A 72,089-nucleotide genomic window follows, 5' to 3' on the forward strand; every position below is an offset into this window, starting at 1 on the left:
TAAGAAGTCTCCATGCCATTACTTAGGAGCCGGCTGGACAGAAAGGGACTCATTACAATACAGCATAGAGGTTTCTCAAAACAAAACAAATTAAACTACCACACTAACCCAGCAATCCTGCTTCTGGGAATATAGCCAAAAACAACTGAAAATAAGATTTCAGAGGAGTATTTATTTGTCCATCCCACACTAATTCACAATTGCAGTATTATTCATAATAGCCAAGCGGTAGAAGCCACTTAAATATCCATTGACAGATGAATGACACACATGTAAAGAAACACTGCTCAGTCTAACAAAGAGGGGAACTACCGTGTGCACAGAACGGTCAGACCTCAGAGATAGCGTCTTAAATGAGACACGGAAGGACACCGCTGCGTTTCCTTCCACTTCCGCCAGGGGAGCCAGACGGTTGAGCTGCGGTTGCCAGGGGCTAGGAGGAGAACGGAGTTGTTAGTGGGTAACTTAGTGCGCTTTGGCTGTTGCAACAGGAAACCTCAGGCTGAGTAGCTTATAATGAGCAGAAACTTATTGGTTTGCAATCTTGGAGGTCAGGGAGCCAAAGGTCCCAGGAGAAAAGGTCATGTGGGAAAGGGTTTCTTTTGCATCATTCCATGGCAGAGAATAAACAAAGGAGGGCAGAGGGAAGGGGGTAGAACACTGGTAAGAGTCAAACCCATCCTTCTCTAAGGACTCTATTCATGTAATAACCCAGAGCCCTCACAGGCTGACATTTGACTTCTCCTTGCCGGCCATGCGGGACAGTTCGTCTTCTAAGTTTCAGACATTAGGATGGTGCGGAAGTTCCCATGGCGCTCTTCAGTTTCAGTATTCAGCAGACCATGGGGTTTTAAGATACTTGTTAGAAAGTGGGTTTTGTGTTACATGGGTTCTGGGGATGGAACACGGGTCATCAGGCTTGCGCGGCAAGCACCTTACCCGCCAAGCCACATCTCCAGCCCCGGAGGGAAGTTTTTAGTGAAGACTCCAATGCTGAAGTCAGACCGTGCAAATCAATGCCAGATGCCAGTGTCCGAGAATGCGGATGACAAATGAGCAAAGAGTGAGCATGGGCTCCTTTAGGATTCTTGCAGATTAAACGCGGATTAAACATTCAATTCTGCCAGGCACTGATGGCGCACGCCTTTAATCCCAGCACTCAGAGGCAGGCAGATCTCTGTGAGTTCGAGGTCAACCTGGTCTACAGAGAGAGTCCCAGGACAGGCTCCAAAACAATACAGAGAAACCCTGTCTCGAAAAACAAAACAAACAAACAAGCAAAAACAACAACAACAGAAACCATTCAATTCTACTCATTCATTCATTTGTTTATTAAGCACTGCAGGGCTGGGACCAACCCTTCAGTGCTGTTTGTGTGTGGGAGGTGGTGATCTCACAGGAGCTATGTTCATGGTGAGTTCACTTTAGCAGAGCCGGCCAACGGTCTAGCGGCGGGCGTGCTAATCCACAGTTGCACCCGAGCCAGGGTTGACACGCACCGATTCAGTCTCACTACTATCGGATCAAATTTGTATTAGCACCTAGTAATTGTGGGAAGTAATGGGCTTGTTGTAACATTTCATAATGCACAGAATGCACCTTGGTCACAGTCACACACACCCACTCTCTTCCTCTTACCCACTAGCTCTTTCCTGTTCTCTAATGCCCCCCGCCTTCATCTGTTTTTCACCCCTAAATCCATAAGTGAAAGACTTGTGTGTTTGCGTGCACCTTGTGTGCTGGTTGTGCACCTTGGCTATTGTAAATATGAGGGTGACTCTGTTAATAGTATAAACCCTGGAGCTGGAGGGATGACTCAGCATTTAAGAGCGCTGGGCAGGTAGAGCTTGCTTAAAAGGGACCCTCTGTACATGCATACAGAGTTTTACACAGCCATGCAGGGCATGGGGTAGCCACGTAGTGCATGATCTTGTGACGTACTCCCATAGAGTCCCTGGGCTGACTAAGCTTTTGCCTGAATGCTGGTGAATGCGTTCTGCTAGCTGACAGGGGGCAGGCCAGCACTATGCCTGAATGCCAACATCCCTACCTTTTTGCTTATTATAAAAAGGTGAGGGGTTAAAGCGGATAGTGGGTGGGACAGGGATGAGTTCTCAGAACTGCTTCCAACTGACCCAGGGCGTCGGAATCTTGGGCGATCTGAGAAAACTGGGGACCAGCCATGTCCTGGAGTAGCTGGTCATGTCACTGCTGCGTCCTGACTCTGTGGAACTGTGTGCCCCTTGGACCTTGTAAGGTGCTCCTCATGGTCCTGGAACTTACAAGAATACTTGGAGTTTGTGGAAAGATAAGTTTTATATGCATTAAAAACGGAATTTAAAATTCTGAGCTTGTGGCTGTGATAATACAGTGTTATAGTATAGTGGGTAGTAATCTGTCAAGGCTAGACCAGCGGCTCATCAGAATCCTATCAGTTAGTGTTTACGTTTGGACGGTAACATAGCTACAGCGAAAGAGGAATCTGGAACATGCTTCATTCTTTTCTACACCCCAAGTCTCTTCCTTCTTATCACCAATTTGATTTTTATCTTTATGTAAGCAAACTTTAAAGCACCCATTCCCTCCCTGTCATGATGGCATCACCTTGATACCCGGGAGACTCAGATGCTTAATTTCTGAGGGCGGTAATAGTAAAGAGTGGCATTGAAGTCTGTTCTGTGAGTCTTCTTTCTGAGGCTGGGTGTGTGGATGTCTCCAGTGTCGTTGTCTCTTACCTCCGGGCACGTCTAACAGTCTTGGGTGTGTGTGTGTCTGGTGTCATTGTTTCTTACGACCGGGCACGTCTGACAGTCTTGGCTGTGTGTGTGTCTGGTGTCATTGTTTCTTACCTCTGGGCACGTCTGACAGTCTTGGGTGTGTGGGTGTCTCTGGTGTCATCGTGTCTTACCTCTGCGCATGTCTGACAGTCTTGGGTGTGCGGATGTCTCCGGTGTCATTGTTTCTTACCTCTGCGCATGTCTGACAGTCTTGGGTGTGTGGGTGTCTCTGGTGTCATCGTGTCTTACCTCTGCGCATGTCTGACAGTCTTGCACCTTCGCCTCTGTGGCACAGGACACAGTGACCTACGCTGCAGAGTCCCTGGGCTGACTCAGTATTTGCCTGAATGCTGGTGAACACATCCTGCAAGCTGACAGAGGACAGGCCAGCATTATGCCAGAATGCCAAAAGAACCAGCACCTTCACCCAGACATACACGTAGGCAAATATCAATGAACATAAAATAAATAAATTATATTTAAAATACTGTATATCCTGAGCACAGGAAAGGCGTGATTCTTGGTGGCTGACATCAAATGCATTTGACTTCTTGCTGGATCCAGGGTGGTGGCATTGGGAGACGCAGGTGAGGCCTTATGTTAGTGGGCACACCCTCATTAGGCAATGCGGGACCCAGTCTCTCACTTTGCTTCTGGCCTTGAAATCTGAGTGCTCACGGCAGCATGTGCTCCTGGGACTACCATCTGCTGCCTTTACCAGGCAGTCATGGGCACCATGCTTCCCAACTGCCCAAACTGGAAGCTAAATAAACATTCTGTCTTGTGTTACATCAGGTATTCTGTTATAGTAACAACTCTTTGCTGACTAGAATACTTAACAATGTTTTCAATTTACAATGATTTTATTTGCATACAATCTGACTGTACGTTGAAGAGCATCGCAGTGAACACAAGTTGGGGGACACATTCAAACCACAGTGGTGAATACCGTCATTCAGGATTGAGGTGGCTCTGGAGACCTGTGGCATGACAATCTGCACGTTGTAAACTGAAGGGTTCAGGCATTACGCTGGCCTGCCCTGTCGCCTGGCAGAATGCACTCAGGCAGTGCTCCGGCCAGCCCAGAGCTCTGTGAGAACCAGTCTGTATGCAGGTGCAAAGGACCCCTTTAAAGGACAGACCCTGCCCGCTTAATGCTCTCTCGTCTTCCTCTCTCTCCTCTCTCTCTCTCTCTCTCTCTCTCTCTCTCTCTCTCTCTCTCTCTCTCTCTCTCTCTCTCTCTCTCTCTCTCTCCCTCTCTCTCTCCCTCTCTCTCTTCCCCTCCCCCTCCCCCTCCCTCTCTCTCTCTCTCTCTCTCTCTCTCTCTCTCTCTCTCTCTCTCTCTCTCTCTCTCCCTCTCTCTCTCCCTCTCTCTCTCCCTCTCTCTCTCCCTCTTCCCCTCCCCCTCCCCCTCCCCCTCCCTCTCTCTCTCTCTCTCTCTCTCTCTCTCTCTCTCCCTAAAAGTCTTGCCTATACCTCCTGCTTGGCTGTTTAGCTTTATATTACACCAATCACAATACATTTTCACACAGTGTACAAATACCCCACAGCACATCCCACATTGCTGTGAGGCAGACGTGGAAACAGACAGGGAAGCCATGGGGGCAGGAGCAGGAAGCTAGCCCACCCATCACATTGTATCCCACACAGGAAGCAGAGCGCACAGCAAATTGGACCAGCCGTAAACCTCAACTCCCGCCCTAGTAAAGCACTTCCTCTACCAGGACTCCACCCTCTAAGGTTCCATAACCTTCCTAGATGGCACCATCAGCTCGGGACCAAGTGTCCAAACATAGGAGTCCATGGAGGACACTTTCATATCCAAATACCACCATCCAATAGAAAGGCCACTTAAAAAAAACAGAAGAGTACTACTTACGGCTTAAAAAAATCGCTCCTTATCTACCAAGTGATTCAGGCGGAAGCAAACATCACTGCCTGGCTCACCACAGACTCAGAATAAACAGCCCTGCAAACTGCTCATGGTGAAGAGTGGGGCCACAGTCATGCTGGACGCGCATTTCATCCACGTAGACTGAGGTGAGCTCTTGATTCTGAACAACCTCTATTTAATCTCGTCCCCTGGGACCTCTAGTGCCTCCTAAAACTGAGTAAGAATGTAAAATCCGGAACCAAAATCTAAAGTATTAAATTGCAGCTAGCTGGGTCTTTGATGTTCATAAGAAAATCAAGTCTAAGATTGTATGGAAAAAGGGAGAGAGAGACCGTGACCAAGGCAGTGGTGGCTCTCATCTCATGCAAACCCTGACTCCATCGGTTCAGGTGTGGGTTCCAGCAGTTTGGATGTGGTGTGACTGCGTGTGCGGATTTCTTTGTTGGCTTTGATTTTGTTTATTTGATTTCTGTCTGGCTTAGTGTTCTCTGGTGCTCCTGGATCTGTGGTTTGGTGTCATTAGTCTTGGCTCATACCAAAGCATTCTTATTTCTAATATTTTGTTTTATTTTTTTCTTTCTTCTTCGGGGAATTCACAACTTGTACGTAGCATATTTTGTTATTTTCCCATGGTTCTTCCCATGGTGCTATTCTGCCTTATCGTCTTTTTGTGTTTCATTTTCATTTATAAATTTTCCAAGCGACTGGTTTTCAAGCTCCTGGATGGCAGTTCTCAACCATGCCAGTCTGGATGGGCCACTAAAGGCAGCCTTTTTTTTGTTAGTGTTCGTTCTAGTGTAGCTTTCCTTTTAAGTGCTTCATGGAGTCTGACTCTCTGCTCACGTCCTGTTTATTTTTCTTTAGCACACTAGTCACAACTCTTTTAAATCCCCGTGTGAGTGTGATCTTTCTGATTCATGCCATGTCTGAATCCAGTTCTGACAGTGGCTTTGTCTGCTCACACGGTGTCTGCTCACACCCTGTCTGCTCACACCCTGTCTGCTCACACCCTGTCTGCTCACACGGTGTCTGCTCATACCCTGTCTGCTCACACCCTGTCTGCTCACACCCTGTCTGCTCACACTGTTTTTCTCTTGCCTTTCAGGATTTTTATGGTTCGGGGTTGAAATCTGAACACATTTATGTGTAACAGGAACTGAAACAAACAATGGGTCTGAGAAATCAGCTTAAATGAAGGAAAGACTATTTTGGCTCATGGTTTCAGAGCTCTAGCGTTTGTCCAGTCTGCCTGGCGCCCTGCTCTTCTCTGTGATCACACACCTTGGGAAGCAGTCTTTCCCCAGATCCAAGTGTCTCCTGTCACTCGCAGAACCCACACACCTGCTAGAGACCCCAAGCTTGTCAGGTAAGCCAGTCTGAGTGCTTCCCTGAGTTCTCAGCCTTGACTCTGAGATGGGGGCGTCCTTCCTCTGCGAGGTGCTGCGGGCTGCCTATCTTGAGCTACGTGGAGGAATCCAGGGAATGGGAGCCAGAAGGCAGAGGATGGGGTTGCAAGGAAAAGCCTTGCGGGATTTGTGCTCTTAACGGAGCCTGTCCTTCCCCCCATCTCCCTGTGTAGTTAGACAAGCCAGCATTCTCTCTGGTTATTACACGTGCCATTTCTAGACAAGATGCCCACGTGATACAGAAGCTGACAGAATGGGCTTCTGTCTTGTTTGAGGTTGGTTCCTAACATCAAAAGTGTTATCTTCCAGCATAAGCAGGAAAATCAACAGAAAAATACCTCAAGGCACACTTCTGCAAAATGGCAAAGAGAACCCTAAGTTGAAGAAGAAAGGACTTAAAATGAAAATACTGAGGACCTTCCCATATCCACGCTGTACCACGGAAGTGTCTATAAATGCAGGTATCTGTCACTGAACTGACTTATAGAAAGAATAAAATAAAATTCACCAAGTGCTTACAACTTCTAAAATGGTACTATTTGAATTGAGTATGGACCATGCATCACTTTTAGGAACAGTAACTTGAGATTTATTTTCTAACATCTCTTATGCTTGATTTTCCTTTTGTAAAATGGGGGCGCTATTGTTTGGGGGAGCTCATGATTTAACCCAAAGCGATCCTATCAGAAAATGAAGGACTGCCAGCCACTGAGCATTGTTTATGAGAGCTGGCTTGTATTTGTGGTTTTGTGAGGAAATTTTTCTGCAGAGAACAGTGAGGTTCCTGCATGTAGAACTACCGAAGAGCAAGACTTGGTTATGCCTGCATCTCTGTCACTGTTCTATTGCTGGGAAACCGCCATGGCTAAGGCAACTCTTACAAAAGGAAGCGTTTAATTAGGGGCTTGCTTACAATCTCAGGGAGTTGGTCCGTGATCATCTTGGCAGGAAGAGAGGCAGGTGGCCGTGGTGCTGGAGAAGCAGCTGAGAGCTTTACACCTGATCCACAGGCGGCAGGCAGAAAGAGATTGAGACCAGTGTGGCTTTTTGAAACCTCAAAGCCCACCCCTGGTGACACACCTCCTCCAACAAGGCCACACCCACTCCAACAAGTGCACACCACCTAATCCTTCCCAATCGGTTCCACTCCCTGGTGACTAAGCATTCAAATATATGAGCCTATGGGGGCATTCTCATTCAGACCACCACACCTGCTGATGCTGCTGCATCCTAAGGGAAGTTGACCCTTGAAACATCTGCATCCCGCCTAGAGCAAGGCACACAGGGATGAGGCTGGGAAGGGGCTTTATTACTCTTCTAGATAGCTTTCTGCAGACTTTTCTCCATACTTTTGATAATGATGTCACATGGTTTGTTTTGTGATGGATAAAATAACAGCAGTTACACATTGGTTCTTGCTAAGAGGAGAGTAGTTTTCTGGTTTATACACACTTTCATTTCCTTCTTTCAGGAGGCTGAAGTGAACAACAAAATCAATTGTCCCGAGGTGACCTTGTACTATCACATGTTCAGGTATAATATTTATTTAACCCATGTCATACACATTTTACTCTCTCAAATAACCCTATCACGTCCAGTCCAACTGCTTATGCTATTTACATTTTATAAAACATACCATAAATGACAAGCAAATAAATCAGCCAAAGCCTTATTTGAGCTTCATGGGACAATGACTGTCATTCAGTGTTTACTTTAAGTAGGATTTAAAAAAGGTGTTACATTTAGTAATCAACTAACCAAGGAAATGAAGTAGAAAGAAACATAGCTGCGACACGTCCTGGTTATTGGTCAGCAGGGGAAACTTCAATGGGCCCCATTTTCTGTCCTGCCCAGAGGACGATACTAATGTTTAATGGTCACTCAAGCTGCTCAACCTTTTCAATGCTGTCCCCGAACTATATCAGTGCCGTGAGACGCATTCGGTGGAGAGCCAGGCATGGTGGCTGCAATCCACGGTCTAGGACAAGAAGTGTGCAGGCTTGAGTCCAGGCCAGGCGAAAGAAACCTTGCCTCCAAAACCAATTTAATTTTAACAGGGATTTCGGAAATGGGTTTCTTCTTCTCCTCCTCCCCCTCCTTCCTGGAATCCACAACTTTTATGTAGCGTATTTTGATGTTTTCCCATGGTTCTTGAATGTTCTAGTCTGCTTTATCCTCCCGCATCTGCTTCCAAGGTCCTAAGACTGAAGGTGGAAGCCACTACGCCCAGATTGTCCCCCTTCACATTGTTGTTATAAAAATGTGTGTGTGTTTTGCTTGCATGTATATATATGTATGTATTGTATGTATGTATGTATGTATGTATGTATGTATGTATTATGTGCATGTCTGATATCCAAGGACAGAAGAAAGCATTGGATCCTAACTGTGGGTGCTGGGAACTGAACTTGTGTCCTCTGCAAGTCCTCTGAGCCATCTCTCCAGCCTGGATAGCTATATTTTTGACTAATGCAACTAACCTGTCAAAAATAAGCATGATTTTAGGGTAGAGGAAGTCTATGCTCATGCACCCTTACACTGTCCTAAGAAGTAACTTCTATTCATTCTCCAGTGTGCAGCGCTCATCGTGTCCAGGTGCCACACGCACAGCTCCGGGTTGGTAGCATCCCGTTAGCAACTGTCTCATTGCTATGAGAAAGATAACTGACAAGAAGTAACTCAAGGGTGAAGGGTCTGTTGTGACTCCCAGCCGTGGGAGCCGCTGGCCCGAGCACAAGAGACTGCTCAAGTAGCTTGCCTCCCCTTCTTTCTTCAGTTTCAGACCCAGCCCGAGGGACAGTACCATTCACATTTAGTGTCGTCCTCAGTAAAAGTTCTCTGGAAATGCCCTCAAATACACGCCCAGAGATGTGTCTCCTAGGTGGTTAAAAAGTCATCGAATTGACAATAGGACCATCACACTCTTGCCATTTCCACAGTGGGAAAACTGAGGAGATAACCAGAGTGGTCCATCTGAGAGGAAATGATGTCTGTGGGGAATAAGCAGACTGGCCCATCTGAGAGGAAATATTTAGAACACTGCCTGCCACTGCACGCCAGCTGCCTCAGTTTCTCACTCAGGTCTCTGCACGGCGCCGGACAGTAGCTGCCATCAGTGCACTTCTGCAGATAAGGGGATCGATTGGTAGACACGGAAAACAACTTTCGCAACCCATTTGTCCTGTTCATGACAGAGCTGGCAGTTACATCAACACCCAGCTAGGTCAATCCCTCTGCCCTGACCAGGCCAGAGGCCCAGCACTGTAGAACCACTGGTGAGGGCAAAGGGAGAGGATTATTGAACGTAGAAAAATGGAGCACAGATCTGAAGAAATGAAACCCCACAAATATTACTCTTTAGTACAGCAAACCAAAGAAACCTTCGAAAAGGTATCTTAGAGATTGGTCTCTCCAGTGCACGAATGGGCTTTCTGGAGCCCATTCCCTGTGGAGGGACACCACCTTGCTCAATACAGGGGGGAGAGGCCTGGTCCTGCCTCAACTTGATATGCCAGACTTCGTTGACTCCCCATGGGAGGCCTCACCCCTACTCAGGATGGTGGTCTTGGGTTGGGGGAAAGGTGGGGGGAGCAGGAGGAGGGGAGGGAGAACTGTGGTTAATATGTAAAATAAAAAAAACTTTTAAGTAAATAATTAAAAAAAAAAAGGAATTGGTCTATCACAGCCCATGGCACAATAACCACAGGAGGAGGGTGGCATGGGCCTTTTCTCGTGTTTTCAGAACTTGCATATGCCATTTAAAAGGCGTCCACACAGAGAGCAAACCCATTGCTAAATGAGGCGCTGATGAAAGCCCCGCCCCCTCTACCTCCTTTATGATGCAGCAGGCACCCATTGGTACTGACACTGTACCACAAGGGCCAGACCTGTTAATCTGCAAGTTTATTAAAGGAAATCATGAGATTGCTTCTCTGGAAGCTTCTAAACATCTTTTAATGATGGTCTTTTCTCATCAAGAAATTCTCCTGGCTAATCTCTCGAAGGTTCTCATAACCTACACAGGATGTCAATCCCACAGATCTTACAGAAACATCAAGGAGTGTTTGTTAAAATAACACTCAAGAAATTTGATTTCAGTTAGGAACACATATTGTAGCAAACAGTACAGCTGACACACTGTATAAAGTATCCTAAACAGTTAGGAATACAGCGTATAGAATGGTATTTTATTTGGGAGAAATCTTATGGATAGAAATAATTTCACCCAAATGTACACAGTCATAACTACCATCAAACAGTTTAAGACACCCAAAGAATTAAGCGGAAATGGGAGTTTAAAGGCAATCATAAAACATCGTAAGAGCATGATGGTAGTAATACAACCATGGAGAAATTTAAATTATAAATAAGGTTTATAAGGCTTTAGGGACATACAACTTTAATAAAAGCAGCACACAATATTTTCTATATGCCATCATGATGAAATGATTTTCCTGAATAATTTAGTCCTCACCAACAATACAGGGTTGTATGCTAACACCATTCTTGCCCCAGGTAGGAGACTGAGGCCTACACGTTAGGGTGCGTGTTCAGGCTTGGAAGTTGGTCTTGTTCAAGTTTAAACACAGCCTAACTCTAGAGCCCAAGCCCTTGGTTCCTGAGGAGTGCTTCCTCTGGAGGACCAGTTTTGTCCTTCAGCAGCAAGAAAAGAGACACCCAGCAACTGAGGAGGAGCTCAGGTGGTACAGAGCTTACTTTGTGGGCACAAGGGCCGGGTGTGACCCTCAGGACCCACACAGGAGCTGGACATCACGCTGAGTGCCCACCATCCACGGCTGGAAAGCTGCAGATGGGGTAGGAAACACGTAGGCTGGATTGCTGACTTCAGAGGCGTTTTCTCAAAAAGGGGGAAAAAGGTGGATAGACCGGGCAGTGGTGGCACACACCTTTGATCCTACCACTCGGGAGGCGGAGGCCTGTGAACCTCTCTAAGTCTGAGGCCAGCCTGGTCTACAGAGTGCATTCCAGGACAGCCAGGACTACACAGTAAGACCCTGTCTCAAGAAAAAAAAGTGGACAGCAATAGACACATTCAAAGTGACTCAAGATGATCTGTTGCCACCACATGCGTGATACAAAGGGTGTGTTCATGAGTGCACGCACGCGCACACACACACCTCACAGAAAAGTACATCAATGTGAAGTAGATTAGCCAAGGAAACACGAGTAGGAACGCTTTGTGATTTTCGGACTGCGTGACCCTGAACTGTGCTGACTCTACCTGCGTCTGGGACTGCGGGCCCCTGCAGCTGCTTTCCTTTCCTGTCTGCCCGTCATGGAGCAGCCTTCCAAGGCCAGCCAAGTGGACTTTGAACACGGGATTCCCATCATCCCCACGGGTTTCTAAAAGCAAACATGGCCACTTGAGAAATCTTCAGACTGGTGTGAACTGCTCTTGCCTCAAGTGTTCAGAAATAGAGTTGTTCCTGCTTATGCTTCCTGTGGCAACTCACAGAACTGATGCAACGCCTCAAACTCGCTCTCCTCTCTCAAACTTCCTCGCCTCAGACTCGCTCTCCTCAGACTCGCTCTCCTCTCTCAGACTCGCTCTCCTCTCCTCAGACTCGCTCTCCTCTCTCAAACTCGCTCTCCTCTCTCAAACTTCCTCGCCTCAAACTCGCTCTCCTCTCCTCAGACTCGCTCTCCTCTCCTCAAACTCACTCTCCTCTCCTCAAACTCGCTCTCCTCTCCCTCTCCTCTCTCAAACTCGCTCTCCTCTCCTCAGACTCGCTCTCCTCAAACTCGCTCTCCTCACCTCAAACTCGCTCTCCTCTCTCAAACTCCCTCTCCTCTCCTCAGACTCGCTCTCCTCTCCTCAAACTCGCTCTCCTCTCTCAAACTCCCTCTCCTCTCCTCAGACTTGCTCTCCTCTCCGCCTCAGCTTCCTCCACTTTTGGCTCCTGAGAAGAAACTCCTCTGGGGGCCAGCATGCCAGGGCATGAGAAGAGGGAAAGTGGGACCAGTCCCACACAGCGGCCTCTCGCAGACACGCCCATGCCTAACTGCGCCACCCACAGTTCACACAGACAAAAGGATCACAAACAAACACAGGCGATGTTTGGATATCAGGTACTGAGGAAAGTCTGTGGATGGTTGTACAGGATAGGTTTATTAGTGTTTGCTTCTAAAAGCTTTCAGCAGTAGGTCTGCGGCCAGTCCTGGGGAGAGGGCCCCGCTGAGCACCTTCCTCTCCATCAGAGGAATCTGTTCTTGGATGCTTGGATGGGTCTTGAAATGTTGTAGGATGTTCTCCTGAATGAGATTCCACATCCAGACTTTCTGCTGCTGCTGCCTCTTGGTGCTCAGCTCCCCGCTGGCCAGCATCACGCGCTGAAACTCCCTCATCGTGTCCCACATCTCACTGACGCCCTCTCCACTTCTGGCAGAGATGCGAATTACCTGTTGGGAAGGCAGAACCAGAACTGTTATTTCACGGGAGTCTGAGATTTGCCAGTGAACACCTCCATGGAGAAGATGGTGTCGCCCCACACAGGAGCCCTCAGAGAAGCCAGCGTCAAGAAAGGCCTGCTGCTCTCATGATGGCTACGGCTTAGTCTTTACTAACATGGCTTCCTCCTGCACACAGGGTGCCGCTCAGGGGGACTGCACCGCTCCCTAGTGTTGTTCTTCTTTTTCTTAACTTGTCAGAAATAATGGGGATGGAAGGGAGCGTCACATTACAAGCCTTTCTCTGCTACCCCAATCCTAGTTCAGATAGTTAACCCATGAAGTGTTCTACGATTTCAGTGCACTCCCAAAGGGTTTACATCAACTGCTGAGCACTCTCGCCTACTGCCTCACTCTAGGAAAGATTACATTTAAGATCTGTCTGTTTTCAAGGTGCAGTCTTCCCACTCAAGCAAAGGCTGATTACATGTGCAGCCAGAGGCCTAAGGTGCACAGTCCACCCGGGAAAGCGAAGAGCTCAAGCCGACCTTGGGTCTCCAGACGCCCGAGCGCCTGCGGAGCAGCTTCAGTGCGCTCACGTACTCGGCTTGGATCCTGCGGGCTGGCACGACCAGGTCTCCATCAGATTTAGTTATAGCGACCAGATCCGCCATCTCAATTATGCCCCTTTTGATGCCCTAGAGAGAAAGAAGCACATCAGAAACATTTACTCCCAGCGAGAACGAAGAAGGGACAACCAGGAGGTGCCATGCTTTCACAGTCACACACTCCACTGCCATTTCTGTGTCTACCCAAGCTCCGTGTGCCAGGAGTAACAACCACCTGACAAAAGTTACCTAGATGCACCAGCTCTGGGAATTACGGAAGTCGCCTGCATATTTAGAGAGTCACTTGGTAAAATGTATCCACACTTTGATGGAGTGCCAGGAGGCAGCTCACGTCACCTCACTGAGACAACGTCAGCCCCCTCACTGCAAGGGTGGGGTGAGGACCTAGGGTAAGCTATCAGCTAGGCATGCAGCCGAGTACAAGCAAGGTAGCGTATTTCATCAGCAGCCTACTAAATAAGGCAAACTGAGACAATAAACAAAGGTGACCATGACACGTGACCACTGCCTACACCGGACGATCAAAGCATGGCCGCCTCCAGCTGAGCCAGGGGACACCGGTGGGGGCCTGTGCCCAAAAAATGACAGCCTCAGTAGAGTGCCCCAGCTCCTCCACTTGCAGTGTAAGTCCCACGAAAGACCTCTAGAAGCACATGGCCCCTCTCCTGGGGCACCTCCCACTTCACAGGCCCCGCTTCTCCTGATAAAATTAACTCTCACTTGCTCATCCCTCTTCCCGTCCTGGTGCCTGGTGATCACCTAACACCCCAGTCCCTGCTTATGCCCACCAGAAAACCCTCTCACATGACCAGGTGTGTCTGCCTACTCCACCCACACCAAGTCCCGCCCCTTGCACACAGAGACCCCACACCCCCACACAAACATGTGTGTGTGTCCCAGTGCCTCTGAACACACACCACACACACACCACACACACATACACACATACACACACCACACACACACACACATCACACACACCACATACACACACCACACACACACCACACACATGCACACATACACACACACCACACACACATACACACGTACACACACCAACACACACCACACATACACACACCACACACACATACACACGTACACACACCACACACACACCACATACACACACACCACACACACACACCACACACACACCACACACGTACACACACCACACACACACCACATACACACACACCACACACACACACCACACACATACACACACCACACACATGCACACATACACACACACCACACACATACACACACCACACACATGCACACATACACACACACACCACACACACACACACCACACACATACACACACCACACACATGCACACATACACACACACCACACACATACACACACCACACACATGCACACATACACACACACACCACACACACACACACCACACACACACCATACACACACACCACACACACACACCACACACACACCATACACACACACCACACACACACACACACCACACACACACCACACACACACACCACACACATACACACACACACCACACACACACCATACACACACACCACACACACACCATACACACACCACACACATACACACACCACACACACACACACCACACACACACATGCACACACACACACACACACACACACACACAGCTCCTGTGTGTCTCTTCTTCACTGGGATAGCCTTTGTCATAAAGGTACAATCACAGAACTTTCCTGAACTTTGTGAGTTATTCTAACCTGAGAGGGGGTGGGACATTTCCTGGGGGGGGGGCACAAGTGGCCTGGCAGAACTAGTGTGAAGTAAGGAGACCCTGCGGAAGACCAAGGAGACCCTGCGGAAGACCATGCCTGTGAAGTCTGCCCCAGCTCTAGCTGGCTAATGATGGAATGACAGAGGAGAGCGCTGTCTTACAATGTGCAAGCTACACAATGATATCGCATGCATTACTTCTGAGCCAGGATTCTATAAACAGCCAGGATGCTGTGGTCTCTTTGGACCAGAGCCCTCCGTTTATTCCAGTCACTTCCAAGCTGAAGAGGGAAAAGCTTCAGTTGTGTGAGTAGCTCAAAGTGACACAGTTCAATGTTAGTTGAGAAAAATAAAAACAAAAAACACACATAGAGAAAATTTGCCTGCGGCTTGTGTCGTTCAGCCAATAGGAACGATGTTTTTCCTACTCTACCTTCGATTTAATTGACAGCAATAGTATGCTTCCAATTTGTACTTTCAGTGACATACACCAGGAGGGCTGGGCCACCAAGATCATTACCTGCAGTTCATCCCCTCCTGCCGGTGGCAGCAATAAAACAAACATATCAACCATATCAGCAACAGCAAACTCCGACTGCCCCACACCTGCAATTTCAAACAACAACTTTAAGATGGTCAGCGACAGCATTTCTGGTGTCGTTTGCCGCCTCATTTCCACTCTACTTCATTCAACCCCTCATCTTGACCACACATCCACCTTTATGACCTGTTGCTGTAACTAAACACCCCGGACTTGACATAGATAGAAAGTTACTTGCTCAGAGGCAGAGTCCACACAGACGGCATCACTTGGAAAGACAGCAAGCACGCTGATGCAAGCGTCTCTCCTCTGCTTGGAAAGCCGCAGACACCGTCACGGGGCCGCACGTTCGGTGCCCTATCTAAGCCTAACTGCTTCAAACACTACTGCATGAGTCTGGATTAATCTGCCAGTGCACCCTTCCTAATGCTGCAACCCTCTAACACAGTTCTTTTCTAACCACACCAATGAAGACTTTACAGAAGAGGTGCTCAATGTGTGGGCTGTGACCCCTCTGGAACTCAAATGACCCTTTAACAAGGAGTCTCCTAGGACCATGGGAAAACAGAGATGTTTACATTACAATTTAACAAGGAGTCTCCTAGGACCATGGGAAAACAGAGATGTTTACATTACAATTCATAATGGTAACAAAACTACAGTTATGAAGTAGCAACGAAATAATTTTATGATTGGGGTCACACATGAGGAACTATGTTAAAGGGCCGCAGCATTAGGAAGGCTGAGAGTCGCTGCCTTATAGGCTTCCATTCTCTCCTACTCTTAAGCTCTCTTAGCCTCTCTTTCATCAGTGAGTGGCCTGACACCAGGATGCTACTGTGAAACCTGTCTGCCAACATTTTCATCTCTTTTTACCCTTTCGTCCTTATTCCCAGTCTGCATACCCCGATTCTCTCTTCTGTAAGCATGCTGGAGCGACCTCTCAATTGTGGCCAAGTGCCACTGAAGGGCCTCACAGAGAGCCAGGCTCCCGGGGGCCGCCGAGAGCTCCGGGGTTAAGAGTCCTTGATGCTTCTGCAGAGGGCCTGGCTTGGTTCTTAACACCACCTAGTGGCTCACAACTGCACTTCCAAAGGATCTAACGCCCTCTTCTGGCCGCTGTGGGGACCAGGGACACATGTGTAGGCACAGCCATACACGCAGGCAGAACTTAAACATTAAAAACGGCATCTCCTAAATCTATTGAGTGGGCTTCCGTCTTCTGTTCTCGCTGTGTGGACGCTCGTGGAGGAGACAGAGGAAGCACATCCTAGCTCCTCCCTGTCCTGGCCTCAGCCAGCCGCCCCCAGTGCAGCTCTGCTGGAGGACCCACCCCATCCACCTCCTGAACCCGCTCCTTAACACCAAAACAGGGGCAGACACTCACAGCTTCCCCCGCCACACCGTGCTTCTCGCTCTCTCTCTGGAAACCCTCACTGTCTGTCCTGACCACATCCAGACTCCCAGTTCTGCTCGTCCATTTCCTCTCTCCCCGGGACGCCAGGGAGCAGGTCAGGTCCCTCAGGCAGGTAAAGGCCAACAGATGGAGCTCCCAGGTGAGGTCTCCAGGAAGGCGCTCAGCTGGGGCTCCTCCTGTGTGCCTGCTCTCTAGTTCCTGTTCCCTCTCTCTCTGTCAGAGCTTCCTCCCCACCTTTCAGTCTTGAGCAACCTCGAGGACGGGAGCTAAGTGTGAAGGATGGAGAGGGACACCAGAAGCAGCGTGGGAGACTGCAGGAACAGAACTGCAACCGCTCTGAACCCCCGCCCCGCCCCCGCCCCGCCCCCAGGGCTTCTTCAAGACAGCAAAGGCCTTTTCCCTGAGTCATTGCCAGTCTCTAGGACAAGCAGCCAACTGCAACTCCCCGAGAACAAGTCTGGCTTTCATATTGCCCTCTCTACTCACACGTAAAAGGTGGACATCTACGGCTGGTTCTGACTACTGCTGGGAACTGAATTAGGCCTGTCGACCCTCAGGTCACATGGCAGCCCTCAGCGTGACTGCAGATGGGCACGGGCTCTAAGGAGTTAAGTGAGGTCATGAGGACAGGTGCCCGGGAGGGAGGGAGCGGAGGCGCCGGGTGCTCGTGCCCATGCCGGAGACGTGCCCCATGGGGACACAGCATGGAGGCAGCCCCCTGCAAAAGGGAAGAGGTGCAGAGACCCATCCTGCTGGTGCCTCCACCCGCATTTCCAGCTCCCCAATTCTAAGCGGGGATGTCTACGGTCTAAGCCATGTAGCCCATATTTATGACAATATTATCCCCTATTCTCCTTCATTTAACCTAAACCAAATGTATAACTTAGTGCAAAACCATAAGCCCTGCTGGTAACTGTTAGGTCTGTATGCACTGACCAGGCTTCCTAAAACCCCCCACTTGGACACCTAGTAAATGTGTCCAGTAACCTACCGACACCTGACCTCATATTCCTCTAGTAAATGTGTCCAGTAACGTACCGACACCTGACCTCATATTCCTCTAGTAAATGTGTCCAGTAACGTACCGACACCTGACCTCATTCCTCTCCCTCTTGTCCGCGGTGTTCTCTGTTGCTACAACCCTCCTTCCTTCGTCTCTTACATTCAATCAACAATAAAGGCCTTTGATCATGTCCTCTTCTCTAGCCCTGCTTACCTGAGGTAGACCTGCATTTCCTTCTCTGATTGACACCGTGGTCTAACTGCTTCACACTCCTCCCAACCTTCTAACCACTTCTCAGTCAGCTGCAGGCTCCCTCCAAGCGTGAACGAACATGGCTCACCTTGTTCTCATCCCCACTCCTCCAGAGAAAGGAAAGCTCTTTGGCAGGATGCATGAGGAAAGCCTGGTCTGGCCGCTGCTCTGTGCTCCTCTGCCTCAGAGTTGAGAGGCCTGAGCGAGCCGCACTTCCTCTGGGTCTGCCCAGTGAGCCCTGCACTGTTCACACCCACTTCCCTCCCTCTCACTGGCTGCCCAGGCACTGGTTTGGGTGTGTCACACACATTCAGAGTAGCCCATAGGGACGTGAGTGCTGGGTCTTTCCCTCAGAGGGATGTGCTGGGACGGAACAGACAGCCTCGGAGCCCAAGTCCCAGCTGCCCAGACTCTGAGTGAACACTCTGACATCAAGTGTGCTTAAGCAGGGCTGTGACTGGCTTGCAAAGGTCACTCTAGTCCTTCCTGTCCTTCCTGTCCTCTGCACACAGACCATGGAGACACGTGGGTCACTGCCACCGTCTGTATGGAAGGCTCCTGCGGGCGGGGAGCGCAGCCCATGTACTCACATTGCCTGCAGGGCAATAAATACCTTGTATTTAATTCCACTTCATATCTGCTGAATAAAAATAAGTGAAATGGGTTGTTATGCATCTTTAAGTAGCATTCACTATAATGGTCCGCTGCTTTTATGAAGCAGACTGTCACACTCACCGACAGTTTCAATAAGAATGACGTCATAACCCCCTCCTTCACACAGCAGAATGGCTTCATTTGTGGTCCTTGTCACACCTCCTAAAGTCCCACTGGTTGGAGACGGCCTGATGTATGCATTCATATCTCTTGATAGCTCAATCATCCGAGTTTTATCACCTAAGAGGGATCCTAAAACACATAGTTACATCTTACAATCATGAAGAGTTGTGAGGACTAATTACCAGGCAGCCAACGGCAAGGGGACCTGACTGAGGACAGCTCTTCCCAATATTTTCACCGTTACTGAGTTCTCCTCCAGCTCACTGTCTACCCCACAGCAGAGTAACCGTTGCATCATTCCAAGCTCCTGAAAACCAACAAGGCCCCCAAACTGACTGGAGGTTCACATATAAGCCCCCAAGCTCCCCGAGTACTAACCCTTCTTTACCTTCTTTGAGCAAAGCCAGTCTCTCAGGACCAAGCCAACCCTCTGGCCCAGCAGTGTGGTCTCTTCTCTCCACATTGGTGTGACTGCCTCTTTGCTGGGGTCCATCAGAGCATCTACAATGCCCTCTTGTCATTAATTTACAAGTGGTCAAATGAGGGTCCTAGATCTCCTGTCCCTGGCCACCTCATTTGGGGATGTTATTTTCATTCCCCTGAACTCCACCTCTCCTCATAAATGGGACAATAAGACATGGTGAGACTCAAATGAGATTATGCAGGAATGGAACGTGTGCTTCAGAACCGTTAACAAAGCAGACCCTGTCTATCTGAGACACACTGAAGACCTGTTTCCTTCAGATGGCCTTTCGAGAACTTTTTCACGACGTGTCCTTTGCTGTAAAGCTCTACAGTATAGTGACTGCTCTGCACTCTCCCGGCATCCTGGAGGACATAAGAAAGCTTGAGTGACCCTCCCCTTTACCTTATTTCCAAGAAGAGCCTCCAGCCCCTGTTCTCTTATTGGTACAAATAACATTTTATCAGCTTTATGCAAATACTATGAAACTATGTACTGAAATTACCTTTAGTCCCAGTCTGTTCTTTCTAAACCCCTCTCCTGAAGCTAGGCAATTTGGAGTCTTCAGTTAGAGGAAGTGGGTACAGTGAGAAGATAGAAAGTAGCCGAGCCCACATCCTGGAGTCCATAACCATCTGTCTTATCTTTCAGGTGACTGTTCTCTAACCAGGGTCAATTCCCACCTCTGCAGGAAATCTGCCATCTCTAGAGACATCTTCACTTGTCACGAATGGGGACAGGATGCGGTTGGCACCTCCTGGATAAAGGGTGGAATCCTGCTAAGCAAACCTCAGTTTATAGGACAGTCACCACATACAATGAGTTGCCACCACCACCAAACAACTGCCACCAGTGTCACCAAATGTTACCAGTGCCAAGGTTGTGAAAACCTGCACAAGTTCCTCGTCTACGAAGCTCACCATAAAGCTGCAGTACCCTGAATGCTAAACAAAGGCATTATAAGCATTCAGTTGATGCCCAGGGAACAGATTGATTACTCTTTTGAAGTAATTGTAGTATTTGAGCAAACATCAATACTTGCAAATTCTGAAACAATTAAGGCCCTGGAACCACTATTACCTTCTCCTACATTTTTTAAATTAAAATTATGTTTATTTTTGTTATTTTTAATTCTGTGTATGTGTGTGCATATCCACGCATAAGGATGTGTGCATGAATCAGGCGCCCTTGAAGGCTGGAGGTGCTGGCATCGCATCCCCTGAACTAGAGTTACAGGCGGTTGTGAGCTACCCAGTGTGGGTGCTGGGAACTGAACTCAAGTCCTCTGCAAGAGCAGTCAGTGCTCTCAACCGCTGGGCCATCCCTCCAGCTCGCCAATTTCTTTTTGCCATATAACGAACGGCCTATGAGGAGTGGCGATATTCTCACCTGTATGTTTCCACTCCAGCATAAGAGCAGGAAAGACTGAGGGCGTTCGAGGAGTGCCCGGTCCTCTCCTGTCCCTTCTCACAGGCTCTGATTGTAGAGCACGTGCCCTCATGCACCTCAAACACCCTCTCACTTCACATCAGACTTTCCCTGCCTCCTTTTCTGCCTGAATCACCCATGTAGGAGACAACCTATCACAGCTACACTGTTAGCCTACGGAGCCAGCACCCTGAACACAGCGCTGTGACCTGCTCTTCCGCAGGGCCTTCTGGCTGGTGCACCCACCACACTGTCAGACCCCAGGGTGACCTCAAGGCCATCACAGGAAGGGTTATGAATCACAAGCACAAGGACAGACAAAGGAATTAGTGCTGCTTAAACTTCAGTTCAGTGCTATTTTCCAATTATATTTATACTTACATAGAGCAGGAATTATATTTATAATATTCTATTTACCTACTGTATTTTTTCTTTGGAATTACACACTTTTTTAGGACTCCTCACTTTCAGTTTGACTGTGGGTAAGAACCACAGCTTAGTCAGTGGAGCACTTGTCTTGGATGTGGAAATTAGTCTGGCCCTAAGAACTATGTAATAAAATTGGGCCTGGTAGCACGTGCTTATTATCCTGGCACTGGAAAGACAGGGACAGAGGGAATTAATTACTGGAGCCTAATGACCAGTCAACATCGCCTACTTGGTGGGCTCTGAGAGAGTGAGAGATTCTGTCTCAAAAGACACGATGGGCAGACCCAAAGCTGTCCTCTGACTTTCACACACAGAACTACAGACATACACATAGAAAATAAAGGTTAGGAGCTACATGGCTATATACTTTTACCATAGGATGTAACATCAGTTCTGCTATTAATTACTATTTCAAGCTATTGCTTTCTTTTTCTGTGTCAAATAATCTAGACCATGAAGGTGGAGAGAAAGTGGCCTTCTCACTTGAATAAAAATTAGGATTACTTGTGAAAGCCCTTCATTAACACACTTCATAAATTTTCACCGAGCCAAGCTCTTAAACAGTAAATAAACCTGACAACAAATTGACATAAATTTAATCTTGGAACTTGAGTATAATTTCATTTACAGCTAAACTTTCTATTATAGTGAATCAAATCCTTTGAATGCTCAGAGCCAGCCATATTTCTCAGTAAAGGGTATCAAGAAGTGTTATCTACTTCTCTACTGACCTAAGGTCTTTCAACTATTATTTCTGGCAGAATACCAGAGTGTACAAACCAAGTGCTTTCACTAAGCGCCTAGTATTTACCCCTCAGAGACCACAGCCCAGTGTGACTCACTCCTAAAACATCATCCAACCTGCAGCAAGATCCGTGCTGTGCAGGTGCCCCTTCTACAGGAGGCATGTCCACACCCATTCAGTAGATAACTGTAATCTGAGCAGCTTAGCCCACAAAGAGAAGAAGGGGGTAATGTTTCCTGAGCATTTATAGCAAAATCTTTACATGTTTTGTTTAAATGGTCCTTAGGGAGCCAAGTTTATATTCATTTTATCTCTGATAAGCTGCAAATTAAATGCTGAGTAATTGCATGACCTCACATTAATAAGTAATTGCCAAACCCTGTGAGTGTGGTATGCTCTACAGAGAGCTGTGAACTCCGTGAGTGGGGTGTGCTCTACAGAGAGCTGTAACACCGTGACTGTGGTGTGCTCTACAGAGAGCTGTAACACCGTGACTGTGGTGTGCTCTACAGAGAGCTGTAACACCGTGACTGTGGTGTGCTCTACAGAGAGCTGTGAACTCCATGAGTGTGGTGTGATCTACAGAGAGCTGTAACACCGTGACTGTGGTGTGCTCTACAGAGAGCTGTAACACCGTGAATGTGGTGTGCTCTACAGAGAGCTGTGAACTCCATGAGTGTGGTGTGATCTACAGAGACCTGTAACACCGTGACTATGGTGTGCTCTACAGAGAGCTGTAACACCGTGACTATGGTGTGCTCTACAGAGAGCTGTAACACCGTGAATGTGGTGTGCTCTACAGAGAGCTGTAACACCGTGAATGTGGTGTGCTCTACAGAGAGCTGTAACACCGTGACTATGGTGTGATCTACAGAGAGCTGTAACACCATGACTGTGGTGTGCTCTACAGAGAGCTGTAACACCGTGAATGTGGTGTGCTCTACAGAGAGCTGTAACACCGTGACTATGGTGTGATCTACAGAGAGCTGTAACACCATGACTGTGGTGTGCTCTACAGAGAGCTGTAACACCGTGAATGTGGTGTGCTCTACAGAGAGCTGTAACACCGTGAATGTGGTGTGCTCTACAGAGAGCTGTAACACCGTGACTGTGGTGTGCTCTACAGAGAGCTGTAACACCGTGACTGTGGTGTGATCTACAGAGAGCTGTGAACTCCATGAGTGTGGTGTGATCTACAGAGAGCTGTAACACCGTGACTGTGGTGTGCTCTATAGAGAGCTGTAACACCGTGACTATGGTGTGCTCTACAGAGAGCTGTGAACTCCATGAGTGTGGTGTGATCTACAGAGAGCTGTAACACCATGACTGTGGTGTGCTCTACAGAGAGCTGTAACACCGTGACTGTGGTGTGCTCTACAGAGAGCTGTAACACCGTGACTGTGGTGTGCTCTACAGAGAGCTGTAACACCGTGACTGTGGTGTGCTCTACAGAGAGCTGTAACACCGTGACTGTGGTGTGCTCTACAGAGAGCTGTAACACCGTGACTGTGGTGTGCTCTACAGAGAGCTGTAACACCGTGAATGTGGTGTGCTCTATAGAGAGCTGTAACACCGTGACTGTGGTGTGCTCTACAGAGAGCTGTGAACTCCGTGAGTGCGGTGTGATCTACAGAGTACTACAGGGGAATAGCAGAACAGTACATGGCCCTTCAAGAGCTTTCTGTTTCACTGTGACACGCTACAAACAACTTATGTTTGTTATCAAGCTTAACTGAAGAGATGCTACAACACGATGAAGATAAACTGAGAAGTAAGACCCACTGGGAAAACAGACTGTGAGGAGTGAGTGGTCCTGGGAAAATCACCAAGGGGCTGAGATGTGTGCCGTCTGATCAGCCCTAACTTCTAGCACCTCCGACCCTACTTGCGTATCCTTGAGCTATCCACAAGCTGTCCTCCTCTGTAGAATTCAGCATTCCCAGTAACTCTCGTAGTTTCCACCTGTGTCACAGTCAGATAGGAAAGGTATCCCGGAAGTGGGGAGTCAAGAGTCACAGTCACAGGACACAACAAACCTCACACAAGAGATTTCTTAGGAGGGAGAAACCTCAGGGAGAGACAGCAGAGAACTGAGCAGAAGACAGGATTTATATAGTGTCTGGGGGACAGGGAGCTTTCTTGGTTCCCTGTTATTGGAGGGGTTATGGCCTGATCTTGGAGCAAGATCAGGGGTTGGTGGGATTTTTTTTTTCTGTAGGCCTGGTCAGCAAGCAGGGGTGAGGGGTGAGAAACAGCCTTTACAGCCAATAGGGCTGTCAGAGAAGTCTGGGGGTGGGACCTAGCTATCGGAGCTCCTCAGGCTGGGGAGGAGTCAGGCCTGGCAACCAGAATAGTCTAGGAGTAGAGTTTGGAAGCTGGAGGTCTCCACTCCAAGACTACTCTAGCAGCCCTAATAAGAAAGCCATCCCTGCCTCCCAACTGGCATGAATAGCCAACACTACCTCACTTGGCTGAACAGAAATGGTTCCTTTCCTGGGGTCAAAGTCAGCTGGCAGTCAGAGGCCACCTACCTGCCAATTCTCACTAACCTGTGGCAGCCCCCTAGCTGTGCGGTTAAAAACGTCAGCCATACTCACCACCACTGGTGCATGAGGACGGGTCCACGGCTAGCACAGACAGTCTGTGCCCTCTGTCAGTCAGCATTTTCCCAAAGTATTCTATAAAGGTTGATTTCCCTGCGCCAGGGGGCCCAGACAGTCCTACAGTGAGATAATGAAGTCAGACCATGACTAGTTTCGATGAATAAAACATTAGCTTACCTTCTGTTTCCTCTAATTTATGAAAATCATCACTGACATATTTTAACATGCCTTAAAGAAGTCAGTGGAAAATCCATCTCTTTATCTAATTCCCGAGTAGCAGTGAGACCGAAAGGAAAAAACTTCCGAAGTCCATGTTTACCAAGCTCACTTTCCGCAGTCAGAGAAGCTCTGCCTCTCCCCTGTAAGGCAAGTCTGCTGGGACACACTTCATTGCTTGAGTTTCAGTGTGCAGAATGTGTGCACCTGCCCTCTCTCATCACAGGGGGCATCTATGCCACCCACCCATCTATGCCACTCTGACCACTGGAAAATAATCCATTACCCCCAGAAACTGCTAGTGAGGGAGAAGGTAATTTTCTCCTCAAACATTTTCCCTCTGTTCACTCAGAACTTAAAGGAAATATCCAATAAAAGAAAATCTGAAAAAAAAAATCTTGGTGTTCAGAAAGGCAGGAAAGCCCCTATGTGGAGCCCGTCAGGCATGGCAGGTGAGGGCAGACCCTGAGCTGTCAGCGGGGCTCAACCCGGTGCTGCTTCTGACCTGCTCTGTGGTCTACACGGTGCTGCACAGCCCTGCGTGGGATAACACAGAATACGTGTGTCACATACACGGCATGGCATGAGAGGCACCTACACATGGGCATTCAACGGCCTTCAAGAGTGCACACAGTGTACGGCAGGCAGGCTTAGGTCCTTGCTACGTTCGTGGCAGGCTTCCAATTCAAGAGCCTTTACAGGTGCTGAGTAGACTCTTTGCTTTTATTTATGATGATGATAAAATACCTGGAGACTTGAGGTTATCAGGACTACAGTCAGAGTAGAATACCCAGAAGGCCCTGAGAAGGTGTGTGTGGCCTGCCAAGCAAACATTGGCATTTTTCTCTCTTCAAGGCCTACTGTAAGTAGGCACTTTGACATGCTGGGTTTTCTCCTTGGGGGTGTGCTATTCTGTCTACAACACATAGACTATCAAGACCCAGCGCAGTACCCTCACAATGAGAGTCCCTCCTTGAGGGCAGAGGAAGGAATGTGAAAAGTAGGAACAGGTATCCGAATGTTCAAGGAAAGAAATTTCCACCTGGCTTCCCTAAACAACAGAAAAAGAAAACCGACCTACTCGAAACGTGAGGGGCTTTCCTTGGTTGAGCCGCTCCTGCTCTCGGCGGTGGACTAGGACTCTCTGAAGAAGAACCTGAGCCAGTTCTTTCTTCCGAGAGTGAGTGGACTCCACCAGAGTGATGGCCTCCGCTAAGCAAGCTCTTTGCCCGCTGACCAAACCCGTATAAAGCTTATCCACAAATCTTTGTTCTTTATCAGAAAGTCCTTCTGTGTGGTCCCTCAAGGTCGCCTGGATACATAACGCATTCCTCCGGCCACCGGACAGCAGCATCCACTTAGTACAATGGTGTCCAGAGGGCTTCCACAGTGCAGCACGTGGGGCTCGGGGTGCGGGGTGTCGCCCTGAGTGAAGGATGCTGTGAAGCCGCCGGGAAGGCACCCTCAGGCTGTTTAGTAACCACTGGTAAGGATGCAGCAGCAGAGCCGGAATACTCATTTTGTTTGTAACTGGCTACTTTCTGACAGTGTGATTTACCAACTCCCTAGAAGGAAGAAAAAAAATAGTTTTGAGTCCAACAGACAATTAAAACATTGAAGTAGCAAAAATGACTACTGTTTCTCCTTCATTCTAAGACATGAATAATCAGGGTTCTCAATAATGTATGTGATAACTAATTTTGGATGTCAGCTTAACGACAGTTGGAATCAACAAAAACCCAGGCTGTGGGACATGCCTGTGAGAGATTTACTAATCCGTTCATTAGAAGCTGGAAGACCCACCCTAAATCCGGGCCACACTTCCTGGTGGCAGCTCACATAGACGTGGAAAAAGGAAGCTTTGCTTCTGACTGTCTGCCCTCACTCTCACTGGCAAGTTCACCACACCTGCTGCTATACTTTGCCAGTATTAGAACCAGCTTCTTCGGGGCTTAATCCGACTGCAGACCAGCAACTCTCCAGGAATCCCCCAGGACTCTAGCTCCAGACATCCAGGCCGAAGACCAAGGAAACCGGGAAGCAGTGCTGTCCACGGCCTCTGCTCCATTCCAGCTACTGGCCTAGGTTCTACTCTGACTTCCCTTGATGACCAACTCTTAACCTGTGAGCCAAATAAACCTCCTCCCTAAGTTGCTAAGTCATGGTTGTTTTACCACCGCAGAAACCTAACTAGGACACTAACGTTTAGGAAAGGCCTCCTTCCTTGGCCACAGTTAGAATAACCCAAAATAATTCAGAATAACATGAAACTACTTTATTGTAAGATAGAATTTACATTAAAATTGCCCTATAAATAAAACTAACACAAGACCATGTTAAACAGGCTTGCTGCATAAACCTAGCACCCTGCGTTCTATCCCTGGGACCCACAACGGAAGGAACTGACTTCCAAAAGTTCCTACCTCTGCATACATGCTATGGCATGAACATGAGTGTGTGTACACACACAATAATAATAGCAATAATAATAACAAATAACAAATGTAAAAACACAATTTACAAATCCTCATTAGAGTAGCTATTTTCTGCCATTTTTTTCTTGTATTCATCTTAATGATTTCTTCAGGTCAACATACCAGATTCTGAGGCATGCACAAAAGATTCCTTCAGAAGATTCCCTCTGCTGCTGCCCTCCTACTCATTCTCCACATAAGGAGAGTGATTAGGAGTGCAGCACTTGAGGTACAAGTTAGGTGTGTGCCCGTACTCAGACTCCCTGAATAATCTGGCTTACGTGCACAATCAACAACAATAAGCCTTAATGTGAAGTAAACCGCGTAGGCCGTGTAGCGACCAGACCAGTGTATCTCAAAGGTCAGAAGCACCTGGCGCCTCTTGAGAACGCCTCTTCCCAGCCCCGCCCCAGCCCCGCCCCAGCCTCGGAGGTGAGCATCCTAAGGTCTGAACCTCCACAGGACTAGGTAAAGGGTCTTTCTAGATTTACTGAGCATTTCAACACAACTTCCCATTATATCAAAGAAAGCTGATGCGTGTTCAGTCAGAATGGGACAAAGTTATGAGCCATGGCCGCTCACTGTTGCTGTCACGACTTTGAGCAAGTCACTTCACCATTCTGAGCTTCAATTTCCTCTGGAGTAAAATAGGTGAGAGCGGGGGTTGTAAGGGTTAAATGGCTTGGGTCCTGTGAAAGGCTGGAGCAGTCGGCCTCAGTCTTTGCTGTCACTGTCTCAGTTGGTAAGCCCTGTGATGCTCACACACCACCTTCCCGGTAAGCCAGGAGTTGCAGACAGGTGTAACCTGCCCCGTTTGGAGTTTGCGTTGTTTGTAAATGTTGGTTTCCCTATACCCTGTGGCACATCGTTACTATATTGCTCCAAAGTACTTTTTCTAATGATACTTTAAGGCCAATGGACATGAAATTTATTTCAGTTAATAATAAACATTCTAATAGGCACATAGAGTTAGAGCTGCTCTCATTTTTCTTCAAGGCAACACTACTTTTCTCTGTTTTGGGGAAGGTTGTGATGGCTATTTTTGGCTGTCAACTTGACTACATCTGGAATTGACTAAAATGCCAATGACTGAGCACACCTGTGAGGGATTTTTCTTAATTCAACCATCTGAAGTGGGAAGATGAGCATTTGGCCCAGACTTTTGAGGTGGGAAGACCCACCTCTAGTCTGCGCCACGCCTTCTGCTGGCAGCCTGTATAAAGGATAGGAAGAAGGATGCTCTCTCCTCCTCTGCCAGCTGGCTCTCACCTCCCTAGTACGTCTGTTCCTTCACTGGCATCGGAGCCTACTTCTTCAGGACTCCAGTGTATACTGAAGACCAGCAGAGCCATCCAGCTTCATGGACTGAACTATCGGATTCTTGGACCTTCTGTTCACAGGGAACCATTGTTGGATTAGCTATGCCATTCTAATAAATCATAACATTTATTATCCCATTTGTTCTATAAGTTCTATTATTCTATAGAATCATGACTAATACAAAAGTATTCTAACTTCTATTTAGGTAAAATTAGTCTTATTCTAAAAGGACAATTTATTGTTGAAATTATAGTATGACATAATTTCCCCTTCCCTTTCCTCACTGCAAAACCTCTCATATACTCCTCCTTGTTCTCTTTCAAATGCATGGGCATGTATGTATGTGTGTATGTATGATGTATATGCGTATGTATATACATATCTATGTATGTATTCATTCATTCCTAAGTATAACGTGCTCAGTCTGTATGTTGTTACTTGGATGTATGTTCTCAGGGCTGACCTTCTGGTATTCGTCCCCACTGCTGTGCTCTTCCCTGGGGAAGACTATGTCTCCCACTCTCAGCATTCCTTAGTTGCCTGTAGTTCTTGGTATGTGGTAAGACCTTGTGGGCTTCCCCTCTCCACTTCAGCATGTCTACTGCTGTTTTGCTCAGCTTATGTTTAGGCAGTCGTATTGGTGAGACTTCATGTGTGTAGCTTCTGACTTTTCTAAAGGACATACCCTCACAGAAAATATCCTGATAAAAGGACACATTTGTGTATGTGTGTGTGTGTGTGTGTGTGTGTGTGTGTAAAGAAATAAAACATTAAACATCCATCACTACCTTTTACATACTTTAAAAAAAAGCAAAAAAATGTAGGGGCTAGAAAGAGGACTCAGTGGTTAAGATCACATTCTGCTCATACAAGGATCCAAGTTTGCTTCCTAACACCCGTATCAGGTAGTTCATTACTACTGCAATTTCAGCTACAGGGGCTCTGATGCCCTCTGCCGGCTTTGGTGGGCACCTGCACTCACTGGCACATACCCACACACATGTAATTAAAAATAAATATTTTGGGGCTGGAGAGATGGCGCAGCAATTGAGAGAACCAGTGGATCATTCAGAGGACTAGGTTCAATTCCCAGAACCCACAAGGTAGCTCACATGTCTGTGACTCCTAATCCAGGTATATAACATTCTCTTTTGACCTTCAAGAGCACTGTAAGCAAGCAGTGTAGACATACAAGCCAGCAAAACAGCCACACTAATAAAGACATCTTTTAAAGCTAAGAGAGACTGTATCTTGGAGGCTTTTGTCAGCATATTTCAAGGGCAACCCCTATCAGCACTGACCAGCACCACTGGACTGAGAAGTCACGGGCAATAACTGTGTTTCTTTCCACATTCCTGAGCACACACTGCTCCCCAGGCCCAGGACAGGTTATCAGAATAATAGTGAAGCATGAATGGTGAATACATGGTGTTAGGTGTTCAGCCGAAATCTGACCCGTCCCCATAGGCTCCTGTTGGCCCCTAACTCCTGAGAGTTTAAGGAAGTTGTAGAACCACTGGTAGGTGGTTCGCTGTGGGAGAACCTGTGACAGTTCTGTTTGCATCTGGCCCAAATTCTCAGCATTCTGTATGCCTGGGTGACATGAGGAGCCCCACCATCTGTTCAAGCCATGCTTTCCTCACTATAATGGCCTGAAATCCTCTGAGACCATGAGCCAAAATAAGGCTTTGCTCCCTTATCTGATTTCTTTCAGGTATTTTGGTCAGTGATAAGAACAGTAACTGATTCACAGATATCAGTCTTAACCTTCTATTTAGTTTATCACAGCAGTTCTAACAAACTACTATAGTAGAATTATTTGCAAAATCCCAACAAAAAGATTGTCTTTCCAAGTAGGGTCACTTTTCCAGGGTTGGAGATTAGGACGGACGTGGACATACCCTATGGGGGCTCCTATTCAACCCACTGTACCTTCCTAGGAAGGATGCTTCATTATCTTCAATGTCATAGCCCTAGGCCTTCAAAAGACCACAGAATAAGACACAACACATGCAAACAAAACAGCATACAGACCACCCCACAATGTGAATAGTCATCACGATTACAGGAGCTAACTCTCCTTAGGAGTTCAAGTCTTCGTAGTCAATGACAGAACTAAGTCTGGAAGGATAAAAGAGCTAAAGGATGAGGCAGGTTTTCCAGGCTGAGGCCTTCAATGTGTAAATTCAGAGTAGGTACTCGGTCTAGTCCTTGTCACATGAGAGAAGACTGGGACAGTCGATGAAGGCAGAAGGCCTGGGTATACAGACTAGTGACGGGAGGCAAGGTTTGAACCAGGACGAAAACTGAGCCTGAAGAACCACCTTTGTCTATTGTCATAGAGAAATGACAGAGGCTACAGAGTCACCACAATCAACATTATCAGTAGTAGTAGATACAACTAGAAGCAGTCTTAAGAATTCAAGAGTGATGAGACTCTGGTAACACAGAGCCCAGTGACAGAACCCTAAGCATGGCTCTCTAGCAAGGAAACAGAGGAGAAGAGGAGCAGACTTGGATGGGCACTGAGGGACAGAAATCACACCAGACTGGAGCTTCCTGTCCCTGTTGGATCCCTCAAAGCTCACACGTGTGGCATGCCGTAATTCCTTTAAAATGATCAAACGACCACAAAGAAAAGCTGCTGCTGACCTGAACTTACTTCTCCATGTGCCTGGTACTTTAGAGTTTATAAACCAGCCCCAAACACTCTGGCTTATTCTCTGATTCCATGAAGACAGTGTGATGACAGTTGGTCTCAATTAAGTGTCTGTAGTCACAGGGCCAGGATTAAAGTCTAAGACGTTTGGTGCTTTCTGAAATTTTTGTTTTCATAATGAAGTATGTTAGTGCAAAAGAGATGTCCTGTGGTTAAAAGGAAAATTGTAGGGAGAGGTCTACGTACCCGTAGCACTGACCACACCCGTTTGGGTGTGTTCATAGGTAGGTAGAACTTACAGGAGATAAAAAGAGCTAGGGGGAGGAGACTCTCTCTCTCTCTTTGGGTTCTGGTTGCAGCCCGGAAAGCAGCATGCGGACCTTTGGTTCTCGACTTTCTTGGCTTCTCACAAAAGTGGTTTCTCTCTCAATAAAATATCATAGGACATCTCTATTTTGTGTATCTTAATATTTCTGCATTAGGAAATAGATATCCAAAACAGTCCATCTTTCAAAATGAGTAAGAATTTCAGTTGCAATGAAGAGAGGCCAGAGAATAGAGGGAAAAATAAAATACCCTCATGTCACAGAACATTCTTACTATCAAATGTAGACCCACCATCCTATGACAAGATGTCATATTCAGTCTAAAGACAAATTCGAACTATTTACATATATGCCCTTCTTGTATTAGTAAGTCTTACCATGACTACCTCTAGTTATGAAACAAGCCCAAGTACATTGGCATGGACAGGGGAAACCCCAAACCAAGAGGATTATAAAGCTTTCTGTCACCAAATGTCTCAGCATTTACTGTGTGCCATGCACTAGTCTAGCACTGGGATTGCAGCAACAACAACCAAGGTAGCTGCCGATATGTTCTTAGGGGAAACCCAGTCTGTCTGTCTGTCTGTCTGTCTGTCTGTCAGTCAGTGTGGCTAGATCTGAATGAGCCAGGGAAAGTTCAAGAGAGACAAAGACGAGTTGATTACAGAGCTTTACAGACAGATGAGTAACTAACTTTGCATGAGATGTGAAGCCAGCACAAAGAACTTGTCACACATAATTTTTAAAAGGATCTCTGGCTATTTCAAGTAAAATTCAAAAGTAGGAAGTGGGGAGTGGGATGTAAGAACAGAGACGAGAAAACAAGTGAGGAAATTATTGTAATTGTACCGATGGGAGATGATGGCTTGGACCAAATGGAGGTGATGAAGAGTCAAATTCCATAGGAATTCTGAAGGAGTTGATTTTATACAAGATGTGGGATGGGAAACAAAGCTAAGACCTAGGAATAAGGTCTATCCTAGCCACAGAAAGCTAAGACTGGAGGTGAGGTTTGAAGTCTAACCAGGAGTTGAGGGGTGATGCATCCAAAAAATGAATTCATTTTTATTTTTTTATTTTTATTGTGTGTTGGGGGACACACAGTGTGTGTGTGTGTGTGTGTGTGTCTGTGTATGACAAGGCATGCATATGTCACATGTGTATGGAGGCTATGGCTGCTGTCAGACGTTTTCCTTAATTTCTCTCCACCTTGTATCCTGAGGTAGCAACTCTCCCTTGAATTTGTTGTTCAGTGATTTGGCTAGTTTAGTTAGCTAGCTTAAGGGTCCCTCTGTCTGCCTTCTGAGCACTGAGATTAGTAGTTTGTCACCATGCCTGAAAGGCATTTAGTGGGGCTGAGGACCTGGCCAGTCCTCATACTTGGACAACAAGTGCTTTATTTATTGAGCCATCTCCTCAGACCCAGATGTAATCAGAGTTTCTCTGTGTAGCTCTGGCTATCCTAGAACTCGCTCTGTAGACCAGGCTGGCATCAGACTCATAGAGCATCTGCCCGTCTCTGCTTCCTGGGTGCTGGGATTAGAGGTGTGCACCATCACTGCCTGGCCCCAGATTTAATTTTTAAGAAGACCCATTTGGATATTAACTGAGCAGACAGCTATCTTTCAGTCTTAGGAATCGAAATCAGACCTGAGGCATAATTTGGGTATCACCAATGTTTGGATGTTGTTTAAATCCATGAGTTTATTTTAAAACTGACTAGAGATAGAAGAGGTAGATAACATTTTTAAAAGTAAAACGTATACACATTAGGATCACCATGGTGCTTCCATGTTGTTTGGCAGGCCACATTTTTATGATTTTGAAAGCAGCATGCTGTTATAGTGTATAATGTGGCATCTTTGACAGTGTTCCTGTCCCTGACTTCCTCAACTCTGTGACTAATACTTTGCAGAGGGGAGCTGAAATACACTAATGAAGTCAGGGTGCTAGTCAGCTAAGTTAAAGATAAAAAGACTAGTCTACTTAACCCAGGTTGACTCCGTGGACTCACCAAGGCACTCTGACATAAGGAGGGAGGCTGAAAAAAAGAACATCCGGATGGCATGCCAACTCAGTGTGCACTTGCTGGCTTTGAGAAAGGAGTAAGAGGACCAAAGCCAACCAATGAAGATTGACTGGAGAGGCTGAAAAGAAAAATGTCCAGGAGGCAGATTTCTCTGTGACGAGGATGGAATAAAGTATCACCAGCACCTTAACTTTAGCCTACTTTGACCAAGCAAACTCTAAGACAACAAATTTGTGGGGCCAGCATAAGAGTTCAGCAGGTAAAGGCACTTTCCATGCAAGCCTGGTCACCTGAGTATGAGCCCCAGAAACAAAAAGGTGAATGAAGAGAATCAACTCCACTAAGTTGCTCTCTGACTTCCACATGCTGGGCTAGGCATGTGCACCCTCTCCCACAAATTAATTATTAAGAAAATAAATCTGTGTTTTCTTTAAGGCACTAAGAGTGTGATAATTGCTACAGTAACACCAACAGAAAACTAATACAGTTGCTATAGCAACCACAAAATCTTTTTTAAAGATTAGAATTTAGATTTCTAAATGAGAAATGTCTAATAACCACTCATGATTTAATTATCTTTGCCATAACCTGCGACCTCTCCATTCCTCATTTAGATCTTTTCCTAACCCAGGAATCAACTTGATGAGTCTTTTACTATTTATTGTAACCTTCAGTGTTACATTCAATATATGTGCATGTCAACTTCAAATTAGACATAAAATTAGCATATCTTCTAAAAGAGAAGCTAGCTAAAAGAATTACATGAAAGGTAAAAAGGGCGGTTAGTGTTGTAGCTATGCTTCTACGCACAGTTTTATCAGAATCATACAGAGACTAAAGTACAACCACACTCTGAAACGTGCTGTCCACAGCCCACTACTGTGTCTATTTTGCCACAGACTGTTTTGACTGACAGGCGTCTCCTGAGTTGAAGCAGCACAGCCTCTGAGACACCTTTCCCCCAACCTTCCCAGGCAGTTAGCTGTGCGAGTCAGTGCTCTGCAACTTTTTGTTCCGTCTATAACACAGTATTTGTTGCTTTGACTTGAGCTGGAAATCCTTCCACAGAAGGCAGTATCTAACCTTTACTTCCTTAGGCTCTAGGGTAGTGCCTGGCACATGGCACATTTTCAAAACTGTTCTTTTAGACTATCAATGGAACCCAACCTGTTCTCCATTGACTGACTATGCTATGGGAAGAGTCTGACCAACAATAAAATCTCAGAGAATCCTACAAAACGCACTCTGTTCTTCCAAGCACCCTGGTTTCCATCACAACATCCTTGGCATCTAACAAATCTCCAAAGAAGAATTTAAATATGGAAGGAACGAAACCCATGACAAGAATTTGACCAAATGGAAACATGTGAATAAAAACTGTCTAGTGAAATAGGATAGCTTCCTTTAGCATATAAAAAAGTTGTTTGATGGAGGATGTCCTTCTGTATGTGTTTCTCTTATTGGTTGATAAATAAAACACTGTTAGTCCAATGAGGCAGGAAGATAGGTGAGGCTAGGAGATGAGGAGAATTCTGGGAAAGGTAGGCAGGCCCTGACAGCCACAATGCTGCCAAAGGAGTAACAACATGCTGAGGCATTACCAGGTAAGCCACAGCCTCGTGGCAATACATAGATTAATAGAAATATGTTAATAATTAAAACAGAGCTAGCCAATAAGAAGCCCTAGTCATTGGCCAACAACTTTATAGTTAATGTAGTGTCTGTGTGTTTATTTGGGCCTCAAGGGCCATGGGACCAGTCAGGACAGAAAGCTCACATTACAGTAGTTTCCTAAAACAATTTTAAGATAACATTTTTATTAACTGAGTATGTCATATATGCAATGTCCTCTAACAATTTCCTGCAATCTTTCTAAGAAAGCCCATCTAATTATCTGATAGGCTTACGATTTGTTGGCTTGTTGTACAGGCTATTCTTCAATGCCCATAGATCTTAAAGTCCTTTATGTGAAACACAAGGACTAAGAATGGTACCATTTTTACACGCCCCAATAGACTAAAAAAATTACCCAGACTCTATTGACACTTACCAGGCTGTTTCTGGGGGATGTTTTTGTTTGTTTGTACCCCACCTCTATGTGGATAACAGACACCAACAGCACTGATTCACTTCATGTGTAGTATGTATGAGGCTCTTGCATGTACTTTCCTAACTAACCTATGCAATAATCCTACAGCAAAGGAGATCCTGTTGTATATATAGGTGAGGAGGCTCAGCACCATGAGGTAGACTGACCAAGGCTCACAACTAGTGCTGTCATTTCATAAACACAGATCTGTATGGTGGGACCTTAAGAGAAATTATAATAGCCTTTACATTTGACAGTGACATGGTTACATCTGGCTAGTCACTGTTTAAACTGTTTATCCGCTTTTGTCAAAATTAGAAAGTCAGCATGAATTCCCAATAATGTGCTACAGAACAGACTAAATTTTAAACATTTTAAGACATTCTTTCATTTTATAGAAAAGTCACACCCAATAAATCTGTAACTTATATAAACTGTTAATTAAACTGGTTTTAAAGGCAAATATAATTTGGCTGAATGAACGAGTTTCCACCTTTAATGCACATATCACAGGCAGAACTGAGAAGTAAGTTTGTGGCTGTTGAATTCTAGCAGCATCTGTCCACTATGCTGGGAAAACGATACACGTAGAGATGAAACGGGCTTCTCCCTTGCTCATCCTGGCCTACTTTCTAAAGGACAGAAATCAAAGAATGTGACCAATCATCATCAAACTTCAATTAACTGTCACGACTTCTGACAGGAGAGCTTCATCCTACAATTTGTAAGCTAAGCACTGCCAAAGCACAGAATTCTGCAGCATTTCCAGCATTCACTTGCTTACTTCAAAGTACTGTCATAGCTAACAAGCCAGGAAGTCAGCGTTTTAATATACAATGAAAAATACTAAGTAGGCACAAACACTGAAGTGGGTTAAGTCATCACTTCCTGCTGTGACTGGAGAGTAAAAGTACTAAAGATCTGTATGTAAGAAGCTTGGTTCTAAGCCCTCGGTGCTTTAGGGGCAGCAGAGCCTTGGGAAGCTGTGCATGGGAGTGCCTTCAAATGGCTATGTGAATCCCACATGGAAGCTGTGCATGGGAGTGCCTTCAAATGGCTATGTGAATCCCACATGGAAGCTGTGCATGGGAGTGCCTTCAAATGGCTATGTGAATCCCACATGGAAGCTGTGCATGGGAGTACCTTCAAATGGCTATGTGAATCCCACCCCTTTCATTCCTGTCTCCATGGGGCAGGCAGCTTCTCTGCAACAGGCATTTACCAAAATATGCTGTGCCACCATGGCCAACAGGGACAAAACTGAACCAAAATAAACTGCTGTTGCAGAAACAAACATTGAACACGCCCGCCCTGACAGAGGGCTCACATGGATAGTAACATTTTGAGTTCCCATCTACTTGCTTCAAAAATGATTTGTCTATTTATTATTTCTTCCTCATCCTCCACATCTCTCTAATGTAATGGGCTTCAGGCCCTGTATGCCATAAGAAGGAATATATTTACAATACACATGCACCCAATAACACAAATGTCACCCAGTAACAGTCGGCCCTTTCACATGTGATACACTCTAGCATGCCTCTTCTGGTTTTCGAATGCCCACTGCAATGGTGAAGTGTGAAGTTTGAAGACTGCAGTCTACCACAGCCACCTCTCTCCCGTTACCTACCCATCCTCCCCACTGTCATGCATCTCAAGCTCACGATACCCTCCTCAAACATTCTCAGGCTCCCCTGCCTTACCTGAACAAACAGTAAAAATGACATTTTTCCTACAAACATGCCATTCATTCAATAAAAACCTACGGAGAAGCTACAGGTCACTGTGCTAGATCTTGGAATGCACTGACACGTGGGTCAGGCATGATTACTGACAGTCGTTACGTAAATATCATATATGCCTTTGTGAATCCTTTTACCATGCTCTCCAACTCACTCCATTCTCTCCTCAACTTTTACTCACCTGCTATAATCGTTCCAATCTGCACAAAGATCCCAGAGAAGGCTACACTCTTTTACACAGGGTGGCCGTCACCCACATATTCTTTCTACGTCACATGGCCTCTTCCTCATCATCTCACAAAATCCTCTTCCACTTCCATGAATCAGCTTGTGTGTCCTCTACAGAGCTCCAACCGATTGCTGTCCTGATGCTTTTAGTTCACTCCTCCTGACCTCAATCCTCTCTGACACCCTCATCACAACGCACTGCGGTCGCTTTAAGATGACAGTCGTCTTAGGGTTCCTATTGCTGTGATGAGACACCATGACCATAGCAATTCTTATAAAGAAAACATGTAACTGGGCCGGCTTACAGCCCAGAGGTTCAGTTCATTGTAGTCATGGTGGGACATGTTTGTGTTCAGGCAGACGTGGTGCTGGAGAAGGAGCTGAGAGGTCTACATCTTGGTTCTCAGGCAGCAGCAGGAGACTGTGTGCCACACTGAACACAGCCTGAGCATGTGACCTCAAAGCCTGTCCCCACAGTGACTCATTTCCTCCCAGGCCACACCCCCTAATGGTGTCACTCCCTATAGGCCAAGCATTCACATACATGAGCTACCACCACTGCAGGCTTCTATGACCATGGTTATCTTTGCATCCATAGCTTACGGTTCGCGGAATCAAAGAACACATGCAATAATTTTCCTTGAGTCCACGACTGCATTACACTGACTGCTAATTGATATTTTGACACAGGATACTTGTAAATATGTATTTTTCTGTTTAAAGTCTGGTATACACCTGTTTTGTTTTCTATTAGGAGTTTGCTCAAAAGCAGGATCTGAGGAGATATTTGCCTTGGTACTGATCAAGTGAATATTCTTAATTTCAGTAACTCCCATGGCAAGAAAAGGCATTACAAACTTAATATACTAGGTCAGTGTCTGTGCTGTGGCACACAGGCCACACAGTTCCCCCCAAGTGAGCTGAGCTGTCAGATGCTACTAACCTGCTCATCACCTCCACCCCTCCGCAAAACTTCACCTCTCTTTCAAATGACTTTAGGACGTTTTTGTAGGGTGGACCGACTTTCTTAAGGAAGCAACTCTCAGGCAAGGTTTAAGCGGGCCACTGACATGTGCCACATGTGACATGTGCCACACACTATTCAGTATGTTTCTATGTGATCCCCTCTGAAGTTCCCTGCCCACTTTCCTCCACTGTCTCCAGAAGACTGGCACGTCCCAATGTCTACTCCGGGGTCAGTCTGTGTTGGGAGCCTCTCGCCAGTGTGTGGTCATTCTTCTGCTCTGGCCCTGGTTCAGATCTGCAGTGTGAAGGGTTAGCTCTAGTAACCCAGCACTCTCTTACAGTCTCCGTTCTTCCTGCGCAAAATGTAAGAGGTCTGCTGCGGGCCTGGCACCAAGTACTTGCCGATTTAAGAAACTCTGCTCTGTTCTTCATCCTTCTCCAGTCCCCCTGGACTCATCTTGCTAAGTAAATGTGGGCTTTCTACTCTCTTCAAATTCCTCCACCTCCTAGGACAGCAATTCCCCAGACCAGACCAGGAGTGCCTAGTGAGAAAGGGGAATCCTCCTTTACAATGCTCCAGGCTTTGTAAATCAGAAACTGTGAGGGTGGGGCCTCTCCTCGTGTTCTGAAGCCTGCTGTTTGACAGCTGCCGTCCTGGGAACACAGTGCAACAGTGCGCACGTACCTGGCGTCATGGCCGCTGAACCCTTTTCCCTACAATCTCGTTCCAAACCTCCTCCAAGGAGACTGTCTTCCAAACCTGCCACCTGCTTTCCCAACTTCCAGATCTGACCCACAGGTCTTTCCTCTTCTATGACGTTTCTCCTCCTCTGCTTAAATTCCCGATTTCTTAAGACCTCTTCTGACGACCTGGCTTTGTGAATCGTTTCCTCTCTGTAACTGCAACTCTTCTGGATACTAACTTAGGGGACACGGTGGGAACATGCTATCTCAGTTGGACGCCAATCACACTGAAACCAAGGGGATCACATAGAAACACAGGCATTTGTTTTGTGTTGTAGAAAATCTGATCTCGTGACAATGAGGATTTAAAAGCAATTTTTACAACACCTTTCTTAGACACAAGAAGATCAAGTGCTTTGCCCACAAGACACCAATCAGCTGGGGCGATTTTCAGTAATTCACTAGCTGTATCCGCTATCTCCACCCATTTCAAATAAATTGTGACATCTTCAAATTTTGAAAGCACCGATTTGCACTACTCATGGTTACATAACGTCATGTTTATATTTTCTCCTAATTGGAAACGAATCGTCCTTTTTCTTGGGGGTGGGAGGAATCGAGACAGGGTTTCTCTGTGTTGTTTTGGAGGCTGTCCTTGAACTCGCTCTTGTAGACCAGGCTGGTCTCGAACTCACAGAGATCCGCCAGCCTCTGCCTCCTGAGTGCTGGGATTAAAGGCGTGCGCCGCCCCCGTCTCGCACGAACAAGCCTTTTAAAAATACGATTTCCCTAAACGTATTATACTTCGTTTCGTTTCTCCCGGAAATTGGTTTTCCGCCAGCTTAGCCATTTCTTAGTCTCCTTTTGTTCTCCAAAGTGCACGCACGGGCCACACTCTTTAAGAAAGGCTGCAGACAGCAAGAAACGCTATTCCTCACGGCTCCGGCGGCCTCTCCCCGCAGTGACACCCGGCCTATGGAGGCTGGCGCGCCCCCCGTGCAGCGCGGGTCTGCGGGCGCTGTCCCCGCGGCCTTCGGCCACCCGGACACCGCCCCGAACGCTACCCCAGAGCGGGCTGCAACGTCCCCAGAGCGGGTGTCCGCGCCAGCCCACCCAGCCCTTCCTCCGCACGCACCCCGTCACGTCCTGCTCCGCTGCCCCCCGCGGGCCTCCAGGGGGCGCCCCCGACGGCGGGGCCGACCCCGGGCGGAGGACGCGGCGGCCCTGACTCCGCGCGCACGGGGTCCCACACTCACCCTGCCGAGGCCGCGCCGCCCCGGCGCCGCGCCGCCCCTTCCGCCCACTCCTCTCGTTCGGCCCGCCCCTTCCGCCGCACGCCGCGCAGGCGCAGGCGCGGGCGAGTCGCTGACGGGGCGTCCTGTGTCGTGGCTGCCGGGCGGGGCCCGCGCGAGGCGGGTGGCCGGCCTGGGCGGGAAGCCGGCGGGGACGGCGGGGACGGCGGCGGGAGCGTGGGCTCGGCTTTGACCGTCCCGAGCGCAGCCCGGCGTCGGCTGCCGCCCCCGAGGGGGGAGGGGCGGGCTTCCGCGTGACCACGCCCCCGTCCTCCGCGCCCGGAAGCGTAGCCTGGGTCACGAGTGACGACGCAGCCGGGTGGCAGCGCGCGCGGCCACCTGTTGACTAGCGGCGCCACCCCCAGCACAAGTGCAAGGCCGAGCAAGGGCGAGCTTTGGGTTTGGGTGACGCTGAGTGCACAGAGGCTGAAGTTTTCCTCTTTAAAATAGCCATCCGTGCTTGCAGGCCGTCCCTTGAAAGGACTCACCTTGCTTGGGATGGAGTGGTTATTTTTATTTATTCATTCACTCGTCCATTCATTCATTTATTACGACAGGGCTCTGGCTGTCCTGGAACTCGCTCTGTAGACCAGGCTGGCCTCGAACTCACAGAGATGCACCTGCCTCTGCCTCCCAAGTGCTAGGATTAAAGGCGTGCCCTGTGGCTCCCTGCTGTAACTAGTTTAAAAACTTAAAAACAGACACGAAGTAACAGGAGGAGAGGCAGGCCATTGTGTACTCCGGGGTTTTTAGGGGAAGTTTCTCTTAACATTGTAGTCAAGGTAACTTAAAAGCGGATCTCTAGCCTGTACCTGATTTTTAATTTTTATTCTGCACACTCTAAGACACTTTCGTGTGTGTTGCTTTTTAAAGATCTAGTAATCCCCCAACTGTTGGGGAATGTCACTCCTTTGGAAAATACGAATAGATGCTCCATTAGGCAGAATTGTTCCTGTCACCGGTGCAGGGGGAAAGTGCAGCCTGCCTTCGAGGCTGTGAGATTTCCACCTATGTTCAGCATCCTTTGGAATAGTTTAACTGAATCCCATTTTAAAAGCCGGGCAGAAAAGTTCAAAACTGGTTTTATTTGGGCTTCAAATATGTCAGTGTCATAAAAAGTGACAACCAGAAAAATGATTACATTTAAGGCAACAGCAATCGTGGGTAGCAGTGGGAGTTTTAAACTTGAAGACACGTCGACTTGAATTTCTTGAGGATGATCTTTTTAAGAGGATCGTTTTGTTGTCAGTCCACGTACATTCAAGTAGGTCTGAGGTCGTGAGATCTACAAATCAAAGGTAATCCAGAATGAGTGTTTGGAGATGGGAAAAGCAGGGTGTTATGTTAACAGATAATTTAAGTGGCAGCTGCAAGTGTTCTTTTAATCCTTCCACCTTAAGTTTGAAATGTTTAAAAAGATGTTGGAGCAACGGCTCAGCGATTAAGAACGTATTTGCTGCTCTTGTAGAGAAGCCAGATTGGGATCCCAATACCCACAAGGCAGTTTGCTAACTCTATGTAACTCCAGTTCCAAAAGAGCATTGCCTTCTTCTAGTCTCTGTGGACATCAGGCACACATGTATAGCACATACTTACAGACAACATAAAAATAAGTATTTTTGGAAGTTAATCATTGGGGAAACATCGAATCTAGCAATTACTTAAACATTCACATAAAAGAAACAAAATCCATGATGTAGTTTTCTTAAGAAGTGCTGCACCATGTCTAAGAACTGTGGGAAGAGCTTAGAAATTACCTCTTTATTACAAGTCCATATTTAACTCCGTATGCTAAGGCCTGGGAATTCACCAACCAAAGTAATACACATCGTCTGGTGGTCATGGCTCAGTGATGTGCGTGGTGTGCTGTAATGGGACTTATAAGTCTGGTCAGTTATGGCTTTTTAAATACTCAGTTCAACAAATCTGAGTGGCTGCCATGTTTCAGATACTGGACAGGGTCCTGTAACTTGATAGCAAAATCAGAGCATGCTCATGTCCTGTTATAGGAACCGCATTTGCATGAAACCTACTGCCATCTTCAGCACGTTTAAAAACACAGCAGGGAAACTGAGCAGGGCGCTATGTCCTGGGGAAAGGGCGTCGTTCTGCCCATGGCAATCACTGCTGTATTATTTAGACTGACTGCTTTCTTCACAGGAAACTGTGGTGGCTCTTAAGCACTTCATTTCTCCATTAGCCCAAGTCAAATGATTACTTACCTTTAAGTAAACACTTTGTCAGCACTTCTGAAGTTTAGCATTTGAAGGAACTGCATTGTGAAACACTTTTGAGAAGTGCAAATATGCCATCTAGTTTCTATGCATGGAAAAGATGTAGTCTCCATTATAGTCAGGCCTCATGTTATGTGCAGTTAATTTATCCTAAAATTATCCATTTCTTTTGGGTCCAGAGGCAATTTTTATGTTCAGGTTTATGAAATATGCACAACTTTCCACCCAAGGTCATCCTTGTAACCTTTTAGGGATGCTGGGAGCCCATTTCTGCCTCCCAGCAGGTGGCAGCAGATGAGTACTCTGTAAGGTATGGTAACTTCACCCTGGTATTCCGTCCTGGTTAAGATATTGGCTGAGGCAGGCTCACCATTCTTACTGAGAAGGGCAAACAGAACATTCATGCCGCCCACCTGGGAGTTGGTATCAGCTTCCTACCTGCTTGGGAGAATATACTTAAATTATATAGCTGAATTTTATTGTGTAGTTATGTTAATATTCTTTTCCATTTCATTCTTTTTCCTTCAACCTTATTATGGCATTCTGTATGGGACTTTTGCATCTGTATTTAGATGAAAACACTGTTCATATCATTAATCAATTATTACCCGTCAACAGTAGCTCAACATTAATGGGTATAGTTTAAGTATTCTTATAGACATATTATTTTTAAAGCTTTTAATAGAAAAACAGAGAGAAAAAATTAAAGCATCCAAGACAGAGGAAGCAATCTGGGGCATCAGATAAGTAAATGCACTGCTAAATTCTAGTAAAACCGATAGAGGAATGGTGATAAAGAGACAAATTAGTCACATCTGGAGGATTTCAACACTCCCCTACAGGCATAAGACACGAACCTTCGACTGATTCCATGGCAGAGCATGGCTGTAGTGGCTGGGGCCATATTTGGTTGTCACAATCAGGGCATGCTGTTAATGGAGTCGGTGAAGCCAAAGAAGCAGATAAACTTTCTGTCATGTGCACACCTGTCTTCCTCAGCTTTGCTGACCTCAAGTATCAATGGCCCTATGCTCGAGAATTCCTAGCTAAAACTGCAAAAGAATATTACAAGTTAACTTAGACCAATAAAATCGGATAACAATAAATAAACTCATTCACAAACCAAAATTGGCTGAAAAGGAAATAGAAATTTTGAACTAATTTTTAAATAATTTACAAAACAACTTTAGGCCCAGATGGTTTCACTGGTGAAATCTGTAAACAGTTAAAGAACATGTGATGTCAGTCTTACATGAATTTGGAAAATAAAAGGGAATAATGACAGCATAATCTTACAAAATCTGAGATGTTAGAAAAACATCACCGGGGGGCAGGGCATGGGAGGAGGGGAGGGAAAGGGAGAGGAACCTGGAACTGACTTGTGAAGCAACCTTGTTTCTTATCTAAATTTAAACTGGAAAATAAAATTTAAAAAAAGAAGAGAACATGGGGAAAAAAAAAGAAAAACATCACCAACAAGCACCATGTAGAAACAGATACAGAATTCTTACACAAAAATAACAGCAGATTGTAACATCAAAATAGAAAACAAAAATATAACAGGCAAATGGAATTTATTCCAGAATGTAACTTTCACCCAACATAAATAAATCAGAGACCTGATGGCACAGGCCTGTAATTCCAGCTTCTCAGGGCTAAGGCACAATCACAAATTCATGGCCAGCTGAAGTCCAATCAGGTACTTCGGGAGAGAGACAGACACTCCATCAACAATGAACCCAATATCTGTATTTCTAACTCATGATGAAAACAACCGTAGAGCTAGAAAAAAGAGAACTTGGTTACATAGTGACATCCATTAATGACCAGGGACCACCAGCATGCGTATTCACCAATAGTCTGTCCTAGGACTGGCAACAAAACAAGGCTGACTGCTCATACAACTTCTATTGAGCTCTGTTCTAGGTTCTCACAGGTCTTCCAAAGACAGAAGATTAGAAAGGAAGGGAGTTAAACTACTCACAGCTCAATGTAAACAAGGCTCAGTTACTTGTTACTATAGGCTGTGTGTACAGAATATCTCTTAATTCTGCTGAATTAATGTTGCATCGTAGGGTAGAAGCTGTGTAAAAGTATTTCTACATGCTAGCAAGCAGCAGTCAGAACATGAAATTTTAAAACAGTAGCACAAATACTTTTACATGCTTTTAATGAAAGATTCTAGATTCTGAAACTCAAAGCTGCTGAAATGAGAACATTGAAATAAACAAAGTGATGACCACATTTCAGGTTGTTGGCCTCAGAAGTTCAGACTGACACTGAGGAGAAAAAAGTGTGGCATTGCTAATACTAGTTTCCAGCCGATTGCACAGCCTGGTTCTGCCCTGAGCCTGAAATAGTCTGGAAACACCTGGAGCTGACTGTTTTACCTCGGATGGTATCCCAGAAATAGAATTACAGCATATTTAAAATTCACAAAGTTGTGTCTTTTTTTTTCATTCCTTCCCACTGATGGCTGTAGTTGACAAAAAAAGAAAATCTGTTTCTTTTGATGAATTTAGTAAATAGGCAGAATGTAGATGACATTTGCCTGATGGTATAACAAAAATTCATTGAACAGTGCTGACTTTGGGGAAACTACCATTTGCAAACTACATTCTGGTTGACAGTATAACTCATTGTGTTTATAGAGAGGCATGATTTCAAGGAGGAAGCCCCTAGGATTTCCTCTGCTCACTTAATCTCTCTGATCCCATTATTCCAACAAAATACTTGAAATTCATTCTTAAGGAAAAATTGCAACATCCAGCTTTGTGCTCACCGAATCTCTTCCAAGGATTGATGATTTATGATTTGGTTTAATAGATCTGTAAGAAGATTTGGGATTATAAGTAATTCTTAATGTTAAAAAGTATTTTCTGACTCTCAAAAAGGTTTTATGTGCTTATTGTTTTGACTGTCAATCATGCTTAACTTAGCAAGATTACTTTTCAAATTTCACCTTTAAGAATATGAGTGTGTGTGCACATGTGTTCATGCACACATGACCAGGAAACTTCAGAAGTTAGAAGAGGACACCAGATCCCACGGAACTGGACTTGCAGGCAATTGTGAGCTACTACATGGATTGCTGGAAATTGAAATAGGTCCTCTGGAAGAACAGCCGGTGCTTTTAACCATTGGGCCATCTCTCTAACCCTAAATTTTACTTGGAATAGCATTCTGAAGATCTCTTCATTTCCTTCCCTTCTAAAAAAGCATTTTTGAGCTGTTATTTCAGTTTCTGTGTTTTGCACTGTTCTAACTTATGCTAACTTCTAATCATCTGAAAACAATTCTGCTCTTCTAGTACAATTTTCTGCAGTCTCTGGGGATGCTTTCTTTTCTGATGCCTCCTATTGTGAGTCTGACATTGAAGGGGAAACTAAGTGTGACTTCTTGTTTACAATTTCCCAACTGAGGACTGAGTTATGGGATGGCCACCATACTCACAGTATCCTACTATTAACTGTTCCTCCCAGTATCCTGGTGAAGTAGCTGCTACTAGAGTCCACATTTTATGTGAGGAAGCTGCTGTCCATAGAGATTAAGCATTGAACCCAAAGTGTGTGATGGTTATCAAGCCCAGGCTCGTGTTGATTACATTACCCCATATTTGATGTTTATGACATCTCATTTGACTGTGGGTTTACTAAAGTATAACGAAGCTGCTTTGATCCCCTAATCGTGGAACTTCAGCATGATCTTTCTATGAGACGTCATTGACTATAACAGTACCAAATTGGCAAATTTTCCAATGTTGCTCAAAATTCCCAATGATGGTGCCAGTGAAATCATTCATATGCAGTTACTGATACTAGCTAGGGTCAGGCCTAAATATGTCAATAGAGAGTAACTAAAGGTTTTTTAAAAAATATTTTTAAAAAGAGGATCCACAAAAGATTATAGGCCAAGGTATGGTTTTTAAATGTAAGGAGTGAAAAGACTTAAAAGGACTTAAAGTGATTCACTCATAGAAGTTAAAAGGTAAGAGATGAAGCTTTGCATCCAGAAGGTATATGGGACAGAGGTCGCACACTTTCCACAGGAAGGAAAAGAGAAGGAAGTGAATTGAATGGCAGCAGGTGACTATAAAGACAAAGGGAGACCATCTGGATGGTGGTGGAGGAGTGCAGGGCCAGTAAGATTCCACAGTGAGCAACGGGGGCAGCTGGTGGTTGGACTCTAGAAAACCCTGTAGCAGACGCTGCTGTTTCCTTTTCCAAGCAGGAAACTCATTGTTTTTTCCTGTAAAATCAAACTGGGGTCTACTGTGGAAGAAATGAACAGTGCCTTTTAGGGACAGACTGCAGAAACAAACCTTTACACATAGTGCTATTATGGTTTGGCAATAGAATTTGCTTACCATTTTGGATCCGCAGAATCAACATCTCAGGTTGCAGATGTGCCTATTCCTTGGTTCTACCCCAGACTCACTGAAGCAGAAACTCAGGGTCACATGTTGAGTATATTCACCCCAAAGCTCAAGGCCCCCTGGATATTAAGAAAATTCACTGAAGCCTTAGTGACATAAAATCATTGAAAATTACAGTCCGACATTAAAGCAATGACAAGGGTGTGATAGGATGCCATCCGGGCATTTAAACACGATTCCCTGAATCCTTTTGACAGTAGGTAATGTCTGTGACATGTCAGTGGGAAGTCTGAACATAAAATTACTCTTTAGCCTGGGGGATGGCCTGCGAGTAAAGTCCTTCACTGTACTGTGTCATTCAGACCTGAGTTTGGAGCCCCAGTACCCACAGGAAAGCCAGTCACAGAGTTGGGGAGATACTCAGAGGTTAAGAGCACTTGCTGCTCTTGCAGACGACCTGGGTTTGATTCCCAACACCCACATTGTGGTTCACAGCCATAACTCCAGTTCCATGGGTTCTGATGTCCTATTCTGACCTCTGTGGGCACTAAGTAGACTGATGGGTGGGCGGGCACTCACGCGCGTGCACACACACACACACACACACAGACACGCACGCTCGTAAAACACCCATACCTGGCACATGCATCTGTATGCATGCTCCCTCTTGTTTATCTTAAAGATGTTGTTTCCACTTTCCTTTAGGAATTTATTTTGTGGCCAGGTGGTTGTGGTGGCGCACGCCATTAATCCCAGCCCTCGGGAGGCAGAGGCAGGCAGATCTCTGTGAGTTCGAGCCCAGCCTAATCTACAAAGCAGAGAACCCCTGTCTTGAAAAGCCGTGTGTGTGTGTGTGTGTGTGTGTGTGTGTGTGTGTGTGTGTGTGTGTGTGTGGTTTTTTTTTTTTGGTTTTTTTTTTTTTTTTGAGACAGGGTTTCTCTGTATTGTTTTGGAGACTGTCCTGGAACTAGCTCTGTAGACCAGGCTGGCCTCGAACTCACAGAGATCCGCCTGCCTCTGCCTCCCAAGTGCTGGGATTAAAGGCGTGCGCCACCAACACCCGGCGTGGTTTATATTTTTAAAAAATATCTTTTAAACAATGATTAAGAAAAAGAGGAAACAAGGAAGTAGAGTGGGAATAAGAGAGAGAAATTCAAATGGCCCCAGTTTGACCAAAAGAGAAGAAATGGAAATCATACTTGATGGACTGAGTTTGCCTCACAGAGACATGTTCCTCAGTCAGTGACTTGCAGATGGAGCCCACTGTTTGAGGAGAGTGTGCCTTCAGAATGCAACTGCCGCATGAGTATCCAGTCCTGAGGCCTCTGCTGGTGCGTCCACTAGAGACTCCGTTCTTCCCTACACACCCCACGCAGTCCCCAGAAACCAGCCATGCATACTAAACGCCACTGCAGCCTCCCAGCATCAAGCGAAATGGTCCAAACTCGTCTAAATTGTATAAACAATTCAAAACAAGTTACTTCACCTCCATTGTCCCCCTTTCCCCTTTAAAACCCGCACTTCCTTCCCTTGGATGGAATACTTGTTTGCACCTGTCTCCTGGTTTGTAAATCTGTTCTATGCCAAAATTTAAAAAAAGTCTTTTATTCCAGCTTAGTTTATGATTTCTTTGTAAATGGGAGAAAATAACAAACTTTCCAAAGTCCCATTTAGATATAACATTCTTACTCACCCCCCAACACCCCTTAAAATGTTTGGTTGCTAGGAAAAATAATAACACAAATGAAAGTCCAGAAGCATCACAAACAGCTATCTCGATTCCTCCCGCATGGACACAGAACAGAAACCCACTTAACTTGTGTTCAGCATTGGAAGAGAATAAAGGGAATAAAAATTTGAGAGTGATTGAAAAATCTTACTGCAATACTACAATTTGCTCTTTCAAGTACATTAGTTACTAAAATATTAAGTATGCTAAATATATTGGGGGAAATGACTTTAAATTTACATACGTTTAAATATCTTACTCCTAGGAAGGTTATTTTAGATTACAGTTGTTTATTTGCATGAGTGTGTGTGTGTATGCACACACGAGAGAGCACTTTGATGTGAAAGACAGACGACACTTATGGGAGGCAGTTCTCTCCTTCACCAGGCAGGTACTGGGAATCAAGCATGGGCTGCCAGGCTTGGTGGCAAACGCCTCTAATAGGCTGAGCCACCTCACTGCCCCTCCCCAGAAGGGTTCTTATCTTACATTTTTGTTATTTGAATTAATAACCCAGCTGATAAATAAAGCAAAAACCAAACAGATTAGAGTTTTGTTTTTGTTTTCTATTGTTTTGTTTTCCAAGACAGGGTTTCTCTGTGTAGCCCTGACTGTCCTGGAACACACTTTGTAGACCAGGCTAGCCTCGAATTCACTGAGATTCCCCCTGCCTCTGCCCTCTGAGTGCTGAAATTAAAGGCATGCACCACCAGTGCCTGGCCAGATTAAAGTTTAATACCTACCTTCCTGCCGGCCTATCTACACTTATACTTTGAATGATAAGATTATATTTTTTTTGACAAGGATCTGTAGCGCTGATAATACATCAGGGCACTAAAAACTCAGAGAATTGGGACCAGCAAGACAGCTCAGCCAGCGAAAGTGCTTGCCTCCGAGTTTGAAGAGCACACTCAATCCCTGGAGCCAACACAGTGGCAGAACAGAACTGGACATACATGGTGTCCTCCTGCACCCATGTGTGTAACCGCTGCAGAATATTTCCTTACACTGTGCGAAGATGCGTCACCGTGATTGGTTAATAAGGAGCTGAATGGCCAATAGCTAGGCAGGAAGAGGTTGGGCAAGATTTCCGGGGACACGGATGTTTCAGGGAAGAGGAAAGGCAGAGATGCCAGCAGACCTGGAGCAGGTTGGACGTGCCATACTGAGGACAGGTAACTGAGCCACATTGCAGAATGTGGATTAAATTATAATTAAACTATAAGAACTAGTTAGAAAAACGCCTATGGTAAGGGCAAACTTTCATAATAAGAAGTCTCCATGTTATCTGCAGGCTGGCAGTTCTGATGAGAAAGCATGCTACATGTTAATATGGTACAAACACGTGTGCAATTGCACATACACACATTACATACTAAATTTAAAAATTTAGCAAATATTGTTAAAATGTTCCAAACAGACCACATTTCTAGTCTCTAATAAAACAAGATCAAGATTAATACCAAATAATTAAACAGGGGGTGGTGGTGGACTCATCATTTGACAATATAGTGTGTGTGTGTGTGTGTGTGTGTGTGTGTGTGTAACTGCAACAACAGCAACAAAAAAACCCCAAAAGTATAATTGTAGAATCTTGTGGGGGATAAATGAATATGAAATAATAAACCTAATGGAATGTGCACAGATGAACCAAAACCCAAATCATTATTTAAGTATTTCCATTGTAAAAAACAAATTGAATGAAATATTCAACACAAGAATTAGAAAAATAACTTCTTCCTTAAAAATTAAGAGAAAAGAAATAATCTCCCCCACCTGCCAAATTATGAGAAAAGTAAATATAGAAGCTCATGAATTAAGTGAGTCCAGGTGTGGCCATACATCCTAGCACTCCATGAGAGATTCAGTGAGGAGGACCGAGTCCATGGGTCTGATGTATGCAACAGACTGTCCCAGAAGAAGAGCAATGGAAACATAGGAAATATGAGATAAAAGCCATTGGTTAAAAAGTAGACTGAGGAGTTAGCCTTTGCAGAAAAAATAATACAAAAACACCCTGGAGAAAGCATGCGCACCCTAATACTAACACCAAGATATTTGAAATACCTTCCAATTCTTCTAGATAATTGAAGAGTGAGAAAGGTGGGAGAAATTGTATTTTTTTTAAATTATAAAGATTACCGCCTTCCAGGTCCCAACTTCCAGTGACCCCATCTTCAGGTGAGCTTGGGTCTCCGGGGCCACTCCCCATCCCCCTGCCCAAAACCCATGCCCTCAATCTTCCAGGGGCCGCTCCTGGCATCCAGAAGACCCGCCCACACAGGAAAGGCTTCAGCCTTTCCAGGCCCCAACCTCTGGCAACCCCAGCTTCAGCTTCAGGAAAGAAGGAGACCAGTGGAGACAGAAACACCCCCACCTGCACCCACTGGAAAAGGAGATGGGAAGAAGACAGAATAAGAGCTCACTCAGCAATAGAAAGACAAACATGACTCCACCAGAATCTAGAGAGCCAACGCCAGCAAGAAATGAAAAGCACTACATAGACAAAGCAGAGGAGACAGACCTTAAAAATTATTTTATGAAGATGATAGAGACCCTCAAAGAGGAAATGAGGAAATCCCTTAAAGAAATAGAAGAAAAAACCAACAAAAAATCCATGAAATGGGGGGAAAATTCAAGAAATAAATCTCTCAAAGAATCTAAAGCGTACCAAGAAAAAACAACCAAACAAATGAAGGAAACAACTCAAACAGTTGAAGGATTGAAAGCTGAAATAGAAACAATAAAGAAAACACAGAACAAGGGGATGCTGGAAATAGAAAAGCTGGATAAACGACCAGGAACTACAGATGCAAGTGTCACCAATAGAATACAAGAGATAGAAGAGAGAATCTCAGGTATTGAAGACTCATTAGAGGATATAGAGTCGCCACCCAAAGAAAATATCAAAACCGGGAGAGGGACCTCGAACTGACTTGTGAAGCAACCTTGTTTCTTATCTAAATTTAAAATGGAAAATAAAAAAAAAAGAAAAAAAAAGAAAATATCAAAACCAACAAATCCCTAACACAAAATATCCAGGAAATATGGGACACTGTGAAGAAGCCAAACCTGAGAATCATAGGTATAGAAGAAGGCGAAGAAATACAGCTCAAAGGTACAGAAAACATATTCAACAAAATCATAGAAGAAAACTTCCCTAATCTAAAGAAGGATATGCCTATGAAAATACAAGAATCTTACAGAACACCAAATAGGCTGGACCAGAAAAAGAAGTCACCTCACCATATAATAATCAAAACATCAAACCTACAGAATAAAGAGAAAATATTAAGAGCAGCTAAAGAAAAAGGCAAAGTAACACATAAAGGCAGACCTATCCGAATTACACCTGACTTCACAATGGAAACTATGAAAACCAGAAGATCCTGGACAGATGTCCTACAAACACTAAGGGAAGAAGGATGCCAGCCCAGACTACTATATCCAGCAAAGCTTTCAATTATCATAGATGGAGAAAATAAAATATTCCATGACAAAGCCAGATTTAAACAATATGTATCCATGAATCCAGCTCTACAGAAAGTATTAGAAGGAAAACCTAGACCCAACGAAGATAACTACACTCACAAAGACACAGGCAATAGATAATCCCACTTTACCAAACACCAAAAGAAAAAGGGAGGAGAACCTACACACAATAACTTCACTAACAATAAATCAAGCACAAACAAGAATCATCAATCAATGGTCATTAATAGTCCTCAATATCAACGGTATCAACTTGCCTATAAAAAGACACAGACTAGCAGAATGGATACAAAGACAGAACCCATCCTTCTGCTGCATACAAAAAACACATCTCAGCATCAAAGACAGATGTTACCTCAGAGTAAAGGGTTGGGAAAAGATTTTCCAATCATATGGACCCAAGAAACAAGCAGGTATAGCAATCCTAATGTCTAACAAACTAGACTTCAAATTAAAATCAATCAAAAGAGATGAAGAAGTACATTTCATATTCATCAAAGGAAAAGTCCATCAAGATGAAGTCTCAATTTTAAACATCTATGCCCCAAATTCAAAGGCACCTACATTCGTGAAAGAAACATTACTAAAGCTGAAATTGACATAAAATCTCACACACTAGTAGTAGGAGACATCAACACTCTACTCTCACCCCTAGACAGGACCTCCAGACAAAACTTAACAAAGAAACAACAACAACAAAAAAATACTAATAGAAGCTATGACCCAACTGGGCTTAACAGACATCTATAACACATTCCACCCAAACACAAAGGGATATAGCTTCTTCTGGGCGCCACATGGAACCTTCTCTAAAACTGACCACATAATAGGAAACATAGCAAATCTCCACAGATACAAAAAAAATTGGAATAACCATCTGTATCTTATCAGGCCACCATGCATTAAAATTAGAATTCAACAATAACACAAATCACAGACACCCTACAAACTCATGGAGATTGAACAATGCAAAATTGTGCCATCTCTGAGTAAAGGAAGAAATAAAAAAAGAAATTAAAGACTTCCTCGATTTCAATGAGAATGAAGTCACAACATACTCAAACTTATGGGACACTCTGAAAGCAGTGCTGAGAGGAAAGTTCATAGCATTAAGTGCCCACATGAAGAAAAGGGAGAACAGTCACACTAGAGAATTAATAACACAGCTGAATGTTCTAGAACAAAAAGAAGCAAATTCACCGGGAGGATCAGATGCCAGGAAATAATCAAATTGAGGGCTGAAATCAATCAAGTAGAAACCAGGAAAACATTGAGAAGAATCCATGAAACAAAGAGTTGGCTCTTTGAGAAAATCAACAAAATAGACAAACCTCTGTCCAAACTAACCAAAAGACAGAGAGAGAGCATGCTAATTAACAAAATCAGAAATGAAAAGGGGGACATAACAACAGACACTGAGGAAATCCAGAGAATCATCAGGGCATACTTTGAAAAATCTGTACTCCACAAAATTCAAAAATATAAAGGAAATGGACAATTTCTTGGATAGATATCACTTGCCAAAACTAAATCAAGAACAGATAAACAATCTAAACAGACCTATAACCCCTAATGAAATAGAAGCAGTCATCAAAAGTCTCCCAACCAAAAAAAAGCCCAGGCCTAGATGGCTTCAGTGCAGAATTCTACCAGAAATTCAAAGAAGAGCTAATTCCAATACTCCTCAAAGTATTCCACACAATAGAAGCAGGAAGCTCACTGCCAAACTCTTTTTATGAGGCTACAATTACCTTGATACCCAAGCCACACAAAGACACAACTAAGAAAGAGAATTATAGACCAACTTCCCTCATGAACATCGATGCAAAAATACTCAATAAAATACTAGCAAACCGGATTCAAGAACACATCAGAAAAATCATCCACCATGATCAAGTAGGCTTCATCCCAGGAATGCAGGGATGGTTTAACATTAGAAAAATCTATCAATGTCATCCACCATATAAACAAACTGCGAAAGAAAAACCACATGATCATCTCACTAGATGCTGAAAAAGCCTTTGACAAAATCCAGCACCCCTTCATGATAAAGGTCCTAGAGAGATCAGGGATAACAGGAACATACCTGAACATAATAAAAGCAATATACAGTAAACCAACAGCTAACATCAAACTAAATGGAGAGAAACTCAAAGCAATTCCTCGAAAATCAGGAATAAGACAAGGCTGTCCACTCTCTCCCTATCTCTTCAATATTGTACTTGAAGTTCTAGCTACAGCAATAAGACAACAAAAGGAGATCAAGGGGATACAAATAGGAAAAGAAGAAGTCAAGCTTTCACTATTTGCAGATGATATGATAGTTTACATAAGTGACCCGAAAAACTCCGCAAGGGAACTCCTAGAGCTGATAAACACCTTCAGCAAAGTGGCAGGATAAAAGGTAAACTCAAAAAAATAAGTGTCCCTATTATATACAGATGATGAAGTGGCTGAGAAAGAAATCAGAGAAACAGCACCCTTTACAATAGCCATAAACAGCATCAAATATCTGGGGATAATGTTAACCAAGGAAGTGAAAGACCTGTATATCAAGAACTTTGAGTCTTTAAAGAAAGAAATCAAAGAGGATACCAGAAAATGGAAAGATCTCCTATGCTCTTGGATTGGTAGGATCAACATAATAAAAATGGCAATCTTGCCAAAAGCAGTCTACAGATTCAATGCAATCCCTATCAAAATTCCAGCACAATTGTTCACAGACCTTGAAAGAACAATAATCAACTTTATATGGATAAACAAAAGGCCCTATTCAATAAAGGAACTTCAGGAGGCATCACCATACCTAACTTCAAGCTCTATTATAGAGCTATAGTCCTGAAAACAGCTTGGTATTGGCACAAAAATAGACAGGTAGACAAATGGAACCGAATTTAAAACCCTGATTTTAATCCACACACCTATGAACACTTGATTTTTGACAAAGAAGCTAAAACTATACAATGGAAAAAAGAAAGCATCTTCAACAAATGGTGCTGGCATAACTGGGCACTGGTATGCAGAAGACTGCAGATAGATCCATGTCTATCGCCTTGTACAAAACTTAAGTCCAAATGGATCAAAGATCTCAACATAAATCCGGCCACACTGAAACTTTTAGAAGAGAAAGTGGGAGATACTCTTCAATGAGTTGGTACAGGAGACCACTTCCTAAACATAACACCAGTGGCACCGGCACTGAGATGGACAATTAACAAATGGGACCTTCTGAAACTAAAAAGCTTCTGTAAGGCAAAGGACACAGTCAAAAAGACAAAAAGGCAGGCCACAGAATGGGAAAAGATATTCACTAACCCTACATCTGACAGAGGGCTAATCTCCAAATTTAACAAAGAACTCAAGAAGCAAGTCTCCAAAACACCAAAGGATCTAATTAAAAGGCGGGGTACAGAACTAAATAGAGAATTCTCAATAGAGGAGGCTAAAATGGCCAAGAGACACTTAAGAAAGTGCTCAACATCCTTAGCCATCAGGGAAATTCAAATCAAAACAACTTTGAGATACCATCTTACTCCTCTCAGAATGGCTAAAATCAAAAACACCAAAGACAATTTATGCTGGAGAGGATGTGGTGAAAGGGGAACACTCCTCCACTGCTGGTGGGAGTGCCAACTCGTACAGCCACTTTGGAAATCAGTATGGAGAGTCCTCAGGAAAATGGGAATCAATCTACCACAAGGCTCAGCAATTCCACTCTTAGGCATATATCCAAAAGTCCCAAATTCATACAACAAGGACATCTGCTCCACTATGTTCATAGCAGCATTATTTGTAATAGCCAGAACCTGGAAGCAACCTAGATGCCTCTCAACTGAAGAGTGGATAGAGAAAATGTGGTACATTTACACAATGGAGTATTACTCAGCAGAAAAAAAAATGGAATCTTGAAATTCGCAGGTAAATGGATGGCACTAGAAGAAACCGTCCTGAGTGAGGTAACCCAGTCACTAAAAGACAAACATGGTATGTACTCACTCTTATACGGATTTTAGACATGGATCCGGGAAGTGCCAGCCTACAATCCCATGCCAGAGAGTCTGAGAAACATGAGAGAGATATTCATGGTACCCCAGAGAAGAGGAACGAGGTAAGATCTTCTGAACAGATGGGGATCATGGTGAGGGGTGGGGGGAGTGGGAGCTGGGAAGAAGAGAGGGGAGAAAGGAAGAGAGAATAGGTCATGGGGGAACAGGAAGTTTGAGTGGGGGGGTAGAATAGGGGGAAGAGGGAATCATAGGTTAGAAGATAGATCAGGCACCAGTGAGACCTCTAGTGATCTAAAGGGATGACACCAACTGTCAAGCTAAGCAATAGTGGAGAGACCACCTCAAATGCCCATTCCTGATAAATGAACTTGATGTATATAACCATTCTGGAGCCTTCATCCAGTGACTGATGGAAGCAGAGGCAAACACCCACAGTTAAACACTGAACTGAACCCAAGGAACCCAGTGACAGAGAGAGAGGAGCGATGAGCAAATTGGCAAAAATGGGCTGGCAAAACCAGCAGAGACAGCTGATCTGAACAGGGTAGAGCTCTTGGACCCCAGACCGACAGCTGGGAGGCCAGCATGGGACTGATCCAGACCCCCTGAATGTAAGAGTCAATGAAGAGGCCTGGGCAACCTATGGGGCCCTGGGCAGTGGATCAGTAGTTATCCCTGGCATACAAGCAGACATCATGTGTCCATAACACAAAGAGGGATGCTCTCTCAGCCTGGACTCTTAGGGGAGTGCCTGGACCCTGTCCTGAGTGAAATGACAGACTCTAGATATCCCCTATGTGGATAGGGTGGGAGGCTGGGGGGGATGATGGGGGGGTGTGGGAAGAGGGGAGGGAGAGGGAACTGAGATTGACATGTGACAAGCTGTTTAAAATTTAAATAATAAAAATTTTTAAAAAGCTGACTGAAAAAAAAAAGATTACCATTCTAACAATATGGCAGGCAGGGTAGGTTATTCAGACCAGCCATTCCCAAGGGGGGCATCGTGGGGAGCACAATTTAAAAATGATGGTAGATGGCACATCACAACCTCTTTAAAGCAGTAGGACCCAGTAAGGAGTTCCAGCAAAGCCTGAATGGAAAGGGATGCCAAAGGTAAATTGCTGTTGTTCTGGGAACATTTGCTGAGCCAGGTAAACCCTGGCTTTAGTCCTTGTGGAGGGTCGACAACAAAAATTATAGCCCAGGGCTAATCCAAGGTAAAGATCCAAAAGGCAACTCTTCTCCCACAAAGCCAAGTTCATGAGGGCCATTTGCTCCGGGTAAGGCTGCCTTGTATCCATGTGTAGTTACCTCAGTTCCAGAAAAAGCAGCACTGGGAGATAAAAGTTGACTTGGAGAAACTGTTTCCTTATGAATATTTCAGCAATGACTGCACGCAATACTAAGGTGGTCTGAGACACCCTAACCCTTACCGTAAGCCTGAGTTTAAGGCGTTTCTCCATTGACAGTGTCTTTGCACCAGGAAGAAGAGGAGGCTTGGCACTAAGGGATTCTCAGAAATAATTTGCCGAGGTAAACCCAAAAGCAGCTAATAGAAGTAAGCATGTCACAAGGGACAAGTCCTGGAAAACAAGAAACAGCAGGAAAGCAAACAGCAAAACCAAATCTTAGAACAAAAAGAAAAACCTGAGACATAAGAATAGTTCAATTACTGATAACAAGTCTGCATACTGTAGCAATAAAAAGTAAACAGCAGGAACTAGGAAACCATAGGAAAGCAAACTAGCACAACTGTAAGAACTAAACAAAACTTCTTGAGATGCAAAACAACAATGAAAATACCAGCCTCGGATTTACCAACATGCAGGAAACATCTGAAAAGACAATTACAGCATTAGAAGACAGACAAGAAGGCATTATTCGGAACACGGAGACATGAACAGGTAAATGAAAACAGGAGTGTACGTAACATTGAGCTTAGCATAAGAAGCTACGTCTACTCAGAGCTCCAGTCCAAAAGGAAAGAGATGAGTAAGAGACAGGGATAACGGGCTGACAGCATTTTCCAAAATTAGTGACAGCACCCCAAACAAAGCACCCAGATGCACTCCATACCTGCAGAAAAGGAGATGCAAGAGGGTTGGGAACACGGACTGCGGAGGCAAAGGAACAAAGGCAAACGTACAACAGACGCACAGAAACACGTGATTGAGTGGACAGGGCTCCCGGAAGGAGTCGTCACCTCACTGCAGCATAAACAGCATACACGGCTGAAGAAGGAGACAGGCACGGAATAATGGCTTACCAGGCTGCATAATGGCTTCTCGCCCTGTTCTACCAGAATTAAACCACACAAAGTGGAACGTAAGAGATGAGAAAACACGCTTTTACTCCCAGCACTCGGAGGCAGAGGCAAGCAGAGTCTCTGTGAGTTCGAGCCAGCCTGATATACAGAGTGAGCTCCAAGGCAACCAGAGCTACTGAGGGAAACTGTGAAGAGGAATGATCAAGCCGAAACTTGAGTCTCTGAAAGGACTGATCAGTTCACACACCTGTAGTGAGAAGACTCAGGCACAAGTTACCAATATAAAAAATTAGACTATACTAGGGTGTGGCTCAGTGGTAGAGTGTTTGAATAGCGTACACCAGACACGGGGTTCAATCTCTGCAAAACAGATGAATAAAAACTGGGATGAGAGATACCATAATAGATGGAGTCATTATAGGCTTGAGGAGAGATCTGACGCTAGTGAGATCTCCAGAGATCTACAAGGATAACACCAACTGGCAAACTAAGCAATAGTGGAGAGACTACATTAATAGCCCCTCCTTGATGGTAAGGTAATGACTACTTTATATGGCATCCTAGAACCTTCATCCAGTGGCTGATGGAAGCAGAGACAGATACCCACAGCTAAACACTGAACTGAACTCCTGGAACCCAGTGACAGAGATGGAGGAGTGATGAGCAAAGGGGTCAAAACCATGATGGTGAACCCCACAAAAACAGCTGACCAGATAAGGGGGAGCTCTTAAATCCCAGACTGATGGCTGAGAGGCTAAAAGGGGACTGATCCAGACTCCATGAATGTAGAGTCAGTAATGAGGCCACAGAAATCACTGGGGCCTTGGGTAGTAGATCAGTGTTCACCATGGTTTATGAATGATCTTTGGGAGCCCATTCCAAATAGAGGGATGCTCTCTCAGCCTGGACACGTGGGGAAGGGCCTAGGTTCTGCCATGGATGAAATGACAGACTCTGGAGATCCCCCCAAGGAGGGCCTCACCCTCCCTGGGGAATGGTGTGGGGATTGGGTGGGGGGGCTGGTGGAGGGACAAGGGAGGGGGGGTGGGAGAGGGAGCTGGGACTGACATGTGAAACATTCATATTTCTAATTTAAATAGAAACATATATTGAGGGAAAAAACTGGAATATAAAGAATGAAAAATAAGATGCAGAGGATGACAAAGTTTATGTTTGTTGGGATTTTTAAATGAAATTGATGAAGGCCAAGACAAGACACACAGATAATGAAACACAAACCTCAAGTGGTTGTAACCACTTAAGAAACTGATTAGAAGCTGTAGATATTCCCATAAGAAAATATCTGATGAGACTTTTCAACAATAACTCCACTGAAAAGGGGGAAAAACTATTTTGCATGAACACACCCAGAGAATAAGAGGTCTGTGCATAAACCCTAATTAAATATGAACACATCAAATGTGTTTAAAAATATGTAAGACTATATAAATGCATAAAAATATGGTTGTTCAAGACCAGCTGAGGGTTTCCAAGAATGAACAGTTTTTCAGTTAAATAATAAGTTACCACTAGTAAATAACACTAAATGCCAGCACAAAACTTACAGCTTGTCCTAGAGATGCAATGATATTTCGATGTTGACTTAGCTTAAGAAAAATAATTTTGATAATGTTAGGGTAATGTCGTGTTTCTTGATCACAAAGTTTTACTTGGAGCAAGACTAGGTTATAGCTAGGCATGGTGCTATGCTTCTGTGGTCTAAGCTATCTGGGATGCTGAGACAGGAGGATTATCTGAGTGCAGGAGTCAGAGGCCATCTTGCGCATCATAGTAAAGCCACTGTCTATAAATAAATAAATATTTTACAAAGTAGCATACTGTGTCTAACATCTTTCCGTGTCTCCCCCATAAACCTATATAGGCAAGCATTCTAGACTGATCTGAATCTCCTGCTTCAGATGCCTGTCTTTTCAGATAACCAAATATCAGATGGATTTTTTTCAGTCATATGATTTAATATACTACATTTATAAGTTAATTTAATGTTGTAAATGCATACATACTGAACAGGAGAATCATACTTCTGGTTTCTTTTTAATAAAAGTTTTTAGTGTGTATGATGTGCCCATGCTGGACACAGCAAACACACAGAGGCCAAAGGATAACTGTGGAGTCAGTCATCACCAGACACCTTATGTGTGTTCTAGGGACCGAGCTCAGGTCACCCGGCTCACACCGCAAGGCCTGTACCTGCTGAGCCATCTTACTGACTCTGGTTCTGATTCTTGATGGTATTGTTGTTTAACAAGAGATTTTCTTTTGGAACTATTAGAATGAGTATGAGAAGTTTCCAGACCCCCAGGACCCCCTCTGGTGATGAGGTTAATCAATGGTGACATTGCTCTTTGTAAGCATTGCAGCTCAGGTGGAAAGGTGTCCTGGCAGTCAAGAGCCAAGGGACACCACAAAGTCACACTGCACAACAAACCTCACCCAAGAGATCTATTGGGAGGGAAAAAAGCAGGAGGGTGTTCTGCTCTGCCTCTGCTGGGTGAGAAACAGCAGGGAACTGAACAGGACACCAGGCTCACACAGAGCTTCTTGGGAAGGCGTGGGACTTTTCAGGATGGAGCTTTCCAGGGTGGAGATTGGTGGGATTTCATGTCCAGAGACTGGGCTTTTTACTCTATAAGCGCCAGCAGCTATGGCAGTTAGAGTGTTCTGAGGGTAGAACCTGGCGGTTAAATGTCCTCAGGGGAGGGGTCTGGCCACTTGTGTGGCTCAGGGGCCTTGATTCTTAATTACGTCAAACAAAGATTCATGTGTCCCTTCCTAGACCATTTATCCCCAGATAAATTCCAGTGAGGTGATTGTATCATTATCAACCTCAATTTCTTGAGTGATCTCATGGTGTTCTAAAGTGAGCTTCTCTCAGTGACCAGATTTCAGTGCCTAAGTAGGACCCAGTCAAAGAACAGGTAGCAGATTTTACGTTTGAGCAGATTGTGTGTGTGTGTGTGTGTGTGTGTGCCTGTGTGTGTGACTGTGTCTGAGTCTGTATGTGTGTCTGCATGTATGTCTATGTGTGTGTGTGTGCCTGTGTCTCTGTGTGTGTCTCTGTGTGTGTGTGCCTGTATGTGTGACTGTGTCTATGAGTCTGTATGTGTGTCTGCATGTATATCTATGTGTGTGTGTGTGCCTGTGTCTCTGTGTGTGTGTGTCTCTCTCTCTGTGTGACTGTCGGCATTTGTGTGACTGTGTGTATGTGACTGTGTCTATGAGTCTGTATGTATGTCTGCATGTATATCTGTGTGTGTGTCTGTGTGTGTGACTGTGTATGTGAGTGTGTATGTATGTGACTGTGTGTGTCTGTGTGTGTGCATGTTTATCTGTGTGTGTGTGTGTGTGTGTGTGTGTGTGTTAACAGAGATTGAACCCAGGTCTCACACATGCTAAGCAAGTGCCCTACACAGCTAAGTATATAGGCCACTGACAAACCTTAAATAGGATGCTCATTCAGGAGGTCAAACACAAAGTAAATTAATAAACATCAATTATATTCCTTTAGAACAGCACAATCAGTCACAAATCACCTGGCTCACAGAGCAATAAAAAACTCATGGGAGCCGGGCGGTGGTGGCGCACGCCTTTAATCCCAGCACTCGGGAGGCAGAGGCAGGCGGATCTCTGTGAGTTCGAGGCCGGGCTGGACCGATAGCCTCCAAAACAATACAGAGAAACCCTGTCTCGTAAAAAACAAAAAAACAACAACAACAACAACAACAAAAAAACTCATGGGAGTGGTGGTGCCCATGCCATGGGGGGACGTCCTGCTTAATAAGCGTCTGGGAAGATCGGTTCCTTGGGTGGGGGAGCAACAGTCCAGACACCTTTGAAGCTGGACTGTTGTCACTGTGCCTGCCTGTGGAGAGCCTTGGCAAAAGCAACAAAGACGTCAGGTGGTGATGCAACTCCAGCACTCTGCGGGCAGAAACAGGAGGATCTCTGAGTTAGAGGCCAGCCTCGCCTACAGGAGTGAGTTCCAGGACAGCCAGGGCTACACAGAGTAACCCTGTCTCAAACAAACCAAGGACAGACAATGTCAGCTGGAACTATCACCCAGAGTCCTATTTTAGTTAAGTAGACAAAGAACACTCTCATTTGTATGAACAGAAAGTTCACGTTGGGACTTTGTTCGTGGGCAACTCTGCAAGTATGAGGGCGTTTCTAAGGTCGTTGCATTTGTTTTCTTGTTGCTGTGACCAAATACTGACAAGAAGCCACTCAGGAGAAAAGTGGTTTGCTTTTGTCCACAGTTCCTCATGGAGGGACACTAGTGTAGATGGCTACGGTAGGTGGCCCCAGTGTGGATCCCAGAGTGGAATAAGTGGAACTGGGGTGGTAACTCTCAAACCCGCCCCCAAGTGACCATCTTCTTCCAGCAAGTGCCACCCCCTAAGGGTTCCACAACATTTAGAAATAGCACCCCCAGCTGGGGATCAGGTGTAAAACTATACCAGTGGGGGGGACATTCTTCAAACAACAGTCATCAAAGCAAGGCTAACATCCCCACAATCCCTTTCATAGTAGTAGCACTGGTTGACACAGATCCACGCGCTAGGAATTAATATGGTTGTATGTAATCACACATGCAACCATATTAATCTATCTGTGTATAAAGTAGGAAAGCCACACGTGTTCGTTTGGACTTCTCCTCACCTGTCTAGTGTGCTTTGGAGTGACAAATAGAAGAAAAACCTTAAATATACTTTTATGGAAGGATATGTATGCGCTTGAAGACATGAAGAAATGTATTTAACAAACACAGAGGAAAATTAGCATTTAAAAGCAACACCAGGGCAGTTGTGAGTTGACTCAATAAGCAAAGGCAATTGCCCCCCCCCAGCCTGGTGATGGAATTTCAATGCTGGAACCTACATGATAGAAGGAAAGAAATCTTAGAATTTGCACTCTGAACCTCACATGCAAATGAGGAAATGCAACAGTAATTAAAATGAATACAAATACACAGTCTGTGAAGCCTTGTTTGTTTTTGGCCCCGCTGAAGACAATTGTGAAGCATGATTAAGAGACAAGGTGCAACCCAAGACAAACGCTGAATGCTTGAATTGTGAGAGAACTGATTTCAGATCCCAGGATACTTCATTCATAACAGCCTATGTTTAGGAGCATCAATGAAATGGCAAGCAAACTTTACCTCTTAAGAATTTTCACTCGAAAATACAGAACCTAAATTAGGAGTTTCAGATACTGCAAAAACACAGGCTGTCTATGCAACATCTGGGACACGTTACTACTAAAAGTATATTTGTTTTTTTTTAATCTGACATCAGATGTAACTAAGCATCTTGTATTTGTTGGTGACACAATCTAAACGTAAATGCATTTGGTATTTCTAGAGCTCTGGTGATTACATCGCCACAGTCATCTTAGGAAAGTGGTTTGTAATCCAGAACGTGGAGCTAGATGTAAGAGGCAGAAGTGGGTATCCGGATTGTTTTTAATTGTTACATTTAGAAACATTTTTATATCAGCGTTGGGAGGTTACTGGACAGCTCCTGAAAGTGGCTTCTCTCTTTCTACCAGAAGTTAGGGGAGGAGGTCTCAGGAATCCAGCTCAAGTACCAGCCCACGGAGATGGCTCAGAGCTTGCTGTGAAAGCATAAGGATGTGAGTTCAGATCCTTAGTATCCAAGTAAAGCTGGGTGTGGCTGTACATGCCCGCACCAGAGACAGACAGGAAGATGCCGGGGACTTGGTGATGGCCAGCCTGACTAGCAAGCTCCGGTTCTCAAAAACAGGATGGAAAGTGACTGAAGAAGACAGCCATCCCCTGCCTCTGCCCCCTCCAGACACTGGTGGGCAAAGTAATTGCCACAGTCTAACCTACTCTTTACCATGCTGCCGTAAGTAGACTGTGGACAAGGTAGCATGCACGACACGTGACCACAACGTGCTGTAGGCAGCCCGTGGTTTCAAAATATGTTTCTTTGAAAATGTTCAGGCTGTTTTCAGGTGGAAAACTACTCCAAGTTCAGACACTAAGACCACACAAAAGCTCTTCCCTAAGCTAGGCAAAGAGCAGTATGATATATTTTAAAAATCATATCTAGTGACGGACTTTAATTTCAAAGAAGGCAATATGTTTTTTAAAGATCATAGTAATAGTCCAAGCTGTTACCATGAAAAGTAATTCAATATTTATCCAATTCTTTGTGCATCTTTTCTGAACTTGGAAAGAGGAGCTTTGGTAACATCATTCGACTGCCTGTGATAAATATTTCTTGATCCCTTTGTTTTGTTTCTTTTCAATTTCACAAGAAAGGGGCCAGGACTGGAGTGCTGGCTGCTTCTTGGTTGATCTCAGGCACTGTTTCAGCTTGTGAAATAAGTGAGAGATGCCTGTTGGTTTAATTAAAAGAACCCCATTGGCTGTACTGGCCTGTCCTCGTTCTGATGTCCAAGCAAGCGCATTTATAAAGAGATCAAACGCTGCACTCTCCATTGTCCCAGATTTCTCTAGTCTGACAGCTCTTGAGAGTGTGAGTCAATTCCTCAAAAATGGTTTATTGTAAGCCTTGCAATACCCGGTTCCTACCTGGTACTGTAAATCATTATTTTCTCCCTAGGGAGACCTGGTGAGATAGCGCTAAAGTATCTCCTTCTTCCTTAACTCAAATAGCTGATAGGGAAGAGGTCAGCTGTCTCCTGGGGAATGCTGGCTGGCCTCCACCAAGGGATGCAGAGAAACACGCCGCGTCAGTGCAGACTCAGTTCCTGCTCCCAGACACGCAGCTCAGGATGTAAAACCTCCAGTAAAGACTCCTACCAGGCCCAATCACAGAGCCTGTGAGGGTGATCAGAAAGTGTATGCACAGCTGTGTCATTCATTCTACAGACAAATTGCCACTAAGACCAAACTCCAGGAGAAGAGCAAGGTGGCACCCGGAGTTGCCCGTCTGTAACACCTGCTTACCAGTCCATTCTTCACTGTGGATGACAGTTTACAGGACTATAACCCTTTAAGCATGTGATTAAACAGTCTAGTGATGCTGGGTAAGCATATATTTGTTTTTCTAAAGATTCAAGTTATTGTGTGTGTGTGTGTGTGTGTGTGTGTGTGTGTGTGTGTGTATGTGTGCCACATGTGTGTGAGTACCCTAAGAAGCTAGAAGAGGGAGCTAGATCCCCTGGAGCTGGAGTTAAGGTTGGTCGTGAGGCTCCTGATGTAGGTCCTAGGATTCAAACTTGGGTCATCTAGAAAGGTGTCAAGTGCTCTTGTTTTGTGTGTTTTGGGACAGAATATTCCTGGCTGTCCTGGAACTCTCTCTGTAGATCAGGCTGGCCTCAAACTCACAGAGATCCACCTATCTCTGCCTCTCCAAGGCTGGGGTTAAAGGCCTGTGCCTGGCTTCAGTAAGCGCGCGCGTGCGTGCGTGCGTGCGTGTGTGTGTGTGTGTGTGTGTGTGTGTGTGTGTGTGTGTGTGTGGTGCCTTTGGTATACACACATGTGAGTTTACATGTAGGAGACAGGGAAATGTAGGAGACAGGGAAGTGCACCAGGTGTGCTTTCAGATAGGTGGAATAGTTTCTTGGGATCTTCCTGCCTCTCCCCAAGCTTCTCCTCTGCTGGAGATTTGAACTCAGATCCTTATGCTTGCAGAGCCTGCTGAGTCATCTCCCCAGTCCATCTATGTTCTTTATAAGTGATTTTTTAATGGTCCAGGTCTAGTTATATTTTCCTCTTTCTTGTTCTGGGAAAGAAATCTCACTTCTAGAATAAAAGCAATGTGGGAACAAAAGCATTGTCTGCCTGACTCTCGACTATATGCCCGGGGCCTAGAGCTTTGCTTGCAACAGAGTGGGAGCAAAATGCAGAGGAGGAGGAGGAGGAGGAGGAGGAGGAGGAGAAAAGAGAAAAAGAAGAAGACAAGAAGAAGACGACGACAAGAAGAGGAAGAGGAAGAAGAGGAAGAAGAGGAGGAAGAAGAAGAAGGAAAAGGAGAAGGAGAAGGAGAAGGAGAACAGAAGAAGCTATGCCCAGTATTGGGACACTGCCTCCCTGTCATTAGGAAAGAGTAGGTGGTAAGTCCTCACAGTTGTCCCCAGGAGTGCCAGAGGCAGACCACACTGCTCCCTGCTTGCCTTGGACCTCTCAGTTTAAGCTTACATCCTTTATTGTCTCCCGTGGCACTTCTTTCTCTTAGTTCCTACACAATTGGTGTTAATAGTTGATGATTTATTGGTATCTGAAGCTCATCATATCCCCCTAAGGAGGCAGGAACTATATCTGGTCTGCATGCACTCTGTCTCAATAGCACCCTTCACCTTGGTGACCTTCATCTTAAACCTTGACTTGAGGTCTGTGGATGGAGGAATACTTCAGAGGACAGGCAGCCACTCTGACACCCCCAAGCTCTTCTTTCTAGGAGAGATGTGCTTCTCTGTTGCTCGAGGCTAGAGTGGGGTGACAGGGGAAGTTGTGCTTGCGTGCATGCCTGCTTTGTACAAAGGAATTTAAGACCAACTTCTGTTTTGTAAGAATGCGGTCACCTACTTAATCATTACCGTGTTCCCAAAGATGATCAGCTAAGAGCTAATGGTGTGCTTTGCCTTAACTATTAAAGTTTATGTATTTAAATGCTACCTAATCTTACGTTTTGCATTGTGTATTATGACAGCCAATTCCCAGCAGTAAATCAGTGACTTAAAATTTGCAAGCCATGATGGAAATCACAACACAAATAAGAAAACAGTGAATGTGAGCAGACAGTAGAAATCTGATGCCAATTTGGAATATCCAGCTGGATTCACTGGAATGAATGCATGAAAACTGAATTGGACCAGAGTAGCCATCAAAATGCCTGGTATGTGTTGCACAGGTGAAACTCTGTTAAGTGTGGCAAAAAGCCACGGAGACCCTCTTGTTCTCAGAGTACCCAGGCCTTTCTGGTGAGCCAGTTGGACTTTCCCTGAACAATCACAAAATTGTGGAAGTTGATGAGTCCTTTAAAGGAAGAGGAGGACACAGAAACAAAAGCAAGATGATTCCAAATGGGCACTCCAAAACAAACACGGAGGTGCCAGTGTGGCCAGCGATGCTCAGGAGAGACGCTAATTGGATCCGGGACTCCGCTTGTTGCGGAAGGACGGCTGTGTGCATTAGGCAGCACCGACAGCCCGGAGCGCGGTGTGCAAGACTGTGCCTGCTGACACCGGGAAAGAGTCGGAGGGCGCCTTCTCCGCCAACCCTGTGCCCGAACACACAAACCACCGTGAAAGACAGTCCCGGCAAACTCCTTCCTGCCTCCTCTCTCTCCGTGCTTCACGTCCAGGGTCCATGAGAGAGAAGGCAGGCCCGGAGGAACAATTTCTCTTCTCGTCGTGACGTTCCTCGTCAAGGACACTTAGATAAACTGAAAATTACACACGCACACACACACACACACCTGCACACACACGCACACCCGCGCACACACACACACACTCACCACAAAAGGAGAAGAAACGTGTAAAAGAGAGTGTTCGGGACTTCCTGCCAGTGCGCTGCCCCACACGGAGGAGCGTTTCCGTGCGGACAGCAGTTGCTTGTGAGCCATGATGGAACTCAGCACCGACGGCAGCAGGGGTGGGGACAGCAGCTGCTTTCTGCTCAACAGAGCCCTTTGCCCCCCCTTCCCCCAGCCATGGTTTTATCCCCAGAGAACAGCTGTGAAAGAGCTCTGAGCTTGGTGAGGAGAGTGGCCGGCAAGACGAGCTTCCTTCCTTCCTTCCTTCTTTCTTCCTTCCTTCTTTCTTCCTTCTTCCTTCCTTCCTCCCTCCCTCCCTCGTTCCCTCCCTCTCTTCCTCCCTCGCTCTCTTACCTTGGTCGGAGCGTAAGCTTTGTCATTTTCTGACTGTAGTTACTGGAATTTCTTATGAAAACAAAAGCATGGTATAACCATCTCAACAAGTTTGATTGCCACACCTTACTTACGTGTGTGTCGTTGTGTGTCCGTGCCAGTCCCTGTCCCCCCCCTCCACTCACCAGAGAAATCAACTGACGTTTTAAATTCACACGTGCTACCAGTAGAAGGAAACCCAGACAATGCTCTCACACTGGAAAAATGCTTTGCAAAGCCAAACAGGTAAACAAATGGAAATACATGGATGTTCTGTTTATGTATTTGTTTTGGGGGGTGTGCACACCTGTACGTGCTCAGAGGCCAGAAGAGAGCGTTGCCTCGCCCTTCTCTGTCACTCTCTGTCTTACTCCTTTGAGCCAGGGCCTCTCCATCAACCCGCGGCTCTTGTGGGCTTGGTTAGGCTGGAAGCCAGGAAACTTCCAGCCCCTTGAATCTGGGGTATAAGTGTATCCAGGATCCAGACGGGGTTCTCATGATAGTGCAACAGTGCTCTTAACCACTGAGCCATCTTTCCTGCTAGCCCATAACACTACAGAAAAAAAAAAAAAGCAGAAAACCCTGAGGTCATGTTGGGACCGTGCATCTAGAGACGGCGGAGGTTTGGAACGCTCTTGCTAATATGGATGCTGATAACTGTGATTGTGACTTTCTATTTTAGAGGCTACAGTATTAAAAAAGAAGGGACCCCACGTGAGAGGTGACAACCAGTCTGTGCCTCAGCCTCTTCTTCTTTGACATTGTCACAAAAACTCGGGTGAAAGGTCACCCACAAGATTATGCTTCCCCTACAGGAAATTATTATAGCTTATGACGGTGATTATATCCATCACAACTATTGTGAATAAAAATGTTACGTTTTAAATGAACACTGGGGAAATCACGCTGAGTGAATTACATCAGGAAAAAAAAAGGACAAATAATACTGCCTGGTTCATTTTATATGGGGTGATTAAATAAATAGTAAATTCATGGAGAAGGAAAGTAAAATAGAAGCTGCTTGAGTTAGCGGGTCCATTGTATCATTTGTTATAATGTAAACATTATCATGCTGGCAATGACAGTGTGAGCCTGCATACCACCAAAGCATCCTCCTAAAAGTGGTTAAAGCGACACACTTCTTTACGCATGTTATAGCACAGTAAAACTGTCTTACTACTATTTTAAAATTATAACATGACTGCATTTACATATGCCCTAAACTGTTACTCTAGGGAGCGCCAAGCCCCCAGGGCCTGGTGTGGGAGGCCGGGAGCCTGGACATTCTCAGTAGGGAGCATTGTCCCTGCAGAATGGAGGGAGTGACAGCAGAGGGGGAAGGAGGAGGGGCCCTTGGCCCTGAAGTAGATGCTGGAGTCCCTCCATGCTGACTGTGGGCACTTCGGAGTCTCCTGCTGGCCCCACAGGTACTTCCTCACGTCTCTGAATTGAGACTGCCGAGAGAGCCGTTTTCTAAGGGCTGCACTGTCTAAATGTTTCTTTATGTACGCTTCAAACTCTGTTCACATGTCAAAAGTTCCAGGGAAACAGAGGACCTCCCTCTACAGGAGGAACCATTGCTTCCCAGGCAGGAAGGAGTGGGGCTCTTAAGGCAGAGCATCCAGCCTTCGTTCCACAGCAGGGGCCACCCCTCGGTGGCATTTCATCTTTGCTTTCTGCTTGGAAGCTGCTCAAAGGAACTGCAGAGTCACATCTCCCGTGACTTTAGCTAAAGCACAGGTCAGTCAGCTTCGCCACCAGGGAAACTGCGGACTCACCCCTGCTGGTGAAACAATGGACTTGCTTAAAATTCATGGCATGGGTCACTAACTTGAAACTCCTGAAGACAGCGGGTTTAGTCCCAGTAAGGAGTTAAAATTTCGAGGGACAAGGAGCACAGAGTTGTGGCAGGGTGTTGGTCTAGCATGCAAGAGGCCCTGAGTTTGATCCCAGTACCTTAAATAAAATATTAAAAAGAAACCGAAAGCATAGATATAACTAAAGATATCTTGAGAATAGCTTAGGAGACAAAAGTATATATCCTCACTTAACAATACATGGACAATTAACTCATCCAGAGCTCCGTCTCCAAACTGTAGATGTTACTAACGAAGGGTAGGAAAATTGGTTGTTTTGTTGTTGTTGTTGTTCTGTTCTGGTTTTTTTCTTACTCTGCTCTTTGGGGGCTTATTCTTTCTTATAAATGCCTGGTCTTGGCTTGGCTTACTTCCAGACAGCTTTCCTTAACTTAATATATCGCATCCACCTTTCGCCTCTGGGCCTTTTCCTATTCTTTCTTCTGTATATCTTACTTTGCTCTTACTCCATGCCCGGCATTGTGGCTAGGTGGCTGGCCGCTGGCGTCTTCCTCTCTCTGTTCTTACTCCTCCTTCATCCTCTCCTCCCAGGCTCTCTCCTCCTATTTACTCTCTCTGCCTTCCAGCCCCGCCTGCCCCTCTCCTGCCTCGCTATTGGCCGTTCAGCTCTTTATTAGACCAATCGGGTGTTTTAGACAGGCAACGTTACTCAGATTTACAGACGCAGCACAAAGGAATTCAACAAATGTCTGCATCGTTAAGCAAATGAGCCAGAGTATAAACAAATGAACGCATCCTGAAATAATATCCCACAACAGAAAACCGCCAAAGAACAGAGGGTTAAAATCAACAGACCAGGAAATACAGCTAGCCCAATTCTAAAGGTGGATCTTAGAGGTAGATTTTGTAGCCCTGGGGTTCGAGTCTGGGGTCTGGAGCCTGCCACGCAAGTGCTCTTCCCTGGCCCTTGTGGCGGTCTGCCGATAGCGGTCTGCCAATCACACGCCCGTTACTTTCACCTTGTCAGGTCATCTGGACAACCTAAGCTGCCATTTCTGAGGACTGCACAGGAAGCCGTGTCATACTTCCAGAAGAGTCATTTGTCTCCATGAGCAGCATGCACAGACAGACTCCGCCATCTGTGGGCGTGGACGATGCTTCCACAGCAAGAGGTAGGTAGCACTGTCATCTTAACATGTGACAGATTTCCAAGTTTAAAACAAACCCAGGAGCCAGGGTCCTCTGGGGGATACTTTATGCCCAAAAACTAATCAGAATGCCTTTCTTTAGTCAACATGACTCCCAGGAAGAATGAAATATGTGTTTGCTCATGTCAAGTCATTTTAAGTGAAGAGGGAAATTATTTTTGTATTAGATGTACGTGCTTAACTGTGCTCTCTCTCTTCCCATGTGGATCTAAGGAAATGCTCATATGATTAAATAATGATCAAAATGTTTTCCGAAGAAACCATTTTAGAACAGAAAGTACATGTATGTGTGTACATGGACATGTGTGTGTGTGAGTGTGTATGTGTGTGTGCGTGTGTCTGTGTGTGTGTGTGTATGTGTGTGTGTGTGTGTATGTAATGCAAATTTGACTTTAATGAACACACACATATTTCAAGAGGTAGCTTTAAATATGGAAGTCACCTAAGAGATCATTCATTCACCCAGGTTCTTTATTTTACAGAATAAAAAATAAAACACAATACCCCTCCCCCAGAAGCTGAGTACAC

The 72,089-nt window shown here is 45.3% G+C and overlaps 1 protein-coding gene and 2 long non-coding RNA genes across 8 annotated transcripts; 1 reads left to right on the plus strand and 2 right to left on the minus strand.

Moving 5' to 3' along the window:
* The first annotated feature begins 4,504 nt into the window (after positions 1-4,504).
* On the plus strand, positions 4,505-9,633 carry LOC110342346. Of its 2 annotated transcripts, XR_005872819.1 has the most exons (5): positions 4,505-4,817; positions 5,777-6,037; positions 6,387-6,538; positions 7,549-7,610; positions 8,650-9,633. It is a non-coding gene; the product is annotated as an uncharacterized LOC110342346 (long non-coding RNA). The 2 variants fall into 2 exon arrangements; XR_002384388.2 differs by lacking the exon at positions 8,650-9,633 and having other exon boundaries at positions 7,549-7,765.
* A 2,555-nt stretch (positions 9,634-12,188) lies between these two features.
* Mmaa (metabolism of cobalamin associated A) lies at positions 12,189-40,801 on the minus strand. 5 transcript variants are annotated; one of them, XM_040734830.1, is made up of 7 exons: positions 40,535-40,801; positions 25,839-26,326; positions 24,540-24,662; positions 18,836-19,006; positions 15,408-15,424; positions 13,034-13,183; positions 12,189-12,497 (listed from the first exon to the last, which is right to left on the minus strand). In XM_040734830.1, the coding sequence occupies exons 2-7, from the start codon at positions 26,278-26,280 to the stop codon at positions 12,210-12,212; spliced, it is 1,191 nt and encodes a 396-aa protein (XP_040590764.1). In that variant the 5' UTR covers positions 26,281-26,326; positions 40,535-40,801; the 3' UTR covers positions 12,189-12,209. The 5 variants fall into 5 exon arrangements, with proteins under 5 accessions (XP_040590764.1, XP_040590763.1, XP_005077789.1 ...); XM_040734829.1 differs by having other exon boundaries at positions 15,408-15,493; positions 40,535-40,797; XM_005077732.4 differs by having other exon boundaries at positions 15,408-15,493; positions 40,414-40,545.
* An 835-nt stretch (positions 40,802-41,636) lies between these two features.
* On the minus strand, positions 41,637-58,575 carry LOC121135721. Its single transcript, XR_005872823.1, has 5 exons — positions 58,484-58,575; positions 47,171-47,298; positions 44,424-44,586; positions 43,662-43,856; positions 41,637-41,855 (listed from the first exon to the last, which is right to left on the minus strand). It is a non-coding gene; the product is annotated as an uncharacterized LOC121135721 (long non-coding RNA).
* Between the last annotated feature and the right edge of the window lie 13,514 nt (positions 58,576-72,089).

Source organism: Mesocricetus auratus, unplaced genomic scaffold, assembly GCF_017639785.1.
Source record: "Mesocricetus auratus isolate SY011 unplaced genomic scaffold, BCM_Maur_2.0 Super-Scaffold_100041, whole genome shotgun sequence".
Taxonomy (NCBI): Eukaryota; Metazoa; Chordata; class Mammalia; order Rodentia; family Cricetidae; genus Mesocricetus; species Mesocricetus auratus.

Bases quoted from the DNA above. Each gene is read 5' to 3' on its own strand.
- Mmaa (XM_040734829.1), bottom strand. From the start codon at position 26,280: ATGAGTATTCCGGCTCTGCTGCTGCATCCTTACCAGTGGTTACTAAAC. The intron at 15,494-18,835 runs GTGAGTGTGACA...TTGAAATTGCAG, and splicing joins CATTCTTATTGAAACTGTCG to GTGTGGGGCAGTCGGAGTTT. The intron at 13,184-15,407 runs GTAATGATCTTG...CTTTCTCTCTAG, and splicing joins CAGGAGGGGATGAACTGCAG to GGCATCAAAAGGGGCATAAT.